The sequence below is a fragment of the Trachinotus anak genome, unplaced genomic scaffold (assembly GCF_046630095.1).
Source record: "Trachinotus anak isolate AG129_WGS33_773 ecotype Australia unplaced genomic scaffold, CSIRO_AGI_Tana_v1 ptg000001l, whole genome shotgun sequence".
Lineage (NCBI taxonomy): Eukaryota > Metazoa > Chordata > Actinopteri > Carangiformes > Carangidae > Trachinotus > Trachinotus anak.
The window spans coordinates 23,081,001-23,153,089 of NW_027273852.1; the positions used below are offsets into that span (position 1 = coordinate 23,081,001).

General features: G+C 43.1%; 2 protein-coding genes across 3 annotated transcripts; both read right to left on the reverse strand.

The window, feature by feature from the left end:
* Window positions 1-6,419: 6,419 nt before the first annotated feature.
* Window positions 6,420-31,598, reverse strand: efnb2a (ephrin-B2a). Of its 2 annotated transcripts, XM_071484538.1 has the most exons (6): window positions 31,463-31,598; window positions 30,731-31,338; window positions 19,633-19,916; window positions 10,903-10,995; window positions 9,963-10,061; window positions 6,420-8,382 (listed from the first exon to the last, which is right to left on the reverse strand). In XM_071484538.1, exons 2-6 carry the CDS (start codon window positions 30,841-30,843, stop codon window positions 7,976-7,978), a joined length of 996 nt encoding a protein of 331 aa, XP_071340639.1. In that variant the 5' UTR covers window positions 30,844-31,338; window positions 31,463-31,598; the 3' UTR covers window positions 6,420-7,975. The 2 variants fall into 2 exon arrangements, with proteins under 2 accessions (XP_071340639.1, XP_071340636.1); XM_071484535.1 differs by having other exon boundaries at window positions 30,731-31,577.
* Window positions 31,599-34,641: 3,043 nt separating this feature from the next.
* arglu1a (arginine and glutamate rich 1a) lies at window positions 34,642-43,103 on the reverse strand. The gene is made up of 4 exons (XM_071484548.1): window positions 42,553-43,103; window positions 40,131-40,356; window positions 36,993-37,076; window positions 34,642-36,194 (listed from the first exon to the last, which is right to left on the reverse strand). Exons 1-4 carry the CDS (start codon window positions 42,882-42,884, stop codon window positions 36,030-36,032), a joined length of 807 nt encoding a protein of 268 aa, XP_071340649.1. The 5' UTR covers window positions 42,885-43,103; the 3' UTR covers window positions 34,642-36,029.
* Window positions 43,104-72,089: the final 28,986 nt, after the last annotated feature.

Genomic DNA, 72,089 nt, shown 5'->3' on the forward strand with positions numbered 1-72,089 from the left:
TCGACATCTGTCAGCTAATTACCCATGCCATTTAAAGACAATTACATATGACATATCACTCACTATATTTATTTGAATAGAAAAATTCAGATGCAACTGACCCCCAACGCTGGAGACAGTTGCAACACGGATTAGAGACATTTGCAGTATTTTGAAAATACATTCAATTTCACGACTTAACTCCTTGTTTTTGTCTTAATAAGCATAGTATTGTGAAATTATACATCCTTTTATAATATTCTATTATTATTATTTATCTATAATATTTCATCAAAGAACAGTCACTGAGTTTTGTTATGAACATGGGCCTACCTTGAGTCAAAATAGGCATTATTTGTATTCTCTTATGCATTAAATGAGCAATAATTGTTGCATTTGTTGTGCTATGGGACAACATTACCTGCACAGATATAGATATACTGCAAATGACTTGTTGCAACCATCCCCACCCTATCAACCATGACAGAATATCACGTGCGACACACATTGACCTCGACACATGCTAACCATGTCACTAAGGAGTCAACAAAACAATGAGTCAAGTTTTTTCATTAGCTGCAGCATCAGATTTTGACTTTGTCTTCTGCCTTCCTGGTGGGGGAGGGTCCAACTAAGCATGTGCACTATGAGCGTCATCACTATAGCATGTTTCGGATTGGAGGGATAAGACTTGTTGTAACTATCCCCAGTCTCCCCAACTCAATACAAAAATTGAAGTGTTCAGATTATTCAAACAAGGCAGAGTACAGGGCAAAAGTTTGGACACACCTTCTCATTCAATGTGTTTGCTTTATTTTCATGACTATTTACATTGTAGATTCTCACTGAAGGCATCAAAACTATGAATGAACACATATGGAATTATGTACTTAACAAAGAAGTGTGAAATAACTGAAAACATGTCTTATATTCTAGTTTCTTCAAAGTAGCCACCCTTTTCTCTGATTACTGCTTTGCACACTCTTGATGAGCTTCAAGAGGTAGTCACCTGAAATGGTTTTCCAACAGTCTTGAGGGAGTTCCCAGAGATGCTTAGCACTTGTTGGCCCTTTTGCCTTCACTCTGCGGTCCAGCTCACCCCAAACCATCTCGATTGGGTTCAGGTCCGGTGACTGTGGAGGCCAGGTCATCTGGCGCAGCACTCCATCACTCTCCTTCTTGGTCAAATAGCCCTTACACAGCCTGGAGGTGTGTTTGGGGTCATTGTCCTGTTGAAAAATAAATGATGGTCCAACTAAACGCAAACTGGATGGGATGGCATGTTGCTGCAGGATGCTGTGGTAGCCATGCTGGTTCAGTATGCCTTCAATTTTGAATAAATCCCCAACAGTCTCACCAGCAAAGCACCCCCACACCATCACACCTCCTCCTCCATGCTTCACGGTGGGAACCAGGCATGTAGAATCCATCCGTTCACCTTTTCTGCATCGCACAAAGACACGGCGGTTGGAACCAAAGATCTCAAATTTGGACTCATCAGACCAAAGCACAGATTTCCACTGGTCTAATGTCCATTCCTTGTGTTTCTTGGCCCAAACAAATCTCTTTTGCTTGTTGCCTCTCCTTAGCAGTGGTTTCCTCGCAGCTATTTGACCATGAAGGCCTGATTCGCGCAGTCTCCTCTTAACAGTTGTTCTAGAGATGTGTCTGCTGCTAGAACTCTGTGTGGCATTCATCTGGTCTCTAATCTGAGCTGCTGTTAACTTGCAATTTCTGAGGCTGGTGACTCGGATGAACTTATCCTCAGCAGCAGAGGTGACTCTTGGTCTTCCTTTCCTGGGGCGGTCCTCACGTGAGCCAGTTTCGTTGTAGCGCTTGATGGTTTTTGCGACTGCACTTGAGAACACATTCAAAGTTTTCGCAATTTTCCAGACTGACTGACCTTCATTTCTTAAAGTAATGATGGCCACTTGTTTCTCTTTACTTAGCTCATTGGTTCTTGCCATAATATGAATTCTAACAGTTGTCCAATAGGGCTGTCGGCTGTGTATCAACCTGACTTCTGCACAACACAACTGATGGTCCCAACCCCATTAATAAGGCAAGAAATTCCACTAATTAACCCTGACAAGGCACACCTGTGAAGTGAAAACCATTTCAGGTGACTACCTCATGAAGCTCATTGAGAGAACACCAAGGGTTTGCAGCGCTATCAAAAAAGCAAAGGGTGGCTACTTTGAGGAATCTAAAATATAAGACCTGTTTAAGAGTTAAGAGTTATTTCACACTTTTTTGTTAAGTACATAATTCCATATGTGTTCATTCATAGTTTTGATGCCTTCAGTGAGAATCTACAATGTAAATAGTCATGAAAATAAAGAAAACGCATTGAATGAGAAGGTGTGTCATTTGGCTTTTACTGTATGTTGTGGAAGATTGTGAGCTTTAAAGGCATTTTTTTAACTTTAAACAGACCAGGTTGAGTACTTCCCCTGTTTCCAGTCTTGATGCTAATTACATTCATGGGCTCCTGGCTGTAGCTTCACATTTACTGTGCAGACATCAATCTTTGGATCTAAATCTCAAAAAGGGATAAAACTCAAAAATGTCAAACTATTATATTACGACCAAGGTCTGTTTGAAACAAGGCAGTTTGTATGATTTGCCCTCTGTCGTCAGAAAGGTTTGGAGGGAGATGGCTTCAGATACAGAGTTATATTGACGACTTTACACGGGTTCTACTCAGTTGTGTTGTGTGGGGTCGCACAATAGTGTTTCTACATTCTATCTATATCTATCCTTAGTATTGGTTTCTATATATTGGCATCTTGTAGCACAACATTCAATTAATTCAGACATAAAATCATTGAAATTACAGTGTTCCCATCTTGATCAACCAAAGCAGCCACATGAGCAGCTACCAGAAGAGTTGTGTGGCCACAACCAAAGAATACTTCAATTCACATTAAAAAAAAGAAACTAAAGTATTTTCTAGTCACAATATAAGAAAGTTCTTCTGACAGCTTGACACCTTCAACTTTGTTGCAAGGTTTTTGTCTCTAAATCAACCCTTTTCTAAAGCAAAAACAGACCCCAGTGAACTGGAGTTGATGCTAAAATAATGCCAAGAATCTGAGCACCCTAATCTAGATTTGGCTAAGATGTTTGGCGAGCTGGAGGCTTGGCTGTTACAGCTACAATCTTGCCTGTTGCAAGAAACCCCGGCCTGCACACTCTGGCTGAACATGGAGAGCTGTGGGGCCAGCTGATGGGCTATATGAGCTGATTTTGTGGCTGACTGACTTGTATTAGCCAGATACAGTGGAAGGGATGTCTGTCTGGCTTTGGCTCTGTCTTTGTCCTGGCTGTATTGTGGTGATTCACTAGCAGCTCGGCTGGTTATCCAGGCTGGTTGCCTGGATATATTGGCTGACAAAACAATAAGACTGACTCACCAGCTTAGCGACTGTTTGATACTATACTGGTTCTGTGTCAGAGAGCAAGCATCATCCCACTGATAGGAAACAAGACCCACCCTGGGCCACCCCACACACAGCACCCAGCCCAGGCCACCCTACACACACAGCACCCAGCCCGGGCCGCACCACACACAGCACCCAGCCCGGGCCACCCTACACACACACAGCACCCAGCCCGGGCCGCACCACACACAGCACCCAGCCCGGGCCGCCCCACACACAGAACCCAGCCCGGGCCACCCTACACACACACAGCACCCAGCCCGGGCCGCACCACACACAGCACCCAGCCCGGGCCGCCCCACACACAGAACCCAGCCCGGGCCACCCTACACACACACAGCACCCAGCCCGGGCCGCACCACACACAGCACCCAGCCCGGGCCGCCCCACACACAGCACCCAGCCCGGGCCACGCTTCACTGTGTCTTACATTCTCACTGTGTTGAAAGACGACATTAATCTCCTGTTATATTGTTGTACAATACATGGCCAGAATTATGTGGACACTACCATCCACTTCCTTTGGTTTGAGGCTGTCTGACTGTATTTGGGATCAACCCTCTTCTTTAATAATAAGAACCACTTTCAATTTACTCAGTCTGTGAAAACATAATGATGGGTTACCTTGGAGATGACATGCAAGACAGACCAGGAATGGACTAGAACCAGTAACAAAGTTCACAAAGCAGTATATGATGGATAGATAGATAGATAGATAGATAGATAGATAGATAGATAGATAGATAGATAGATAGATGAATGTAAGTGTAAATGATATCATGTTGTAGGTTGTAGTTTTTTGGGACCCTTCAGGTTTATACTGATCATATATCAGTGATCATATTCTGAGATGAATAACATCTAAGATAAGTGAACATAAACTCACTCAGGTTGTGTGAACCAATAAAACATAGACATGAAAGCAGAGCAAAAAGCAACACAGACAGACAGCACGTCCATAGGAAAAACATTTTATTGAAAAACATTTTCAGTTTGTAACAGACTGGTGGAATGTGTGTCATTTATCCTCACTTTGAACTTGTTTTAAATTTTGAAAGTTAAAACCTTTTTTCACAGCCTGGCCATCTCATACTGCAAGGAAGGGAAGAAGAGGGCAACAGCCACCCAGTAACCATGACATAACTAAAGAAAACCAGGTGTAGACAAACAAACAATGCAAATATAATACTGTGTTACTTACAAACTGGACTGAAATTAAATCATAAACAGAACAAAGAAGAAAAAAAAAGAAACTAATTCAATAAATATTTATGGTACACACTTATGGCACAAATATGCAGCAGTCGGTTTGGCAACTTTTCTCTCATTTTTTTTTAAAACCAAATTACCATGGAAACAGTGCAAAAGGGGAGGGAGTGGGGAGGACATGGGCTTTCCATTGCGCGCTAGCTAAAATACATAGCAAAAAATTCAAATTTTATACAAAACATCTTACTTTAAGAGTTTATAAAAAATGTTTTTTATTGGGTTGTGGTCAATATTTACATAAGCTATTTACCAAAAAAGTAGTATGCTCTGCTTTACTGAAGTGTATCCTGTTTTTTTTCTGGACTTTTTTTTCCCATTTACTTCCCTAAAAAGGTGAATAAGGCTATTGTAACAACCCAGGATCCATATACAATACAAACATTAATGTATTTACAGTTTCTTACCTACAGAAGTACGGTGCAAAATTACTGTCAAGTGACCAAGGGCTGACCATACGAGCAAGGCATTTACAGTAGCCTGAGGTGCTTCTCCTAGCCCATGTGCTAAGACTTTCATAACAGGTTGAACCAGTCCTGGTCACTGTTGGGAGAGTGTTAGTGGCTGCTAAGAAAAGGACGTCAGATTCAAAGAAACTAATAAGATTGTCATATTCTGCTGAAGACAGACAGCAACTAAACAGACATTTCTTTGTGTTGTATAAGTGTGTCTCATTTTACCTTTGCTTAAATACCTGTTCAGGTGTAACATACGTGTATATGATTTTTAATGGTTTCATTTTTCACAGTTTACCTTTGTACTACGGCACAGAGTTCAAACAGAAAAAGGTTCAAATAATACTACAAATAATGCAGGAAATAAAAACTAACAGCAGGCTTGTGTGAAGTACTTTGCTAGTTTTGTGTCATTTGTTTGTTGTTTCGTCTTTCAGTGGTTAAGAACACTTTCCATAGGTGTTTTTTTTTCTCATAATTGATTAAAAAAATAAATAAGAATTGCATATTTGCAGATTTTGTAGCCTCTTGGAGGCACAAACCTCAGATCATACAAGGCTTGGCTTTTGGTGAAATTTGATGTTCTTCATGAACACATGACGTTAATGATGACCTGATATATGCACGTGACCGGCCTCAGTCACAGTCATGATCCAAAGCCAAAGATATTAATGGATGTGAAATCACTGAAATATAGACTTACTCAACACGCACGCACACACACATATACATATGCAAAGAGAATATGAACGGTGGTGTATGAGGAGAATTGGGGGCACTGGTTGTTCATGGGAAATTTCCTTTGGGAGATGCTACACAGAGTGTGTGTGTGTGTGTGTGGGAGACACGGCGACTCTGCCCTTGTGTACACCAATGTGAGCTATTTTGGGTCAGATAACTCTACTCCCCTCGGGGGCCGGGACCCAGGCCGCCCTCCCCTGGTCCTCCTTCTCAGGACCAAGCCCTGTGTCTGTGGACGAGAGCTCATGAAGAATATGTTACTCAGTGGGTTGAGAGATATCAAATAATCAAAAACCTAGATTGCATAATGTGCACTTATACCATAATATATTAACATTACTTCTTCCTCTCCATGCCGCCTGACAACACCTGTGCTCTATGTGTCTATCATAAATAAATTCTGCTTTTTATTTTATTTTTTTTAATTATTTTTCATCTTTGCAATGTCCTTTTTTAAATGTACAACTACTTTGTAACAAAGAAAAAAAGAAGTAAATCAAAACCTCACAATATGGAAATGCTAATGGAGACTGAGAAACAGTGAAAATGTAAGTAGATGTCCCTGTGCTTTTTTTTTTTGTTTTTTTTTAAAGAGAATAGGAGAGCACCAGTCACACTGATTTTGGGCAGCCTTAATCATCAATGGACTCCTACATTACAGTACCTGGAGCTGTTTCAGCCAGCTGTGCTAACCTCAACTAGATCTTGGGCCTCTTCTTCATCTGATGCAAAATAATGGCAGTAAGGCGAATTGGATTTTTTTTTTTTATTGCCCCTAACACTTTCCTGTGTGAAAAGCTCAGGTTCCAGAGACGTTGAGGCAAGCTCTTGCTACTACATCTGACAGGATACAGCTGCTCTCCCATCTCCAGCTATAACTGTGTCTCTGTGGATCGCTGTGAGGAGTGGAGGCACCAAAAAGGGGTTAAAAGTGCTGCTCTATGTATATGAAAGCCCTCCACTCCTCCCAGGAGCCACCTGGACAGACGGTTTTGCGCCCTCTCAGGGGGTAGGGTGCAAAATTACAAAAATCTTCACTCCTTCTTTTCATGCTCTCATCACTGCTAGCCTCTGTTGGGCAACTTGTGTTTGAATGTCATGTATGACATGTCACTAAAGGAAAAGAAAACCACATATGAAAACCAGATATGACCAAAACAGGATAGGTAAGTGTTGACAGTACAAAACAAAAAAAGAATCTGTTTTTCTGTCCTTAAAACCTTCAAGTAACGTTACAAGTTTTCAGCAAAGCACAGCGTGTGATCTGCTGAAAACGGATCTGGGAATGAGGAGAAATGGTGCAATCCACACTTGAACCCAAAGCGTTCACATTGACTGGTGAGACAGTGTGTCTGCACATGTGGGTGAATGTGTGCATGTGTGATGGTGAGCATGTGGGTGGCAGGGTGAATGGGTGATCTCAGAGAGTCAGTTAGGAAAGTCCCAGAGAGGCCTGGTGTGAGAATCTCCTGGTAAATCCACAGAGTCTCTCTGGCTAGTAAGCATCCGCGGAGGGCGGCCATTTTTTGAGTTCATGGTTAGCCCGTTTGCTCCTTTACCTCTCCTCCTCATTCATTTTTGTCTCTTTCCCCTTCTTTTTCCAAGCAGTAGTCTCTCTTCAGGTGAGGTCAAAAAAATCCTTTTCCTCCTTTCATCCCAGGAAACCTTCACATCTTTACGTCCATTTGTCCTTCCAAAGAAAAAAAACATGCCGTGCATGTGTCGAAATTTCCACAATACTCAGTTCTCCCAAAACAGGTAGCGACACAGGGAAAGAAGAGATTATTCTCTCTATTTCCCAACACTCCCAGAGAGCAGCAGCAGTGACAGCAGCAGGCTTCTCTCCAGCCCTGCACTCAACCCATCCGTCGCCAGCTGTGACGAAGTAAGACGGCAACGTATCAGCACAACTTTGAGAAAGACAATAATGGTGACAAAACATCAGAGCAGAGGAGGAGGAGGAGTTGACAGAGAGAGAGAGAGAGAGAGAGAGAGAGAGAGAGAGAGAATGTTTGTTTGCGGGTGTGCCGGCGGTGCCAGCCAGAACCAAAAAGCTGCTCTGCCCGGGGACTGTTCCAGTTTGTCTCCACCTCAGACTTTGTAATAGATGTTGGCCGGGCTCTGAGGTGGCATCTCCTGAACTATGTAGACCGGGTGGCCATAATCGCCGCTGACCTTCTCGTAGTGCGGGCAGAAGACGCTATCAGCAGTCCTGAGCGGGATGATGATGTCGCTGGGCTCCGAGCCGTTATTGTTCCCGCCACCTCCGCTCCGTTTGGGTGTGGCCAGGGTGCTTAGAGACAGTGTGGCGGCGTGCTGTGGTGAGTGTTTGCGGTGCCGCCGTCGGTACTTGAGCAGCAGTAGGACCAGCATGATGATGATGATGATGAAAATAACGCTGCCTGAGGCGATGCCGACGAAGATGGCCACATCAGAGCCAATGATGCTGGAGGACTTGCCGCCGTTGTTGTTGTCGTTGCTTTCTCTCGGCGCTACATCTGGGAGACAGAGGGAAGCACACGTAAGTAAAATAATAAAACAGCAGGTTTATTTTTCATTTACAGGCAAAAGCTCAGAATGGACCAGTTCCTAACATCCGTCATGAACAGCCACATTCAGGCTACGTCCACACCTCAGTCTCAGTTTAAGAACCGCTCTCGTGCTGTTCATGGATCCAAAAACACTTTGGTTAAAGCTGAGTGTTGCCTTTCATAGAAAGAGAAGGAAATCAAAGCAGTGCTCCTTTCCTGCCTTCCCCTTCTTATTCTTCAGCATCTTTTCATCATGTCACAGTGAAGGTGTGGAGAACAGACTGAAGCCATTTGTATCAAGCACCCTTATTCAAATTCAGCTGGTTGAGACTGCAACCTTGAAACAAGGGCACAGAGTCTGATAGGACATAGAACAGCTCGAGAGATGCAGACAAATGGCACTTTGATAAAAATGCATTTTAAAAGACAAAAAAGTCACTTTGTTTTCTAAATAACAGCCCCATATGGACGGAACTGTGAAAGAAATATTTGATGTTATCATGAGACATCAATTATGAAGGCCAAGCTGTGTTCTGACTTCCAGCGATGGACACTCTGGGTCACATCCAACACTCCAGGGCGGTTGTTTTTCTGCCCTCCCCGGGATGAGAGCATGATGTCTGCTGCTCTTCTTCTGGGCCTAAAAGTGCTTCTGCTGTGGTACAGGGAGTGGACACAGGATGGCAGGAAGCCCGAAGCAAGGACCCTTCCATTGTTTTACAAGGGGATTATGCTACCTCAGACGCTCTGCCCATAGCCCCCGTGTGCCCCTGCCAGTGGCTGAGATGGATGGGACATAAAAAAGCATGAGGGAGGATGGGGGAAAAAGGAGAAAACAAAATGCTGATGTCTGCAAAAAAACAACAGTGCCAGTGTGATTTGAAGAGCAGGATGGCAGAGCTGCGTGCTTGATGTCAGATTTGGGAGTGAAAACACAAAGTGTCAGGCGAGGCCACACCCACAGTGAACCGGGACACAGGGGGACGGAGCACAGGACTGTTTATATAGGTCAGTTTGTTTTGTTCTCAGGCCCTTCCTGTTTCTTTTTTCTGAACACAGCTCATTGCGGAAATTGCCATTGCCTGATTTTCTTCTTGGGAGATTTTTAACTGCAACATAATTGCAGAGATAAGAGCGAGCTGCACGTAGCTGCATGTCTGTCTGTGTTGTGATCCGGCGAAGGAACAAGTATGTGTCTCAACTAAGATCAGGTCATTAAAAAGATTGCAGACAGTGATCAGATCATTTTCCTGAAAATGTCACTTAAGAGGTGGGTTCAGGCTGGAACGGGGCCAGCGTGGAGATACCTTATAAGTCCTTGAGAGGCCAGAGATCCTTATCGGTTTTATGGGCAACATTCAATTACAGGCTGATGAATCGCTGACCTTTCTTTCCTTCACTTTCACACACACCTCAGTGTCTCACACAACCACACACACACTCGCTCGACGCAGTCTGCTCTTAGCTAGCTGAGCAACTGCGCACCCACGTGGCAAATCTTTTTTCGATAAATCCTCCATTCAATTGCCACGGTGCGGTGATCTCACCTGATTTCTCCAGCACTTCATTTGGGTTGCCATCCGAGGGCTTGGGCGGGTAGGGCACTCTGGTGGGGTTGTCTTTGGGTGAAATAGGGTCAGAGGGATCTGAAAGAACGCAGGTAAGACACAAAGGAATTAATCAGTGTGTGTAGTTTGATGTTAAGAGATAGCTCAGGTCACTTAGGTGCTTATGTTTACCCTGGTTTTCATGTGTAGATTAACTGACAAGGTTTTGTCTCAGCAGCAAACCGACTGGGACATCAGCAGGAAAATAAACCAAAAATTGTTGTGGAATGAATCCACTTGTTTCTAAGCAGCTCTTAGCAACACTGGGACTGATATTTAGGCCCATTAATCAGCAGAGCCAGTTTCCATACCTGCTCTTTTACAGCAGCCCCCTCACCTGCAGCCACTCTTAGGAGCACTGAAGCTGATCTCAAGGGCCAAACCCAGGACATCACCAATCTGGGTGGCAACTCATTTATGAATAATTATTGTTATAATTAAGAATATAACAGTGTGATTGTGTGAGATACGTGTTGTGACAGTGTCCTCTTCAGAGACTTGAATGCCACTTAGGAACAGTGGGTTTGCAGATGTCACGTGTGGATCACGAGCATCATGTGTTTATGTGCATCTAAACAGCGTTCAGCAAATATTTCCAGTGTATGTGTGTGTGCAAACATTCACGGCTGTGTGTAAGTGTAGTGTGTGTGTGTGTATGTGTGTGTATGTTTCAGTGCGTGAGGCTTCCACTTGATTAAACCTGCTGCCCCCTCACAGCCCCAGGTGTCATGGAGACGATGGAGCCATGTTGCGCACAGTCTTATGACCTTATTAGGTTTTTTCAGAGTCTCACACAATTTTTGCACAATGTCTGAGCTGCAGTGTGGCTGTCTGCTCATGCAGGTGCTCACAACCGTGATTCAATAAAAACAATACTCACTTTGTCCCACTTTCATGATTATTTTCATGGACTTGGTTTTGCACACTCCCCCCTCCTGGTTGTCGATGCCCTCCATGGTGCCGTTAGAAGTAGCTACAGCAGAAAAGAGAAAGAGGAACAAGGTTAGGTTTAACTGTCACCAGCCCTTTATATACCTCACTGTTATGTATAAGGGGTACCAGCACAGAATGGGGGGGATTTAGTCATGATGGGACAGACGCCAATGCCTTTGTGTTACACGTCACACCTCTGATTCTGGAATGGCAGCATCTAAAAACACACGGAGGCGGGAAGATGCTGGCTTTGTTCGGTTCGGTGTAAACAAGCAAAGGCAGCATAATGAGGGGTCTGCTTAACTGCAATGTGGCGGGATCTCTGTTTAAAAGTCAGCATCTGCTACACAAAAGATGTGATGGAGAAATTGTGCTGCCACATATGCCTGAAGCCTATCTTGGAAAAAGAGCCAGTTCCCAAAGACAACAGAGGCACTGCAAGCCCTCCACTGAGGAAGGATATGACTCACACTCTTTAATAAATTCACAATTCACCCGTTCATCACATCAGTTGTTCCACTCCAGCAGAATATTTCACATCCCCACAGTCAATTAGCTTGAGTAATTGTGACTGTAATATCTCTAACTGTGCTGATGGGCCTCATGAAGGAGGCAGTTAAGGGGCAGAAGGAGAGGGGAGAGAGGGAGAGAGGGAGACAGCCATGGCTATGATGACAGTGGCCATCTTGGCAAGCTGCTAACTTTATTAAAGAACACACTTTTGGAATTTAAAAGCCCTGAAATCTTCAGATCTAAAAGCCAAACTTGCTGCTACAGAAGAAGAAGAGTGAAATCAGCTGACAACATGAAAAACAGGTAGGGATTTTTTATTTTTTTAATGGGCACTTTTCCAGGAGAGTCAGAGGAATTAAGGGAACAGAGATGATTAATACCTCAATAGCTCTTAGATGAAAAGAGCTTAATGGATCTAAAATGTTCAAACGCTGGAGAAAACTGACATGCACCACTACACACTGTGTGCAGGGGACAGGAGCAGATGTTGGGAGAGGAATCTGCTGGGGAGGTGCAGGACGTCCCACATGAGGAAGGAGGAAATAAATGGGATCTATAAGTATATGCTGTGCAGAGCTTTTCAAAATGGAAACTGCCCTTTTGATAAAATAAATCTTTATTTGTGTCAGACTTATACGGATGTGGCCCACACACACACACACACACACACACACACACACACACACACACACACACAAAGCAAGCTGCCCTGCTGAGGCTCCATCAGCTCAATGTTTTCAAGCCCATTAGCTGCTCCTCCGCCTCTGTGCTCGTCTGCTTTTATCTGCACTGCCTCTGGAGGCTGCTGGGCAGAACTGCAGCTAGCTCGGCTCATGAGTGGGACAGGGGGCAGGCAAGGAGGGATGGAGGGAGGGAAATGGGAGGAGGGGGGTAGTAGGGCTTGTGGTCTATCAGGTCGGTAACACAGAGGCTAACGAGCTGCCAGGGCTTAGCGGCTTGGCTTCCCGCCAGTGCACAGTGGCCCACATTCACTGTGACTGCTCCCACCACACCGACTCCCCTCCCCTCCCCTCTGCTTCCCCTTCAGCCTATCCTCCTCTCTCCCCTCTCTAGCACAACACCCCATCATCCCCACTTTCCTCCTCTCTAGTGTGGCCACAACTTTCCTCCCTGAGTCCCCTCACCCCTTAAAGCACCTGCCACCTGAGCATGTCCCCCCTCCCACTCCACCTGAAGCTTTTCCATCACCTGCAGTGGGACTGAAAGGCAGGCGCTTCACGAGATCCTGATTGACACAGCTTTGAAAAATGAAGTTGTGCGTGGTTGGCCACCCTTTCTCTCTCTCTCCCTCTCCTGCTCCCCACTATTACGTTCTTTTCTTTTTTTTCCTCTTCCTCCCTCTAAGCTACTAATCATTTTGATACGAATCCCCCTGCTTCAATAAGACAGTGATGGGAGTGGACACAAAGAGCATGTTAACAAGGACTTCCTGCCTCCCTCCCTCCTTCTCTCCCCCCCCCCCCCACCCCCCACCCCCCCCCCCCCCCCCCCCCCCCCCCACCCCCCACCCACCCTTCTCTTTCTCTAGCTGACCTATGGCTTCCCAGTGGGGACTGAAAAGCACATTACAGAAAAAGCTCCTTAAAGGCTTGTGCTCCTGTGCTTGTGTGTGTACGCAGATGTGCATGTGTTGATTTTCATAAACCTATTAGAGAAACACACATGAATTTTAAAATCCTGTGAGATGTTATTAACCATCTTAACACGTTGACTTTGCTGTGTGATCAGTACACTGATGGTGTGTTTGTGCGCTTGAATATATAGAGCTCAAACGCACTTGTGCTTGAGAGGTCAGAGTTCGTGAGGTGAGAAGGGCAGTGACCTTCCCTGAAGGTGTATTTGGGTCTCATGCAGTACACGTATTGCCTCCTCTTCTTGTCCTCTTTCCCTTTGTTCAATTAAACCATTTAACACATCCACACTGAATCCTGACTGAAGATTTAAAAAAAAAAAAACAAGCATTTTTATTGTGATGTCTCATAAAATCTTTTTCAAACCTGGCTCTAACATTTCCTTGACATTTGAAATAAATGAGGAAAAAACCCTCAATCTGGAGTCAGTTTAAATCTTTAAATTTTCCTTCCCCTTTAAATGCAGAGCAAAACACACGCTCTCTATGCCAAGGCTGCAGTCCAGGCAAGCCTGACTTGGATTTAAACAGAATTTGATTGTCAAATCTGCTAAGGCTGGTTGAATGACTTGGCCCTCCTTGGCCCAGCCAGACAAGGCCAGGCTGGACTGGCTGACAGACTAGCTGGCTAGAGTTGACCAGCTAATCCATAATGCGTGGGTGCGGGGGATGGGGGGGTAGAACTGCTTCATACAGGACCCTCACAAATGGACTCAGTCATCAACTACTGCTGGCTTTGCAGCACCCAGATAAGACAAGGAGGGGAGAGAGGGAGGAAGGAAAAGAATTCAGGATTAACCAGCTACTTCAGCTTGTGTGTGACCTCCTGCAAACACACACACCAAACAATGAGTGAGAAGGAGAAAAGCTACATCTGATCTCCACAACTCCATCTTTACTGTGAATTACAGTCTGCTTTCATATCACTCTCAAATTAGTGTTAACGATGGGGCTCACACACACACGTGTCTGAATACTTCTGTCACTGTGACATCTCAGTTTTTCCTTTTAAATAAATTTGCTAACTTTTCTAAAATTCTGTTTTCACTTTGTCATGATGGGATACTGAGTGTAGACTGACGAGGGGAAAGTTCATTGAAATGATTTTAGCATCAGACTACAACACAACAAACTGTGACAAAAGTGACACGCAGTCTCAAACGAACAGCAGAAATGTGTCAGATGAGTGCACAACGAGCATGCAGCACTCCAACCACAATCCCACCCCTGCCTTGTAAACACACCAAACACCTCACCCCTACCCCCACCCCTCCTAAACTCAATTTACCCTCCTTAACTTAATTTTCTCCTGTTTATCAAATCAAGAGGGTGGAAAATCAGCCAGTGTTTAAGGAGACAGTCAATTCTGAGCTGTAATCCAGATAAAGACTGAGCATTTAACTCTGCTTCCTCCTTCTCCTAATGTAACCAGCAAACAGAGAGACAAACCTGTAGTACTACAGATAGCTTTGCTCGCATTTAGAGCTAATTTTAAAGTAGCAGTGGCTAGTTTAGCTAACACAGCATTCAAAGAGTGGCAGCATTCTTCTCATTTTGGCTTGCAGCTGTTTAACTGTGAGCTAATGTAGTTTTATTTGACATGAAGTTGGACAATGTCTCTTTTTTATGACATTTCATCTTGAACATTTGACCACTGTGAAATTCTTTATATAACTCTGAACTATCTGCAGTCTTGTATGAAAAGCCCAGTAAAAGCCTGAACTGCACTTTGAAAGCTGCTTTGCTAACATTGCCAAATTCTGTGGGTATAATTAATACACAATGCACTGTTGAAAAATAATGTTGGGCGGTTCATAAATACTGGAGCAGAGCAGAGGCATGGCAACGGGACACTGAGGAGGCATCTCAGGCAGACAGATAGAAGGGGAGAGCATTAGCATTGCAGAGAGAGAATGATCAGATGGATAGAATGAGGATGTGTCCCAGAAAGACAGAAAGAGAAGAAGAGGAGAGACAAAGGCAGCTATCATCTACACTCTGAGGATAATTGCTGTGGATGACCATTATCACAGAGCTAGTGTTATGGACCAGTTAATGCCTGTGATAGGGGCCTTCACATACAGGGACACTGGTAGCCCTTAGAAACAGGCCGGGCCAAGCTGGGTCAGCCAAATACCAACGCTACCAATCACCACTGCAACATTTGAAATACATCACTATATTCATTATCATTATATCCACCAAAGTATAAGTTAAATGTTTAAGCCTCAGTTGTTACAACAATGAAAAATGGTTTAATTACCAATTTGGGTTTAAAGGTCCCATATTGTATAAAGTGAAATTTCCATTTAAATGTATTAATTTGTCTTTTCTGATCATAAAGCAGGTCTAGGTTCTATATTAATACTGTGAAAGTATCAAAGCCTCAGTCCACAGAGAAATGCACACAGCCTGTATTCAGAAACTGAGCCTTAAAACCAGCCGTCAGGACTTCTGGAACTTTGTGATGTCACAACAAAGCAGACAGCTCCCACCTGGACCCACCGTCCAATCCTGCAGGATTGGGTTTCTCTCCGTGTTTCCCTGAAATATTTTTACTGAATCAGAAAAGATCAGAGGAGAGACTCAGATCCTCTCTTCTGATTGGCTGACTGACCTGTTGTTACTAGAGCTCCAGAGAGAAGCCTGAGAGAGGAGATTTAAAAAAAATGGAGATTAACACTTCAAATGAAATACCAGAAATGTGTATAATAATGGACCTTTAAATATGAATTTTAGCTGTTTTTAGTTTTTCTCCCCACTCAGATATTATCCACAGAGACATGCTGCTGATGAATCCTGCTATGACATTTCATTCTATAACAATAACAATGCCATCACTGATATAATAATATGAGCCTGGCTATACTAGAGTAAATAAAGAACTGATCATTTCAATCAGACAATACCTAAAAGCACATTTTAAATTCATGTCAACGTTAATGAGAGAAATTTCGCCCTCTGAGCTCACACTAGATTCACAGAACAATCTGAGTAGCAGGGAGGAGACGGGGCTATTTTCTGTTGTGACTGAAAGAAAAGGTGATTAAAGTCCTGATTAAATTTTGCTGTGCATGTCTGCTCTGACTGTGAATTCAGCCTTGTCCTTCTTTTGCCCTCTTCAGCTCATCTCTCTCGTTCCCTTCTGCTTACTGTTCCCTCTCTCTTTAACTCTCTTTTGTTTTCCTTCTCTTTCTCCCTCCTTCCCCTCTCTCCCTCATTAGCTGTCTTTCATTTTTTTTGTCACTCTCCCTGCCCCTTTTCCCTCCTCATTCAACTCTCTCTCTTCACTCTCTGCTTTTCCCCAATCTCCCTCGACCTCCCTCTCTCCCTCTTTAGCTCATGTAATCATCTAGCTCGCTAGGTTCTCGACTGCAGGCCATGCTGCCACAAACAATCACATCAAACTCATCTGCTCTCAACTGGAGCAGCATTGTGCATGGCCACTATAAAAAGGCCCAGAGAAGCACACACACACACACACACACACGGGCCTGCACAAATATAAAAATGTGCATACATACGCGTGGTGACAGAAATCTGCACGATACAGCTATGCCTTCTATGCATGCCAGCAAAAACAGGAATAACATGGAAAGCTGTGCACACACACACACACACACACACACACACACACACACAGACATGCAAACATGCAAACATACAAGCAGGGCATATAATGCACTCTAGCACAGAATTAATTATTTCAGCTGCACAGGAAAAGGATCTGACCACCTGTCAGTCTTTGCTATTAGGTAGTATAGCCAATGCTGAGGCCTTTTGTCACAGTGTTTTTTGAGTTGTGGGGGTTAGCATCTAATCTAGGTCTAGCCCTGGTACAATACTCAACACAGGACAGCGCTAATCCAATTGGTTGAGTCTCAGATCCGTAGCACTGATGTGGTGGCCTTGGCAATTGTGAGAAGAAATGGAGGATTAAACGCTGGTTAATTAATTACATTTCCAGCACTGATTCCAAAAGGCTAATAAAATCCTCGCTGTGAACTTTCTGAGGTGGCGTCACACTCTGATGGATCTTGGACAACAGTGCTGGAAGGAAGGCACGGGTCAGACACACAGATAACAAGCTGGAGATGCTTTCATGTGGAGGTACACAGACCATCTATTAATACCCATACCTTATTCACCAAACACATACACACACACACACATGTGCACCCACAAGCAAAGATTCCCGCTGGATCACTCCAACACTGCACAGTAAAAACCACCATGAATCTGACTGTTCCTACACACACCTCTGTGCATTGCTTTCATTCTGTCTCTCTTTTTTCGGATGTTTATTTGTGCTTCTCTCCTGGTGTTTACTCATGCAACACTGGAGCTTCTCCAAGCAGCCAATTAAAAAAACACAAAAAGCAGCAGCACTAAGCACACATCATAGCAGTGGGCTGTTAAAGCTGCAGAGCTGAGGCCAGAGGTAGCCAAGAAGAAGCAATTAACAACAGAACATGACACACTCCAATGGAGAACACACTAGCACTTTGGGTAGCTGCAAAGGGAGGCAGTGTGACGGCAGCCGGGGGGTGGGGTGGGGGTTGGAGGATTGGGGCTATTGGTGGAGGGGAATTTGCAAAAACTGCAAAATTGGATTTTCCAAATCCTCTTTTTAAAGTTCTGAATTGAACTTTCCCACCACTCTTACTGTTCCAACTTGTTGACTCAGCAGGCTGATGGGGGGGGGGGGGGGGGGGGGGGGGGGGGTTCTGGCATGAGGTAGTGGGAAATTGAATATTTTGAATATTCCCACCTGCACAGACTGTGGTAGAGAGCCATATGTAGAAATCCATGGACAGATGAAGTGAGGAGGGCTGTCGCCTCTGTCATTGCGTGTGTGCACTGGTACAGAGTACCTCCTGAGAGATAATGTGCATGTGTGTGTATTGTCAGCATGTGTGCATGTTTGCACTCACATGTATGCATCTACCTGTCCGGAACATATGATCACCTGTATGTACCTGCAATGGTCTACACTGCATTTTCTCATCCACATTCCTCATTAACCTGAACTTAACCCCATTGTCCAGATTCTGCTCCCCCACGTGTGATCACATTCAGCTGCAGGAGTGCAGGCAGAACACCAGCATCAGCTCATCAATAATTAACACACACACAAACATCATCTAATGTTCTATTTTCCTTCTGTGGGCGTGTGTGTGGATGCTCATGTATGTGCGTGCTTGCACAGATGCACCTGTGCAACGAGTTGCAGTGTTGCCTGTATGATGCTATCAGGCATTTAACCTGTTTTATTTGCTCCATCTTATTTTTCAGAATAAATGTCTGACCTGCTAGACCTGTAACACAGCAAGAGATGCCCAACCATGCAAACATCCTGCGGCCGTGACGCATTTGTGACAGAGAAGCCACCTTTGCCTGTTTGGTTTGAAATCGACTTCAGCAGAACTGAATAAGTGTACTGTGACAGATATCTCTGTGGGACCTCTGAGTGCTGTGAAGGTCAGAAGAAAAATTCATAGGACTTGGCTACTTCTGGCAGTTTAAAGAGGGAGTGACAGTGCAGTATAATTAGTTGTTACCACGTGTGATTTGTAAAACATAACTTCTTCTACCACAATATACGGTTTAGAAAGGATAGAGTATTTTCTGCTCCTCTTTCCTCCTCTCTTCACTCTCATTTCTTCCCCTTCCTTTGACTCACTCAGAAATATGGCCTTCCCCTACTGTGACAGCTCACAGATGGCTGTGGCAGAGCCTCACAGATGGTCCTATCTGCGGCACAACCCCCACCAGTGCCACACAGATGGTTCAGTCCACCTCCAATGTTTCTAACCAGGGGGCCGTCGCTAAACCCAATCATAACTTCCTCCCAGGATGGCATTAGTACATCACAGGTAATCGGCAAAGACAAATGCCCACACCTGCACCATGGGACTGAACGGTGACTCGCCTCTAAGACAAAAGGATGGAGACTGAGGAAGAGCATGGTAAGGAGGTGTTTTGTGATCTGATAAGGATCTCTTGGAAAAATCATCCTTTGCGATTCTCTCAGTTTGCGATGATTAAAGAATTCTCAGATTTGTTTTTCACCTCAAATGCAGCTTTGTTTACTGGTGTTTATATCCTACACTTCCCACAGTATCCCTCACCAACCTTTAGAGAAGGGGTATGACACTGCATTCATCTGTTAAGTATATATGCACATGAAGAGAGCAATGGTGACTGCAAAGTATGAGCAGCTGAGTGCTAGTACAAAAGGAAAGTTTGAAAGTTTTGAAAGAAAAAACCAACAAACTAATGTTTGAATTAAACTCCAGGGTAGCTGTATGGGAGCATGTCGGCATGACACTGCACCAGCTGTGTCCGGCCAGTTAGAAGAACACACAACAACACAAGTAACTCTTAAATTCAAGCTATGTTATAAACACCTGGTTCTTCAACCTCGCTGAACTGTTAAAGACTGTTTTACCCCTTAAATTATGCAAGGCCTAATTTATTATCCCTTCAGGGATGGAGTGAACAGGTACTTACAGATGATGTAGTAGTCCTTCCCCCTGAAGAACTCCAGGCCCCATAGGTTGGGGCTGAACTCCTGAAACTTGAGGGTGAACTTGACGTCCTGGTCAGGCTTAACACAGTTGAGGAGTGGTGTGTCGGCCTTGGTGATGGTGCAGCTCTCCAGCTGCTCCCTGGGCACCATGTACACCTTGTAATACTCCACTCCATCACCCATCCCACCATCCACGCGGGGGCACACAATGTCCAACTTATCCCCGATTTGGGGGTACAACACCACACCTTGGCCTGGCACGAATCTGTAAGGAGAAGCAAGGAGGAACAGGAGAGAGGGAAGGATGTTAGTTAGCTGCAGAATATCGGATGATAACTCATTCATTGTGTGTTTGTGGGTTGGAGTGTTTGCTACTGAGCCTCAATATATCTCGCAAAAAGTCAGACGTCGGACGTGATGTGTGTGTGTGTACGTGTGTGGTGCAGAATAACCCCCACTATCCGAAGATGAAATCACAGAGCTTTCTTCATCGCTGTGGCAGCGATGGAACCAGCGAATATTTCACTGGATAAATGAACAGAGGTGGTGCACCGGATGCCAGAGAAATGGCAGAACAGTGTTAGCATACGAAACAGAAAATTAACAATCAATAAACGCCCAGATTGGTTATTTCACAGCAACAGGAACAGCGGCAGAGACACCATACACACACAGCCAGAGAGCCTGCAGGGCTTTGTCTGGGAGAATAGTTGAATTTCCCTAAATTCTTCCCAAAAGTAAAATAATGTTGCCATTTAGTCTCCAAGTGCTGAGAGCCCCTGCAGCATTCCTGTGATTGCACACGCTCTCACACACACACTCACAGTTGGAGCTGGAGGTGAAACCTTGTATTTAGCTGCTAAATGAATTTGCCCCACTCTTGAATGCAATTTGAAATGTTCACCGCAGACACTGAGGAGGCTTTAAATGGCACATTGTGAAAACTGACATGAGCAAAGAGAAAGGAATGCACTGCAAATATAGACCAATGAAAATGATGCAAATATCACATAAGATTTACATTTAGCCTGTTAGTCGTACACACTTGGGATACTGTGTGTGTCTGGTGTGTGTGGATGGGCCAGGGAGGGTGATGGACCAGAGAAGGAGTGTTCAGCCATGTGAACCGGAGCTCAAACAATAAGATGATTCGTCAATTAATGGATTGATGGAAAATAAATCTGCAAGCACAAATGCTGAACATTACAGTCACATTGGACTTTTCTCCACTGTGACATTTCACAAACTAAACTAATTAGCAGGTTTCAGGTAAACACTCAGAGAAACCAGATCCTGCAAGGTTGGATGGTGGGTCCAGGTGGGCGGGCTTGGGGCATGGCTGAGGACGGTGACTGCTTTGTTGTGACATCACAAATTTACAGCTCATTTTAAGGCTCAGTTTCTGAATACTGAATACTGAATTTAGTGAAATGTGCATTTCTCTGTGGACTGAGGCTTTGATACTTTCACAGTATTAATATAGAACCTAGACCTGCTTTATAATCACAAAAACATGGAAATTTCACTTTATACAATAAAACCTTTAAAAACTTTTATCTGTCAAATTGTTGCAGGTTATCAGCTAATTTATGTAAAATGTCAGAAAATAATGAAAAGAATCTTAGAAGCTTAACTGAGTGAATGGTGAACATTTGACTGATCATTTTGTCTGACAAACAGTTCAAACCCAAAGATATTTCATTTACAATTACATACGTGAGATATATAAATGAAAAGCATAAATTTCATTTGACAAGCTGAAACCAACATATGTCAACATGTTGCTTGATTCATGACTGACTTGATTAATACATGAGTCGCCTTTCAGCACTACTTTTTTGTTCTGTTATTTTCTCCTCGTTTTATGGCTTTCCCTCTTGGAGTATAAACTCTAAATACAAAAGTCTTCAAGTATGGGCAGGCTGAGCATCAAATGAACTTTGACCTTTTTTCCTGGAAGCACAGGAGAACTTAAGAGACATTCATTTGCAAAGCAATGAGACAGAAAACACCACAGTGGTCTGCTCTCTCGGCAAGGACTGAATCTCAGCATCAGGCTTTTGTTTTTGGTATTTTTTCTTTTTTCTTTTGACTACAAACGGAACCACTGCAGGGTGGCAGGGGAGTGTCCACACAGGAGACCACATCGACACAGCTGATCCATAATTAACAGACATCGCTTCTTTTTTTCTATACATCTGTAACATACCCTCTTTGTCTTTCAAACACACAGATGCAGACACATACATTATTCCTCCACCCTTCCCCAACAGCACAAATCATCATCTTTGCTATAGGCATGAGAACATGCACAAGTGACGTGTACACACACACAGACACAAACACATGCAGATACAAAGCACGTAACTAGGCCGAGCAAATATTTTTCCTGCCCCTTAGGGACACACTCAACGGTGGTACAGTGTGTCCAGTGACGGACATGGAGAGAGAGAGAGAGCGAGTAAAGGTATGTATGTCTATGCATTATAGCACAATCTGGAATCATCTTATGTGTGTGTGTGTGTGTGTGTGTGTGTGTGTGTGTGTGTGTGTGTGTGTGTGTGTGTGTGTGTGTGTGCGCATGCATCTGGAGGAGGAAGGGATGGGGTGGGCAGGGGGGCGGGGGGGTTACAGCACCGGAGCAGAGAGAGAGAGAGAGAGACAGAGAGGAAAGGTCCTTACAAAAGCCTCGGGGGCTTCACTTCTACACAAACACTGAGGAGCAGTGTGTATGCATTAGCCTTGTGTGTATGTGAGTGTGGCTGGAAGCACTCGTTCATGTGTGTATACACAGAGGTGAAAGCATGTATTTATTCATGTGCTTATTTTAAATGTCTGTGTACACGTGTGTGCGATTTATTGTGCATCTGTGTCTGTGTGTGTGGCCAGTACTGATCTAGAAGTGCCTCATTACTCTGCTTCCACGCTGACAACACAAAGAGGTGAACAGCAGATCCCTGTCCTGCAGCTCTGGGTCCTTATCGCCATATTTCATGATCACAGACATAGGCTACATCCTCTCATAGCTTATAGCTCATATATGTTATAGCTTATATGAGCTTATATGTTATACACATAGGAAAATTTGTATATGTTCATTAATTAAAATATCTATGATGATTTTTTATCTCCTATAACATGTAACCACATATGTTAACAATATTCACTATATATACTATATATACAAGTATATATACAGGTTTATAAAAACAACATATAAAAATTCTGTATGCTTATCTTTTTCTCATTCGTTTTAAACATGTCTATCTTCCCATTCTGGGAAAGTGGTCTTAGACTTCTGGACCCTACTGTATATGATATCAACATATACAGTATGTATATTGACACACATACTGAAAGGCTTTGGGGTGGATATATATTTACATAACACATGTCTACATACAAAAATATTTATAGTTTGGACTATACACGTATGTCAATATGTGAAATAATAGGTTTCATATTTAATTTTTACATATGTTTTTGTTTTATGTGCACATATATTTCATACTGAAAAGTCAATATATAAATTGAAGTATGGGATAAATGTATGAATTTGGGGTTTCAGGGGCAGTTATGAGCCACCTATGTTATAATTCCTGAATAAACTGCTGTACAGAAAGAGCTGGTTTTGGCATGAAACTGCCTAAAACCACCAGTTGTTGTCATTTCATTTCTGTTCATGTACAGGTTCAGTAAATTATTTACAAAGTGTAAATGAAACTGCTTTAGACGTGTAGGTGTTTGTCACTGGACGGAGCTCAGCCTGCTGCCACCTCTGCTGCCTGTCTAAGGTAATGTGAGCTCCTCCAGCTGCAGATTGAACCTACAGATTAATGTCAGTGATCTCATCTCACCCTCCGAGAGGAAGCATATACCACGGTTACACAGCTACAGTCAGCTTTAGGTAGATTTAGTGGTGAGGAATAAATGTGGCCAGTGTGAGGCCCTCACAGAGGCAGAGGCCCCACACCTACTGTAGATACACATCCATGGTGAACAGAAGAACAACTCCTCTTCTAATGACAAACTTACCTTTCAGTCAGTACTATCAGCCAGACCATCACATCTGCTCTGCTAGCATGAATGCTACCTCTACAAGAAGTTGACGACTAGCAAGAGAGCAAATATGATTAAACCAACACAAAGCTAATGCACAGGGACAGCTGTGTCCCACACACACACCCACACACACACACACACACACACACACATACACTGCAGGTGCTCTCCGTGTGTTCCTCCTGACAGAGTTTAAGGTGCAGTATCATATGGACTGAATCCTGTTCTGACAACAGTGAGACCTGCCTTCACCAGGACTAACACACACCATCCTCTGTACAGACTCTTGTATTTTACACAGCTGATTTACAGCAAAGTGCTGTATGATGAAAGCATTCAATAAAAAATTGAATGAAATTGTATGAATGTGGGTTTAAAGATAAGCTGCCAAGAGGCTGATTAAGGGCAAATATGAACGGTTCTGAATCGTTTGCAGAGAAAACCAAGGAAGGAGTGAGAGAAAAACGGCAAGGAGGGACAGAAGTGATGAATACAGAGACATGTTGAGTCGGACACACTTTCATTTGTTCTGCACCTCCCTCCTGCACCGTCTCCTTCCCCTGCCTATGTTTTGCAATGGGTAAATGTGTGTGTCAGATACCAGACACCTGGCTCAATGGCAGCCATTAGAACAAAACACCAAGTGCACAAGGTCACACGGAGGCTGAGGAGCCTGACGGGAGGATGGAAGGGGCAGGAAACAAATAAAAGTTTGCTCTGCCAACTCATGATTGTAAATGCATCTGACTCCCACCCACAGGCCCCTCACCTCAGTTCAAGGCAAAGTTGGCCCTTGACCCTTCCTGTTTCCAGCCCTCCTCCTCCTCCTCCTCCTCAACTCTTCCTCAACATGCATTGTGTACTACACTTTAAAATAATCAATGGCAAAGTAAAACTATTGAAACCTGCGTCACTACTTTCAGAGCAGTCTGTCCAACCGTGCACGTGCACAAACCAGAGACCAACCAGCGATGCAATCACACCAGCCACACACACATGCGCGTGCACACACACACAATCGGATACAGTGTAACAATGTAAAGAGTATTATGATGTGTAGATTAGATGAAACAAAGAATCTCCAGCTGATTCCTGCTGGTGTGAAAATGTGATAATATTCAATTGACTGAAAAGTAAAACTTCACATCAGTTGTTATTGAACAGAGGTGAAGATTAATTCATTAGTTGATTCAGTACATTTTAATAATTAATAATAATTAATAAATCATATGTTAAGTCATTTATCAAATAAAAATAAATACAATAACAAATGTGTTGTTTTTAGTCATTAAAATGTGGATTTGCTGCTTTTCTGTGTTTTATATTGGTGTAAACCAAATGTCTGTGAGCAAGACAACTGGAATCAGCTTTTTAAGCTGTATGGACGTTTGATGGGTATTTTTTTTATTATTTTATTTTATAGACTAAACTACTAAACAAAGACAAAAACAAAAATAACATAAAAGTCATTCTCCAGTTTTCTGTCACGTCATGCACCATTTGTTCTTCCCCATGAGGGCAACACTTGTGTAAGAGCGTAACCCTGCAGAATTTATCATCACAGCAGGTGAGAGAGAAAGAAGGAAAGGAAAGAAAGACAACAGAGACACATACATTCGTGCTGCTCTTCTTCCTGTTCTGATCACAGTTTGTCCCTCTGTCCTCCTCCTCTTCCTCCTCCTTTTACAAACACTCACCGCCAACTGTCCTGACGCTGCTGTCAGCTCTGTCGGCCCGCCTCATTTCTCTCATCTCCAACCACACCACCGGGCCATTTGGTGGGAAGGTGAGAACAGCCACAGCTGCCTAAACTCTCTCCTTATGATCTAAACGTTTCTGTCAGAGCTACAGAATTTTTTTTTTTTTAATCGTTTTTTTCTAATGATACGGCAAAATCAGACAGTTGTAATGTCCTACCAACACGAGGCTCTCAGCTTTTCTTGGACAGGATTTCAAGCAACGACTTCTGTTTGTGGTTGCACTGAAGTGGATGTTTAATGGTGTTGCACTGAGGTGGAGGACACAAACCCCACAACAAACAGCGACGCTGTTTTGTTAGTTAATGATCTTTTTTTGTGGAATACAGAGCTGTTTGCTTTGGGTTGAGGGTTGTTGAGATGTTAGAACCAAGTAGCAGTGAAATGAATGCAGTGTTGCTCCCACATATGTCACTGCTGACGCAGGCACACAGGTGGACGACACTCACTGGGGGTCCTGGAGATCCCAGAGTCAGTTGCCAGACCACATCTGTTTTTCTCGCTGACCTCCTAACCACCACTCTTCACCTTTAGAGTTGGTGTCTTTTTGCCTTTTTTACATTATTGGGGTGTATGTGTCTGTGTGTGTGTGTGTGTGTGTGTGTGTGGAGGGGTTGGGGGGAGAAAGGAAATGTTTGGGGCAAACACAGCAAAGTAAAAAAAGGAGGAGGAAGAGGAAAGGAGGAGGAGGACTGTAGACCCACTTCCTGGGGTTATAACCACTGCATCTGTCACCAGTAAGAAAAAAAAATGCAAAATAAAGTTAAGATACTTTTTCCCTCCCTGCCCTTTCTTTCTCTCTCTCTCTCCCTGCTGTCACTGCAGGAGGTTCCTCTGCCTCTTCTCTCTGTCAGACTTTCTGTTTAAACCTTTTAAACCATTCTCTCCCTGTGGCCCTGAATTTATGAGAAAACAGAGTGAAGTGAGGGGAGGGTGAATATTTACTGCAGATCAAGAGCAACTGTTTGACTCTGAATCCCAGCTGCAATGCAAGGATTCATTATAGCGGCGGACAAAAAAAGGCCAAACTGGGGCATGGTAAGGGTTAATCCTGCCCCACAATTCTTTGCAGCACCCCGGCTTTCGCCCTCTGTCGGCTGAGGGGACAGAGGTCTTTAGGCTGACTGTCCCCCTCTCCCCCCTTTGTCCTCTCCCTGGTTCTGTCTGTGCTCCGTGCCTTTGGCCCTACCTTTCATCCTGTAATCCAGGCCTATGGGATCTGAGCAGGCCTAGACATAATTATCCTCCTCGCCCTAAGGGGCCCCGATGCTTTCTTCTCTCTCCCTCTGTTTCATTTCTCTTGCTTTATTCCTATTCTTTCATTCCCTGTTCTTTTATTACACTATTTTAATCATAAACTTTTCTCTTGGCAGTAATCAGGAAAGAGCCGCATCAACCTCTACAACCGCAGCAGTGTGAACTCTCTGTCGAACACGACGGCAGGATTCCATCGTCTCACCCTCCATTTTTCCCTTAGCCTTGTTGCCGGTCGATGCAGCTTAATTAAAGCAACTGATCTCTCTCTCTCTGAGCTCAGAGAAAGAACTGAAGAAAAGAAAAAGATGAAATTCGAAGCACTGTGGGGATTTTTGGAAGGAGGGATAGTCGGAGGAAGAGGGAGGGCATCGTTACAACACACGGCCTCATCAGTCATTCATGATGGACCTGCCTCTCTATGCCCACCCACCCCCTCTCTCCCACTTCCTCCTTCTCTCTAACCGCCCCCCCCCCCCTTACATTCACAAAAGTACCCACAGAGGTGCCCCCGTCACTGCCCGGTCACAAAGGGCCTTTGGGCTTCTATGTAATCTCTTAATGAACTGCAGTGGAGGAGCGGGAGCCCTCCTTTTACATAAACCATGTAAAGCAGGCCTCTCTTTTGTTTCTCCCTCCCAACTACAAAATGGATTACCACAAGAAGGAGGTGTGTGTGTGTGCGCGTGTGTGTGTGTGTGTGTGTGTGTGTGTGTGTGTGTTGGGGAGATTGGGGTGAGGGGGAGGTGGTGCTGGGGGTCACTCTTTTTTTTTTTCCTCAGGAGTTTCATGTGTAAGGGTCATAAACTAGTAAAGCACAAGCAATAATGATATTTAATTGACATGGCCACAGGCCCTGTGGGGAGGGGGGGCTGTTTTTTGTAATAGATGCACACACACTTCATGAACACACACTCGCACAGGGTGAGACAGAGAGAGAGCGCCTAGCTATTTCTTTATCCTCTCCCCCAGCCCGCGCACACAAAGGCATTAGACTGGCCCCGAGCCTTCGCATTTCTAACATTCATCCTTCCTTGAATACTCAAAGAGGACGACTAACACAAAGTAAAGGAGCGGTGCGGAGGCAGGAGCAACTGGGTCTTTCGAGCATATTGCTGACCTGCTGAATAAATATTCACACTTTGAGGTTCTGCGTTAGCGAGGAGGAATAAACTGCTACACAGGCCTGAGGACCTTCATCAAGCTGTGAAAAGGGGGAGGATAAAAGTTTGGGTGTCATTTATTCAGCTGACACTCACAATAAAGTTATTTATCAGACAAACACTGAGTGTGAAAAATGGGAAGTTTGAAAATTCTACTAATTTGTCCCCTCTCCACCATCAGCCTCTCCTCTGTGGTAAATGAGTAATGACGGAAATCGATAAAAAAAGAGAAAGATTTCAGCTTCATGTGAAGTATGTTTGGTCTGCTGGAAAGAGACAGGGAGCTTTATGAACTTACTGTTCTCCTTCTGCTCCTAAAACAAACTGGACTCACAAAAGGACATTGACTCAAAAAGACAGAGGTGTCTGAGCACACAATGATATCACTCCCTGAACTCCTCACCCAGACACAACGCAAAGAATGCACACATGCACAGCTAACCCTGCAGAAGGCCTGCTGCATTTGTGGCAGCCTGAAGCTTAGACCTGCTCCCAGGTTGGACACACTTTGCTTTTTTTTTTTTTTTTTTTAAATGACAGACTCATTTGCAGAGTGACTGCATCTCCAAAATGGAGAGGGTTTCTTGCTCTGGCTCTCTGAGAGAGTTGGACTATTTTAAAAGCACAAAATGACTTGATGGCTGATCCCTGTATAGATTATAGAAGAGTCTCCATACACAGCAGGATAAAACACATGCATTCTTTGCAGTTTATTTGTGATGTGATCTGCCACTTTGCTTTGCCTTTACACTTCAGTCTCTCTGCGTGTCACACTCCAGCAAACGTCTCCAGCTCAAACCCTTGTTTTTGTCCCATACTCTCCACTCAGGTTAAATGGTCATCAAATAGCGCAGTCTGCACTACACGACTCAGAGCTGTTTGAGATGAAATAAATATGAACCTCTCTCCTCTATCTCAAAATGAGGTGAAAAGTAGATTGTAATTTGGTTCGTCGTTAAGTGCACAGCCAGGACGTGGACGCGCCTACACACAGAAGGCCGTAGAAGTCAAGGGAACCGGAGCTGAGTCCTGCAGACGCCGCGGCAGATCTGTCTGAGACACGCAGGACGCAGACAAAGCGCCACAGGTTTCTGTTCATTTTCAGCAGCCACGCAACACAGACGCCCGTTCGACCATCATAACGTCTCTGTTGTCCAGACGCCACTGAGGAAGAAACAGGGGACAGAGAGGGAGAGAGGCTTTCTGGCTGTACCAGAGCCAAAAGCTGAATTATTGAATGACTTGGAGTTTGGCCGTGACGAAACGGCCACAAAGAGGGGCGCCCCCCGCCGGGCTTCAACCGGGGGTGTAGAGGAGGAGAGGGACACCTTTTTTTTATTTGAAGAATAGAGTTTAACCGCCTTTTCTTGGCCTGTGGGGATGTGAGGCGATCGGAGGGTCCACATTAGCCTATCTCAGCTCGGTGGACGTGATAGAGGAGCAGGGCAGGATGGGAGAGCACAGGTATACAAGGCCTGTGTCTGTTCGCAGCCCACAGGAGGTCACAGCTAATGCATTAATGAAACACATACACAGCACTGTCCAGGACATCCTGAAATCCCACATTCAAATGCGCCCAGCTCCGCTGTTGTGACGCGTTACATTCATGCGCCTGACAGCAGCAAGACGCGGTTGGAAATGGTTGGAGGGCAGCGGGTGGAGGCGCACGGCGGTCATATGAAACTTTTCATCTCACTAACTATTTTCCATCATAATTAGCTCGAATAATAATAATAATTCCCTGAATGATTTGTATAATTCTATCAGCACAGAATGCTGGGTACAGCCGAGGCCCGGTGAAGCGTCCCGCCAGCTCCAGGAAGCCTCCGCCTCGTCATGTTAAAGCACAACTAGGATTAATTTCCCAGCTATTTCTCTCATTTCTATAATCTTCATTATGAGGGATAAAATAAGATCCAAAATGTGACCCTGAACAAACACAGCAGACAGGCCTGCTAATGAGCTCAGCACAGCTTCAAAATACCTGCTTCGTCAAATGTATGTGGACACGTTACAAACACGAACTATAATACACCGAGCCGAAGTTATTATTTACCGAGGAAGCGAAGCGTAAAATTACCTTCAAAATTTAATTTTACCCCCCCTCCGCCAGCCACATATTCCTCCGACTGAACAGAAATACGCCAATAAACAACAAATAATTGATGAATCCCACAAAGTGCTGAGCTGCCTCCTCTGAGGCGGGTTCGTGTGCCGCTGAGTGCCATCAGAATGCGCGGCCGAGCGGCCCGTCGCTGTCCACTGCGCGTAAATATTCCGCCGCGACTACAGGACACAAACAGCCGATTTATCTGTTGACGCAGGAGGCGAGTGGTTTATCTTATCTTAGCAGGTGAGTTGGATGAGTGTGATGGCTTGTACGTTTTATGCGTATTTAGATTGTGTGGTCAAACCTGATACTTCTCAGAAATAAAAAACCTAAACTCAGTTCAAAACGTGTCAGAGCGGGCGGGGATTGATTTGGGATTTTACGACTCATTAAGGTTAGCTGGGGAAGTCGGCAAACAAGATGAGCAAACAATATGCGTTTCTGTCCAGACGCGGTTCCAACAGATCGCCGCTGTGCATTGTGGAAAGAGACTGTGACCGCGACAGGGGAAAATAAATTAAAATAAACTCCGATACTCTGAGAGCTTTGTTCTACTCGGTGTGTTCTCAGCTACCTTATGTTAATTCTTGTTATTTTACGCACGCAAGCACACGGCAGCGAACAACAAACATTAAATTGCCTGGTTTTTCAGCGGAGTCTGGTATGAACTAGTCGACACACGGCGAACGGCAGCACGGGAGCTGGTGATCAGCGCGAATTGTGTTCCACTTACTTGGTATTTGTTGTGTTCCAGTAGATGGACTCCAGGATGAGCGCCCGGCACAAGTCCACTTTGAAGGCAATAAACAAAACTCCAAAATAATATCTCCACATCGAATCCCCCATGGTTAACCCTGCGTGCTTCCGGGCGGTGCACAATCCGTCTCAAAAGAACCAAATCTATATGTCAAAAAAAAAAAAAAAAAAAAAATCAGACGACAAGCGCACCACAAAGGGCTGGCCGCGGCGATTTCTTCACTTTATATCCCGAGCCAGTGGGGAAGCGCACGGACCACAAACCCCGGTCAGAGCATCTCCAGAAGAGAGACCTGCTCCAAAAACCAAAAGCGCACGGCAGCAGTTCGCAGAAGCAGACAGTGCGTTAATATTCTCCTGTGTTCACAGCGCCGACTTCAACCCGCTGTAATACATCCCTCAGAGAGCTGTGGACCGGGCGGCAGAAGGAAATCAATACAAATATAAATCCCCCTGCGTTTAAGTCCAGCAGTGCACGCCAAAATCCAGAGCAGCAGCGGCAGCAGCAGAGAAAAGGACAGTGATGGCTGGTGGAATGGTGAGATATTCCCCTCTCAGTTGGTGCTGGTGGTGGTGAGCAACAAACTGTGGATGACAGCGCCGAAAAATGAGAAAGGCTAAAACAATGAGGTCGGATGGTCAAAATTAAGAAAATGAGCAAATATGAGAATGGAAGAAATCAAAGGAGCGGGAATGAAAATTCTCATACTAGAGGCCCGGGAACAAGTGCTGCGGCTGAATTCTGCGGATCCGTCCCAGACGCCCGCAGACACGCGTAGAGATGAAGCCTCAGCGACGCTCCGAAACCTGGATGGAAAGTAACTGCAAGGGACCGCTACTGTGAATATTTGGTGGAGTTGGTTATATCCAGGCCCCGCCCCTCGCCGCAGCTGATTGGTCCCTCGGCGGGAAAGTCAATAGGAGCTGTGCTGTCAGTCAAAGAGGGCAACTGGTTCAGTACGGTGACTAGCGGTGAGCAAAACAAGAAGAAATTACAGCCGAATTCTGTTCATCGGCAGGTGGAATAATTCAACTCTAACCTGAATAAATGTCATTTCTGTCAAAACACGATTTAAGTAAAGTGTCATAGGCTACATGATATCGTGCACTACTATAATTAGGAATAGGCTACAATAATTAAAAAATATATATAATAAAGGCGAATGACAGTTAACAATAGCCAGATGTGTACCGGTGCTAACACCTCAGCAGCTTCACTGAACTATCTTCATGTACCTGTATTTATACTTTATGAAAAACATCATAACTCTCAGACAACAAAACGCGGGTTCTCGTCTGTGTGGATGGGCCCATAATGAAAACATAAGGCTCACACACAAGCCGGTGCAGAGCCGCTGTGCTGCATGTGTCTCTGCTGAGGGCTACAGAGCAGTTCAAGTTTTTTCGAAAGGCAAGAGCGCCCACTAGCGGAAAACCCGCGGCAGAGACGGCTGTGGACAATCAGACACATTACAAATATGTTCAGTTTTACATCTAAATGAAACTTAAACATCACAAAATAAAGTGTATTCATTAATAACAAATAGAATATATCATTATCATTATCTTATTCAAGATAATGATATATTTATTTTTTCCGATGCAGAGACAGTTTTAAAGATGTTTTCCCATGTTCTTTAAACTTGTAGTAGTTGTGAAAGGTTTTGCATTTTTATTTTTACCTGGATTTTTTACAACATTGACTTTAAATATTATTATTGGCATTACTTGGCTCTGTATTGATGTATAATGGCTCTGAAGTGATTATTCTAGCTCAGGCCTACAGTAAAGTTCCTTCAGGGCCTAATTGGAATGACACACATTCACACTTCCTACAAACACTGAATTTTTAGTCAGTGGCCTCTAATTTGACGAGCGCACACACACACACACTCACCTCTGTCAGTTGTAGATTACAGCTCTCCCATTGTGTGAAGTTTTGGCACTTTTTAACGACTTAATTCGATCAGGGCGTTTTGAAGGCAGCCGCTGCGGCTTGTGACTGTTTGCTTAGCCAATAATCAGGCTGGTGCAACACCGGGGAGATAAGTGAGAAGTCCGGGCCCACCTTTCTCCTCTGCGGCCCTGGAATAAACACGGAGAGGGGCGCAGGCTTTCACCGCAGACTCGATGTTTATTGCAGCTGCGCGTACATTAGATTAATTTAATTCAAACCCGGGTTAAAGGAAAGGCCAGTGACAGGCTATTAGTTTAACACGACTGGCATGTGCGGCTCTGACTTTCACCAAATATTTATTAGGTTAATATTTCACCTTCTTTACTGGCTGCGGACCAGCGGGACATCTCTGAATGATTTCTACAGAGACTTGAATAAACTGTATGGAATAAGTTTTTAGAGAGATTTGAACGACAGGATAGTTTAAATTGACTTTTAGTGTTCTCCACACCTATATATATATATATATATATATATATATATATATATATATATATATATATATATATATATATATATATATATATATATATATATATATATATACATACACACACACACACACACACACACACACACTTTAAAATATTCCTAAAACATGTTTGTTCTTGTAGTCTCATTTAAAGTCTCTCTGTCATACATTTAACTGTCTGAACTATAAATTGTGTAGCTCAGTCCCTATAGCCTGTTTTAATTCCATGTGAAGTTGAACAGTTTTGTTGTGGCCTTAAATTATTTTTAGTGAAAACTGTGGATGACAGCGAAGCAGCAGCTCAGGTTTCTTTATTTTTAAATCTCTTCCTTCCTGCCTCCGAGAGGCTGAAACAACCCGTCAGACAGGCAACAACTGCTGAGGCGCACACACACACACACACCTACCTGCCACTCTCTGAGCGTCACACTCACAAACAGGACTGAATTTCGGTAACTGTATTAACAAATCACAATATTATCAATTATTTTACTGTAGCAGCTCAAAAATAGTTGACTATTTTTCATTCTAGATCTTTTTTATTTATTTTTGGCTTTAATTCCCAACTATCAAAGTTTTAGGCCGTTTGTCTTTGAAACCGGTTTGTCGGAGAAAAATGTTTTCACAGGCCTCTGTATTTTTAAACACTAAAATCTCTCTTTTCATTTACACGACTGGACTGAGCTCAGCTGTCCACAGGGCTGGCAGCGGAGGGACAGACAGAGGACAGACAGAGCACAGGCCGCGGTGCAGCTCTGTTTATCCAGCAGCGCCCCGGAGCTCTGCGGGGCTTCCGGCGTCTCTTCACCCGGTCTCATTGACAGCGCGGCGGGGTGACGGTTATTCAAAACTTCACATGCGGGTCATGAAGGTCGACACTGGAGTGGTATTTGCTGAGAGAAAATGAGTGTGATGTGAGATGAAGAAGTCATCACATTCACTTCTTCAGCTGGTGCTCTTTCACAGTCAGCGGGCTCATGAGTCTCGGGTTCTTGTCCTTTATATCCAAGTGTTTGCGGGTGGGTCTGCCGACTGAACCCGTGAATTTTGCCGAACAGTTGACTTCCGACCCACGAACAGGAGGACGAGGCCGTGTTTCAACAACCCACGGCGGGTTTTAAATGATTTCAGTCATTGTCACATCAGGCCCCCCACGCTGGAAACAACCCAGCGGCGGAGCAAGTCTCCAGCTGGAGCTGCCGCTGACCGGCGGTCTTCCCTAACCCGTCCCTGATGTAGGCTCCGGCACGTCTACGGGTCTAGTGGGTGTTAGTGCGCACTGAGCACTGCTTCTTTACAATGACCTCAACAGTGAACACCAACAGAACGATTTGGTGAACCGGGTTCAGGTGGGTATACTCAACACTTCCTTTAACTTTCAGTCAGTGATTTTAGTGAAACCCTCAGTGAATAACTGTCACCAGTGAATGAACAACACACACACACACACAGAGCAGCGTAGGCATTCAATGAATTTACTCAACTGTTCAGTCCCTTGACAATTGGGGGAAAATTGCATGACAAATTCAAAATCCCACAACATAACAAAATGTCATTATACCCACCTGAGGTCAGCCTCAGTCACAATCACACACACTTGCACACTTGCTCATTCACTCGCTCACACACTCACACACACTAACCTCTAACCTGATCTTACCTGAACTTGTCCATCCAATACGAATCAAGACTTACCAAGTGAGGCTCATTGCCAAGTTAATTAACTACAACAAAATTAAGGGACAGAACATCAAGTATGTGGTTGGGAGTTTTTCGTGCAGTTCACCGTTTCCAAAAGAGTCTGATAAAACAAAGGTCAAATATTTACCATGACTGTAATCTTTTGCTTTGTAATTGTGGATCAATTTCAGAACACAATCTTAACTTGGGGAGCAGGGGGAGTGGGAGTCAGCACATCACAGCAAGGCTAATAACATTACATCATACAGGAAATGTCCTCTCTCCTCCATTACCTACAGGCCCCCTTATCGTAGACAAGACATGTATCCTGTTGAAGGTTTGTGGTTCAGTCATGGGCAGCTTGGGAGTCGAGAAAATTCACTTGCACTGTAGCAACTTTAAATCTAACAAAAGCTTTGTGTTTCCTCTCTGGACAACAAGCTGCTATGTCATTAAAAAAAATAATATACATGGCAGACAGATGAGGCAGAAAGAAAAGGTGAACTGAATATATGGGCACAGGAAGTAAGGTGGAAGACAAACCTTTCAGCTGGATGGGAAGTTCACTGTGCTTTTAAAGGCTGTGCTGTGATTTGTTACCACTGCGTCAGCCACTTTAAGAATCTTATTAGGAAAAAAAACAGGAAAACCACATGCCAACTCCCAGGCTGCACATGCGCTTTTACAGTAAGCTGAACTAGACAAACTAGACAATACTCTTCTATATCAGGGACTGGCGTTCTATTGTAGTTTGCTGGCTGCAGACATTAAGAAGAGCACAGGTGTACAGTTGTTTGCCGTTACACCCGAGTTAAGACTTACAGGGCAAGGGACATGTTATAGCGTTCTACATGAAAAGTTCAAGTTCCCTAAAAATGAAAATAAAACTGAAAAAAAGCAAACAAGTCATCTGTGCGGTTGGGGTCAGAAGGATGGAGGGAGCAGTCAGGTCCTTTGAGGGCGAAGAGCTGCCTCCTCTTTAAGGCCAGAGAGGGACAAGGGCCTTCACGAGGACAAGCAAGTTTGGTTCGCACCCCTTTCCTCAGCCTTCCTTCGACACTTCCAAAACGAAGCGAGTGTTCCACAGAGGAGGAACAGGGGTCGGATGATAAGGAGGGAGAGCTGGATGAAGGCAGGGCATGACATGTGGACGAAGGGGGAGCAGGGTCATTCAGTAGCCTTGAGGGAGAAGGAGAGCTTGGGCCTGGACTTGCCCTTGCCGAGGATTATTTTCTGCTCCTCCTTCTGCTGCTTCTGACGGTCCTGCTCCAGCTTCATGCGTTCCTCGTGAATCTTTCTCTGCTCCTCCACAATTCGCAACTGCTCTTCAGCCTGTCAGGAAACAGGAAAGGCAAACACGCAGCATAAACAATAAGGGCAGACAATGACAGAAAACAGTGTCCTTCAAACCAAGAGCCCACAGAGTGCCAGTTTTCTTTACCTCCCCTGAAGATCCAGCTTTATTTTTATGTGTGGCTATGTATTACAGCCTCTGCGTGTCTACATCAAATCTGAATGAAAAACTGCTTTGCAGACTTTAGCTTATATAGATACACTAGACTGTTAACCATGGCTGATAACCATCAATTCAGAGCCACTCAATAGAAGTGGTTCTTTTCCAAAGAACTATAGTTTTTAAGTCATGTTGTAGTCTGGTGAGAGCCAACGACAGTTTTGTATTTACACACACACACACACACCTGAAATTAACATAATGTGCGGTGAGTATTCTTACTGCACTTAATTTACATTTGGCAAGCCATGAGTGATATTATATATAACTGGATGTGATCAAGACAATAAATTTTATAAAAGAAATGTTGTATGTGCAGTACAAGTCAAAAGTTTGGACACACTTCACCATTTAGGAAAGTAAATATGATACAAAAATTAAAAGTAAATTAAGAAAGAGAAGGACCCTATTGTTGTCTTACAATGTATAAAGCTAACAGAGTTTCAGGGTTTTTGACACTGAAGTATTGTGCTAAAACAGGATGAATAGTGCTACTCATCTGGACTGTGATGAAGGCAGCATGCAAAAACAATTACACTGAATCTGACAGGAATGGGAGAAACATGCAAACAGAGGCAAGAAAGCAGCAGCTCTGCTGTTCACAGAGCAGGGCGTACCAGCTTGGCCTGAGCCTCGGCGATCTTGCGGTTATTCTCCTCCAGGATTTTTTCCAGCTCCTCCCGCTTAGATTTTTCTTCCTCCTAAACGGGTGACACAGTGCCATGTTAGCGCGCGGAGAGGCTACAGCCACAAAACACTTCATGTACATACGTACACACTCACCAGCACACGTGCGTGCACCCAAACACACGTACAAACACACACGCACGCACAGGCACGCGCGCGCACACACACACACACACACACACACACACACACACACACACACACACACACACACACACAGAGAGAAAACTAACTCATCACGCCACAGAGAACTTTGTTTAGCCTCTCGCACATGACCACACTGTGGCATTCTTTGCGGGCTGACTTGTTTTAAAAATACATAGTGGAGGCAAAAAGCATAAAGAAACTGTGGGTGAAAAATGGACCCGCTATATTTTCCCCTACCTCTACTGCTGTTAATACCCTCCTGGAAAAATTAAAAGCTAAGCCACACCTAGGGCACTCGCTGCATTACTGTGAAAGACATTAAAATTTACACAAGAATTCAAAAAGGGGGGAAACCCACTCATCACACTCATAAACAGAAGACAGATATAAACTGACAGACAATACAATCTAGAAGAAAATACAGTTGCTGTTTTTAACATCATTATAAGCATGAAAAAAGGATACAAATAAAGGAGGGAATAGTTTTGGCTCACCAATGCACGTATACCTACGCATTTTCCTTGCCTGTGTACCTACACAACTGGTGAAACCATTCGGCATTTAACGGTTGAATATTTACTGTCTCGTCCGGACTGTGTGGCCCCTGCAGAGACAGAGAAGCGCTCCTGGGGTGGGAGGGAGGGTAAGTAGGTATGGGGGATTCTGCCATACCGCACCCGCGGTATTCCTCTTTATTACTCTGATCTCTGTACTGCTTAGCCTGTGCCTGCAGCTCTTTTTTATTTTCCTTTTCTTTACAGTGGTTCAGCCCCCACTGAGACGATGGCAGAGTGAAGGAGAGGACAGTACAAAGTGGTGTCTGTGTGTGTTCGAAGAGGACCGGACCACGGTACACTTACAGTACAGGACACAAGTCACAGGTGAGCTGAAAGGCTGCAGGCCAGCTCAGGTCAAGTGCTAGTTAGGAAGGTGGTGAGTTGTGTTTCCAAAATAAAAACAACACAAATGTATTTACAAATAACAATAACAAACTTAGCAGCAGCCCTACAGGAGAAGCAAGTCATGAGTAAAAACACAGTACATTAGTTTTTCTAGGGAGAAAAGTCTCTTTATCTGAATAAAATAATGAAAATTAGAAAGAATATATATTAACAGATAAAGGTTAGACCACAGATTCTTAATGTAAAACAGGAGACAGGAAATGTAGTGGTCTGTCATTATGTATCCCAGAGCAGATGGCATATAACAGAGGATTCTCAAAATAAATTGCTAAAGAGAAAGTAAGGGAGTGGCAAAGAAAAGCTGTACAGGGGAAACTGTCTGTGAATTCAACAAATGTGATTAACATTTCTACACAGAAACTTTGACTTCAATGTGTTGGTAAGAGACACAGGAAATTCCCACTCATTTTTCAAAAACTCCCATTAGAATAAATTTTACATTCTTGGCATCTTGTTGACCGTTAACCGACTAAATGCTTAAAGGCTGACCTTGACCTTTTGGTTGTAGAACGGCCTCGCTAAAGCTACTGGCTGCATCGCTAAACAGTGTCTAGAATTGAGATTGGGAGATTTACAAAGAGCAATGTGGTAGCAAAAGAGGCAAAGGCAGGAGAGGGGGGACTGAATAAGTCCAAGTAGGTAAAGATGGTGCGCTCAGACTACATTTCTCACCTTATTAGTACCAAGCCACTGGCTGCTCCCTGTGCAAGTCAGGGTCACTAGGCTTTAGCTGTCCCTCTCATCTATGATACATTATTACTGTTGTGAAAACAAATAGTTTTCTTAATGATGCCTGGTGAGGTGAGGCATAGGGTCTGTCAGACAATTGTCCACTGTTATTGTCCAAAAAGGGGGAAAAAAAGAAAAGCAATGGGGCTTTTATTAACTTCAAGGAATCCTGGGACGATTCCTTTGACAGCTGTATAATACAGGCCGGTAAAGGATCAGCCTTCTTACTAGAACTTAGGCTGACTTACTTTATACATAAAAACCTGACTCTGTTAAAATAAAAAAATAAAAAGATCTAAGCTAGTTGTCAATTTATAGGAATTCAGGAAATATTTCAAAATGGCCAGTGATGGACAGGGACAGTGATTGTAAAATGCAAGTGTCATTTCTAAAAAAGAAAGCTCTTATTTACAGACATCAATAGAGAAAAAAAAGTGATGAAAAAGAAGAAAAGTCAGTCCATATTTGTAACCCTGCCATGGCAAATTCTCACCAGCACATTAGGAAATCCCCTAAAAATGAACGGTGGCCATATTCACATACCTGCTTGAAGTATAAAGCAAGGCCCCTTCTGTTAAAAACGAAAAGTCTCGTACTTTTATCATCTCGGTTAAAACCTTGAAGTGGCTGCAATAAAGCTGAGTATAAATATACTATGGAAACACCAATTGAGGAGTAGATGCTACTGTGTGAACACATTTTGTAGTTGTGTAATTTTGAATATTTTTCAGTTTTGCAGCAAGTAACAAGTGTTCCTACAAAGTTTGTAAGAAATTACCGTGTACGTAGTAACACACACGCATGTGCACTGGTACTTCATGCTACATTACACTGACGAGAACATACATTTTTACAGCTACAACTTAGTAGATAAACACAACTACAGGCAGTACTTAACAGTCAAGAGATTCTTAAACTAACATGGTACCACTTGCTCAATATATTACATTTAGTATGTTGTGTGTGGATGAATTATTGGTAATACTTTTTTTTTAAACTTCCAGGCTCTGCATCTACCATCCCTGCAGTGAAACTTGTACCATGGCTGGGTTACATTCAATTAAGTAAACAGGGGGGTGGGGGGTCCCTCCACCTCCACCAACCATGCATGTCCTGTAGATAGGTACCAGTCAGAGCAGGTGACTGGGGGGAGATGGGGACAGGGAGGTAAGGGAGTGCAGGGGTTAGGGGGGGAAGGGAGGGGCTGCGTTCCAAACGACCGAGCGTTACCTCTCTGGCCTTCTGCGCTGCCAGCTCAGCCTGCCGCTGCCTCTCTAGCTCCTCTAGAAGCTGTCGCTCCATGATGCGCTTCGCTTCCTCAACACGCCGCAGCACCTCCCTCTCGATCTCATCCTTCCTCTTCTCTAGCTCCTCCTCAACCCGCTTGGCCACCAGCTCCTCCACTCGCCGCGCCGTCTCCTCCTCGATTAACTTCTCCTCAATCTCCTGCTGACGGCTGGAGCACAGAGCACAAGAAAAACACAAAATATTATTCATCAAGCTCACCTAACTGGTGTTCACTGTAAAATTATCTGCATGAAGATGAGCTCTGTCCAGCATGTTTTGAGTATATAGTGTGTTCACCCTGGAAAACTCTGTATGCAGACTAAATGTGTTTGATTTTTGATTGTATTGTTAATGTACACTGTTGTCTCCCAATGTAATGCAGCTAACATACGGTTAACATTAAAATAACTTGTCAATGGTCACAAGCTCCAGGTACTAAAAAGAGTAAGTACTCAATCTCAAGAAAAGTTCGGGTTACATCTCAACTGGAAAAAACACTATATGTGTACATGCTTTATACTTTTAGTATAAAGCCATTTTGCCAGCAGATCAATAACCGATGTTGAAAGGGGAAATGTGGGAGAAGAAGATGCAGCCTCAGTAAACTTGTTACATGAAGAGCTGCAGCAGACAGGGACAGATTGGGCAAAGCTTTTACCTCCATATTGATCATGTAATTCAGGGCTGAGGTATGTAAAATATATGTGCATAAATCCAAGGTTGGCTGCTTACAGCACGCAAGTATTCCAAACATGAGGAAATTTGACTTCCTGTGCCAGTCTACAACCCATGTGTGAGTGAATGAACCTGTCCAGCTCAGCTGCAGACTCAAAGGTGAATGCAGATGGAGGTCGCCTGTCATCCTGTTTACCTATTGAAAATGCTTTAAAATGTTCTTTGTTTCCTTTAAACTGTACTATGAACAGGAAGCTACAGAGAGTTGGACGGTGTGTTCTCAAATCACCTCTGACAACTTTAAACATACAGTCTACATTCCCTGGGTTTGATTTCATCCTGTCAGCCAATGGGAAACCAGAAACTATACCTAACCGTGAACCATACCTAACTGGTTCTTGATATTCAGATTTCTGTGCCTGTTTAAGTGGCCCTGTGGCTATTACACAGAAAAAAAAACAAACAAAAGGGCCACTCAGGAGGCCAGGTGTGGGGACAGTGGCTCAGGTCTCAGGTGTCTGTGTGCCTCTGGCTACCCACACACACATACACAATGGCATTTTTCCTTTCCAACAATAAAAGGGCAGTGGTCATTATGTGTGGCAACTACTTAAGTGGTTTAAGATGCAGACTGGTGACAGTGACTGTTTTATCAGCACCTCCTGGTAACCATATCATTTACATACATGTAATCATGTATGTTTGTATCACAGTTTCAGGCCAAGTTTCACAATTGTCAGCCATATTACTTATATTTTTTCTTTTGCTCCAAGTAAGACTGCTTACAACTATTACACCAACGGTGACTTTGTTATGTGATCTAATCAAACAAAACACAATAGAAGTTAAATTTCTGGTATAAATTGTTTTCTGAGACTGTAAAAACAAAACTTTAGTATAGTTGCTGAATTAATTAATTAATTATTAAATTATCAAACCTGTGAATTATTTTCTGACCACTGAACCATTGTTTGACTGACAATGAAATCAAGACCACATTAACATGAAAACATTAGGGGGAAAAGAATCATGGAATCAGCTCCAATTGATGATTACTTTGTTGTTTTTGGCTGGACTGGCAATGGGCCCACACTACATTTACATATGTGAGTGAGTGAGACCATTGGTCTGCCGGCCGAGTGCTGCAAATTATTCGTAATAATATGTACAATTGGTCAAACATTATCTTAGTGCAATCCCTCATTTTGATCCGCTCTTGTTTGCCCTGGATTCACTGCTGCATTATGCATTATTACTAAATCAATACCAGTTATAACGTCTTCAAATTAAAAGCCCTCTAGCATTTCCGTTGACAGAAAACTATGAATGTCTTATTTCCAGTTGCTGGCGTTTGTGATGTTTTGACTGTGGCTTTCCTAATTGCCAATTAATAAAACTAAAACATGAGGTACTATTGAACTGAAGAGGTGAGTTGCCCCCTGTGGCAAACAGTCGGTTCTAACAGGAATAACACCCCTCCCTGTGCAGTGAGGGCCCTGTAGAGCCTAGCTGACGTTAGCATGCCTTGGTGGCTAGCTTGTTAACATTAGCTTGCTAACGCAAAGAGCTAATGTAATCTATACAACTGAATACCACCAGTGTAGCATTTAGCTTAGCTCATACTGCCGTTGAATGCGGGTAATGTTATGTAACGTTTCATGCACTGAGTGTGTAGTTAAAATTTCCTCACATCTTCCTTTGTCTTTCCATTTCTGCCTTTCTCTCCTCCTCCTCCTTCCTCTGCTTCTCGTCCAGAGCATTTCGCTTGCTTAGTGTCCTGCCGAAGATGTCGATGCGCTCCGGCGGCGAAGCTGCTCTTTCTCTGCGGGACGAAGTTGTGGTGGACCTAGAACGGGAACGAGACTCTCTGCGCCGGTTCCTCTTCGATTCTCGCGACTTGGACCGTTTCTTGGACCTCTCCCTGTCTCTGGATCGCGACCGAGACCGGCTCCGTTTCTTGCTGTGCTTACTGCTTTTGGAGTGTTTGGACCGAGAAGAGCTGCGGCTCCGAGAGCGGCCCATGTTGACCACCTCCACTAGTCGAGCGCAAACACCAAGCTGCAGTGTCTTATGGCTGCAATGTGAACAATATCTAGAATTCCGTTCCCCCAACTCCTCTTTAAACTTGTTATTTATAATAATTGACAAAGTGGAAATGTTTTAGCGGCTCTATTTTGGAGAAATAATCATTCGAAAGTGGTAACTGTTTTACCCTAATAACTTGCTATAAAGAAAGATGGCGGTTTGTCGAGTTTGTAGTTTCCCAGCAAGCACCGCGGCTTTCGGTATTTTCCGGCAGTCTTCGGATACAGTCCCCAAACCTACTGTTACTTTCTCAAGGTAAACGGTTTTGGGAAATATTGGATGATATGTGTCTGTTCTACCAGGACTTGCAGCAAACCGTCATGAAATGTTGGTATTTAAGGGTGACTTGAAAAACTGGCTTTTGAAACAGCGCATGTGGTATGTCTAATAGTTTTACTGCTGCCTCCTGTTCATAATTTGACCTACTGCAAGCATTTGTTTTGTCCTAAATCACAAATTTACCCGGGAGGACTTTCTCTTCTTTTCATACAGATTGTCGGCTAGTTAGTACAGCCAAGGTCAGGATACGCTTCATTTTAGCTGTACAGAATATATTTCAATCCTACTGAGCCAGATAGGAGTCGTGAAGGATAAAATACTTATTAATAACACATTTATTCTCTCAAATTAATAAAGTGTGCATACAAATTGCAAATGTATGCTTTTGAAATACAAACTAACAATGTTTTCTTACACAAATTAACATAAGTAAACAATAATTGACATTGTATCACATCATCATGTCAAATATAACACACACCCAAAGTCTTAGCAGCAGACCAGCAGCTGTGTTTTGGAATGAGATGAATGAATGAATTCATTTCTTTGTGTTAAAATTATAGGTTGTCACAACATTGCATACTGTATGTCCCTCTAACACTAACATACACTTTTCCAAAATGCCAGAGATGCTACATCATGCTTGGATTTAATGCAGTTTATTTTGGGTTTTGGACAGAAACACAAGGATATCATTTAGATCCAGCCATTTTAGTAACAGATAATGTTAGTTTATTTCATTAGGGAAGTGTATTTTCCCCTCACACACCTGTTATGCTGTGTAAAAATGTCCTATTTTCTCTCATCTTAAATTTCAAATCCATAAATTTAAATACATTTTAAACAGGTCACTGGCGCAAAATCTGTCATGAATTGTTCACATTAAACTGTTTGAAATCATGGTGATAAAATGACAAAACATTAAACAAATAGAGCTTCTCAGGGCAATGTGGCTTTCCATGCAACCATCTAAAGCCATGTGATGTTTCCTGTACTGGTGAGACAATGATGTGTGAATGCATGTGTTGCTCTGCTGCCTCCTTTGGGCCTGGTTACACAGCCTGTTTGAATGTTGCGCCTTTATTACACCTCAGTGTTCTGTATAAACAGTACAAACACAGAATGGGATTGGGGGGGTCATTGTTGCTCCGCCTTTTATGCTGGTAGTTGTAGTAGTCACACAGCCGAATCCACGTCTGTGTAAAAGGGAGAGTCGGCATGGCAGGACAGACACACCGCACGTCAGGCCTCTGATTCCAGAACACAGGCATCTTACCTAAAATCACACACTGGGTTTGGGTTATATGCACGAGTTGTTTGGTTCTGTGTAGGGGTTTTCCTAATGGCGGGATCTCTGTTTAAAAGAGGCCTTTAAATGGCAAGCAGAGCAGAACTTCACACTGATTTCAATTTTTGTCCCTTCTTGACCTGTGTCCATTTTTAAATATTGTTTTCATGCACTATCAGGGGCTAAAATGATGCTTTTATCTTTGCTTGTAAATGTAGTGACAGGAGCATCAGATAAACCAACCAGAAGATAGAACAAGGGAAGAGAAAAACACAACATTACAATGACACAGTCCTGCACAAAAACATTTCCATCCTACTCTGGCAAAATGAGGCCATTGTGAGAATTCTCCCCAGAGTGCTGTGCTCAAAATAAACTGGCATTACTTTATTTAAAAACACGTAACTCAAAAGCCTAGTGATTCAACATTAAAAAGGTCACACCACTGAAGCTAAAAATGAAAGTGCTCCAACTTCAGAATTTTTTTTTGTCATTTAGTTTTTTATCACCTGCAGCTTACATCATCTCTGAGTCTAATTTTAGAAGAAAGACATAATTTGTTCACATGGAGACGTGTTGTGTGCAGCTCCAATTGTAGATCAGGAATACTTTTAGTTGCTTTGAACTGATAATGGTTGTCAGATGAGTGACTCTCATTCCCACACAGAGGAAAAGGGCTTTTGTGTCGAGTAACTGCAAATTCATCTGTGAGCCTGTATTGTCAGATTGAGTGTAAGCACCAACACATAAATATAAATCTCAGAATTAAAGCGGAAAGAGAAATTATGTGATTTTATTGCCAGACACTGAAGGAAGGTCTTGGTTCATCTATCCAGGAACAGCTTCCCCCTGTCTGCCCTCCCTCTGCTATTACTCTGCTCAAAGCCAAATAATTGATTTTCTGTAACTTGTGGTTGGCTTTTATTTTAATGATCCACAAATTCTGTTACAGCAGACGAGAGGAATTGGCATTAAAGAGCCAGAGATGTCTTGTTTTTCGCTTGTGTAACAGGAAGAGAGAAGAGCTTAAAGCCCCTTTTGATGAATAATAGAAAATGTTTCATGGAGGTGAAGAGAGTTCCAGTGCAGCTCTGGTGGGAAAAAATAAGCCAAACTGGAAAAGCAGCGGATGCATAACTGAAAGAATTTGCAGAGCTTGTTTGCTTTGCTCCTGGCTGGTTTTAGGGTGAATGTCAGAAAAGAGGCAAAAACATGAGCGAGGAAGATGGGGCTGTTAGAGAGGGATTCAAAGGTTTCGTATTTCTCTAATCTGTATTTGAAAGGATGACATGCAAAGATAATCTGAGGAGAAACAATCTGGATATGTCACGAATAATCACATTTCAGTCAGGGCTTGAAGGTGCATGTGTCACTGGAGCATTACCTAGTTCTTTGGAGACATTTTAGCCAAGATGATGATGATTTGGTCACTGATGGATGTTAATAACTGTCAATTAAGCTGTTAATTTGATGTGAAACTCTGGGTTACTTGATAAAATACCTCTAAGATGACAAGTCAAAAACATGCCTAGAAGAGAGAAGAGAAGAGAGGCTCAGAGCCTTGCCTCTGATTGGCTGACAGTTATCTGAGTGATTGAATAAAAATATAGCTGGTCACTGGTCAAAAAAGGCTGCTAACATCTAAGAACATCTAATTTGTACATATTTGTTAAAATTTTCTTATAATTTAAAACTTTACATTTAATCAATTTGATAAATTTGATTATATTTAGAGCTCAGATTTACCCAAACTACACTGCTAAAAAGTCCATCCCTTTCAAAACTGGCTCTCTTCTTCTAGGTCCTTTGACCCTGCCCCTGTGGTGACTCGTCAGGCGAAAAACACTTCACACAGGATCTCTTTTAAAAAGCCCCGCTACATTGTCACATTGTGATGTGGCCCAGGGGTTCTGCCATAAAGATCCAACCCCCCACCCAATGAGAGCAGTTCTTTCATGGGAGAGGTGAGGCGGAGATGTAGACAAAGGGGGACGATGGTGGAGGTAGAGATTTCAGGAGAGTGGAGAGATTAAGGATGTGTAGGAGAGGAGGGGAGGAGGTAGTTTAGGAGCTCAGTTGAGCACACAACTTGACCAAAAAGTCTTTTGTTTTTTTGGGGGGGAAATTTCGTTCAGGATATTTCCATATTGCCACAATCAGAAAGGAAGTTATGACCACATCACATCATCCTCTCCAAAATGCTCACAAGCTGTCTTTAAAAAGCCACAGTATGTGTGTGTGTTTGTGTGTTTGTGTGTGTGTGTGTGTGTGTGTGTGTGTGTGTGTGTGTGTGTGTCATAGACTGTATATAAAAATGGACATAGGCTCCGAGTCTGAAAAGTGAAGCCAATGCAGAAGTGCCTTGAAGTGTGATACCACCAACAACCGCAGGGGTTTGGCCCCAAAAAACTCCCATTTAAAAAACATCAACTTCTCTAATGAATATAAGTCAATAAATTTTTTCAACAACTCATTGAGGTGCCATTGGCTAAATTCATTCCTCCTGGTCAGTGTTCTGGTGGTCCATCTGAAAAAGTTTCTCTAATTAATTAGGTATCAGGCCTTAAAGATTGGTGATTTTGGGAGGCGTGACTTTTTGATTGACATCCCTGGTGTGGAGTGATTGACAAGCTAACAAAGACTGGGGGGTCAGCAGAGACTAGGGGGTCAGCGGAAAGTCAGTCACCGGAGGAGAACATGTATGCACCTCGTTTTGACTCAGTTGTGTTAAATTACAGTTATTTTCGAATTATTTTTAGGTGAAGGAGGAACTTTATACTGACAGTTTTGCTGTTAGTTATTTAGTGATAATTGGTTTTCAGTTCACAGTAATTACAGCTTGTTCCTCAGAACTAACAGAGTGGAGGGATCCTGACATTCGCTAATTTAATCTTTATTTTCTGAATGTCCTACAGTTTTATTGTGTGTGATGCTCCCTTAACATTACTGCCTTCTTTTCCTACGTCTTTTAACCGGAGAACAGGAGACAGTTAACATCACAGTTAATATCAGCATGAATTACATGAATCACAGATGCACTTTGCTAACCAAGCTAGCTAGCTAATAACTTGTTAGCTATACTAACTGTACCTGGTCCCATGGGGCTGGTAACCTGAGTGAACCACAGACTGTGAGGCTGTAAACCTGGTAAAACTATGCATTTAATTAACTTTAAGTCGATGACGCTTGTTTTCTGTTTCTGACACATGTGACCCAGTTTAAGAGGACTGTGTTAGTGTCCTGCATCCAGGTATCTTAAATGTGATTAAAACAGTAATATTATTGAGTAGCTCTGAATACCCACTGTGTCTGTGAAGTCGTACAAGTGAAGAAAAGTTCTATGTAAAGTCTCTGTATCAATATGATGTTGTATATGATGCTGACTGGGTAGGAATAACGTGACGGAAACTTTTCTGTAGTCACTTATCTGAATGTGTGAGAGCAACATTTGATGAAATCATCAGTCACCTTCATGATGTGATCATGATGTTATTTTACCAACATCAACAGTTTCATTACAGCTGGCAAAATCTGGCAGTCATTATGATTCCAATGCTCCTGTATAATGTGAATGAATAATTTTGTAGTTTATCATTTCTGTCTGTTCTCAAATAATAAAATAATAATAAATTATGAGGATATTGTCATGGTGAGTGGGCATCAAACTAAAAACACTTTGCAACATGCTCAACCAACCTTTGTGTGTTTTTCAGGTGAGGTGTCACACCTGTTCTCTGATCATCACACCTGTGTATGGAATGATGCATTTGATCCCATTCATCTGGTTGTGGAGAAAGGAGACTGCATGGACATCCTCTCAAATTGTGTTGTGATGGTGATGCCACAAAACCACCTCTAGCTCAGCTTCCTCTGATGACAGACCAGCTGTTTAGAAGTTTGTGTATTGTTTTCTGTCTTCAGTTTTCTTGCTTTTGACTTCATTTCTGTTGTTGTTGATAGACAGATTTTTAAAAACAGATTTTTTTATTAAACTATGACTAAGTGATGGATCAACTCCAGCACAGTCATCACCTCCACAGGTGAAAGTATTTATCAGCTTAACATGAAAACAGTTCAGGAGGAGACAGCTGGAACTGGCCAACCAATTCACCCAGGAGCAAAACAAGACTAATACTAGATGGATACTGTTGTTAGACTTGTGTATTAGCCTTAACAAACTCTATTGAAGATTTGACAGAGTTCGAAGCAGTTCTCTGTCATGTACTTTAGTTTTATACATAGTTCAGTTATTGTCATTTAAAAGCGTTAAATAAATAAACCTGCTGCGATTTATTTGTACTGAGCATGTTTTACAAATTTACCATCTGCCTCACAGGACACTTTGAACTAGTGTTTTCAATATTAGTAAAACTGATAAGTACCTGAGACAGAGGGAAACCACAGACTCTGATATCTATCACTAGGTCCTTAATTGTCGGTGTTGTAGGACAGTAACATTTAAACATTTGTTATTTATATTGTTGATTAAAGCTAACATAGAAATAGTCTTGTAATTACAAATTATGGAAAAACTTCCAACAGTGTGTTCTTGTTAGATTACAATACTGTGGATGTTGGTTTTGATAAAACTCATATCAGATATGTTCCATAAAAACCATACACAAACTTGGTATGGGTTTCATTAATAATTTTATTTCATGTTAAAAACGGTTTAAGAACAATTAATGACACTGGAAGAATGTACAAAAGAATGTCATAAATGGACAAATCAAATGTTCACAATTGACAATCAACTGTAACAAACTAAAAACAAAATACAGGTGTGGATCAAGGTAAAGGTGAACTCCACTATCACAAGACAAGTTTGTATGATAAAAAGAGGTAACTGAATCTCCAGTGTAACATATTTTAGTAATAAATTACAGTACAAATTGTTGTGGTTTTGAGTTATGTTTTGGTTGTTGTATTTTTTGTTCTCTGTCCGTTCCCCCTCCCTTTTCTGTTTTCCCCTGCAGAGCTTGTGTGTTGCAGGGGCGTGGTGCAGCACTGGCAGCCTGACCCACCTGCAGCCCATCACTCATTAAGCCAGTTTAAAACCCCCGGTTCATCACTCACTCAGTGCCAGATTATTCCATGCTCTCTCCCTGCATGCTGTTCCCCGGCTACCCAGTCTACAGGTTCTCCGTCGCTCCGTGTCTCTGCCATTCTCCTGCCAGCCAGCCTCCTGCTTCCTTTGCCTGCTTGTTGGACTGTTTTTGGCTAGTATTATTAAAGAAGTCTTCAGTTCCCACTCTCTTGTCTCTGTGCGTCTCTGCTCCGGGGTCCTAACCTTATAGGGAACCTAACACAAATGTCAGACATGAGAAACAACAATATAAAGATAATACTTCATACAGTAGTTTTTATGAGTAAAGTCAAAAGTTGCCTTTACAATTAAAGTGAGCACAGAGCTCATTGACTGGATTGCTGACTGTCAATAGGTAATGGAGGTAAGTCGCAAAAAGTCCAGGAGTCTGATCATCATCAGTCTTCGTGTGTGACACAGTTTACATGAAGCAGACTCACAGTCTGAAGGAGAAGCTGCTCTGAAGTCTGTTCATGATCTGCAGAACCAAAACACACAATGTTAGCTCTTGTTTTACAGTTTAACATTAGCTTACACATGTTAGCTTACACAGTAACTTAAGCTACATTACAAGTTTCTCCTCATATACATGACATTTGCCAGCTGTAGACATGTATGTAGCTTCAAAAATTACTTTAACAGTTAGCTTTAAAGTTTACCTTGAGTTAAAGAAGCTAACTGTGTTAGCAGCGCCTTCACATGGCGCCTTCACACCATTCTGCTTGGGAATCTGAACTGATGATCCAAACTTCCATGTACAGAACATTGAAACATGACATAATGTTACTAGTTACTTGGTGATTGGTTTTGTCAAGCACCTCTTGGTTACTGTGCAGGAAAGACCTTCTCATGAGCTCCAATGAGAAACAGTCAAATTTTTAAAGCAACACCCTGTCAACCACCACTGAACGACTGACCAGATGTCCATGGTATGAATGACCATTACACAAGAACCGACCCTCATGATAACACACTCAATTCAAAACCGCTAACCCTTAAAAGAGCTCCCCATTCACTACAACCTCCATATGCCTGATGTCTCCCTCCTGACGGGTTGCTTGTGTCAGGGCTGATGAAGTTTTTGGGTCCACCTTGCGTGTGACAGCCATGTCCCCTTCCTCTTTAGCGATGTAATTAAGTGTTAGAGGAGCTTCAGAGATGACCTCTGTGACAGAAGACTCTGTGGGAACTTGGCTGTCACCACCATTTATATGTGACAAGCGGTGGTCAGTGTTGAAGATCATCTTTCTTGAGGGAGACCTAGAGGAGGACGGGGGGATTCTGACAGGCCAAACAGAAAGGTCAAGGGTCAGGTTTGAAGTACTGGTTGGCAGGTAAGCTGATCTGGTTTAGCTCTGGTCTCTATCTTCCTCTGAGACAACAGGCGGCTTCTCTTCTTGTCTCGGTGAAGCACCCTGGAGGTCCCTTACTTCTCTGCCATTCAGAGCTAAAACGAGCAGAGGTTTGGTATCTGAGCAATTATCAGCTGAAATTAAAAACTGTGAGTGACTGCACAAGGATACGCCCATGTGTGCTCAACTGAAAAGACGTATGAAAGAGTGAAGGATTGACAGGAGCGTGAGCTGCACTGTGTGCTGGAGCACCATGTTCACTGTGGAGGCTGCAGTTTCACATCAAAACATGGGGAAATAAAGAATTTGACTTAAAAGACTCTCTGGCCCTCCTGAGTGTGTCTTGGTGCGTCCTTTGGTCTGAGGAGAATGAGATTTACTCCTGCAACACTTTCGTCTCCCTCTTCTCTTTCTTCTTGCACAGGCTTTTCTCCCACTGCGTGCACACAGAAAGCCTGGCAGCATGTTTGTGTGCGTGTGAGTGAGTGTGTGAGATTCACAGCATGGGAAAAAGAGCACTCCTGAGAAACTACAAACAGGATGAGAGACACATCCATCACCAGCCTCAGCCTACCACCAAATACACACAGTTCACAATTCCCTCTCCTTGCTTTGCTGCTGGTCCCCGCTGTAACAATGGGTGTTTCCTGAACACTGGGGTCACAGTGTGTGAAAGCTCAAGAACCGGAGAATAGGAAGGAGCCAGGGTCTTAGTCAACACTCAGCCATCACCCAAAAGACTTTTCTTCAGAAGCCCGCACAACAAGAGAAGTGCTGTCATACTCATACACTGTTTCCTCACTCAACACTCATCATTTTAGTATTACGTAAAGGGAAGGTGCAGCTCACTGCTCTGGAATACAGCATGACTCAGTTTAATCAACACAGTAGATTCACGGGGTGGAACAGCTTCACCTCTCAGATATGGACTTTCTGGCTGCTGTTCAGGAGTCACTTCATTCTGACTGGCATCAGCAGTAGATTCACTCTCAGGTTAGAGGAGGGATAATCATTCATACTAAGATGAAAGCAGAAAAATACTGAAGGCTTCAGACTCAGTCTATTAGTTTGACATCTTTAGAGCAACAACAAGCCGACCAGAGTGAACAAGGTATTGTGCTGCTCAGGCTTTGTCAGGTCTGTGCCTCTCTTTGTCAAGCTAGCTCTCATTTACATCAGCTTTAAGTCAAAGGAAGCTGCTCTGTCATTCTCACAGAGCACTGATGGCTCTGACGGTTAGCGTGAGTAGATGAGTTCAGTCTTTAAGACATGAATCAGTATTCAATTCAATTCAATTCAATTCAATTCAATTCAATTCAATTCAATTTTATTTGTATAGCGCCAAATCATAATATACATTATCTCAAGGCACTTTACAGGGTAAGGTCAAGACCTTACTTTGTTACAGAGAAAAACCCAACAGTTCCCACAAAGAGCAAGCGCTTGGCGACAGGGGGGAGGAAAAACTCCCTTTTAACAGGAAGAAACCTCCAACAGAACCGGGCTTAGGGTGGGCGGCCGTCTGCCTCGACCGGTTGGGTTTAGGAGATAAAAAGAGGGGGTGGGGGAAGGAGAGAGGAGAGAAGAGAGAGAGAGAGAGAGAGAGACCAGGAACAGCTGTGTAGGTAATGGTGTTATCAATAATAATGACAGGTAACAGTGGTTAATAGTAATGATGAGTAGTGGTGGATCTGGATCCTGCTGCTCCAGAGGCAGAGAGACCTGCAGAATGAGGACAGAGAGAGGGAGAGAGAGGAGAAGCACAAACTACGGGAGAGAAAAAAAATACAAAGTTAATGGCATGAAGTCATCGAGAGAGAGAGAGAGAGAGAGACAGAAATAGAGAGAGAGCGCCCAGTGAATCATGGGAATCCCCCAGCAGTCTAGCTCTATAGCAGCATAACTAAGGGATGGGTCAGGACATACCCGAGCCAGCCCTAACTATAAGCTTTACTAAACAAGACAGTTTTAAGCCTGATCTTAAAGGTAGAGAGGGTGTCTGCCTCCCGAACCCACACTGGGAGCTGGTTCCACAGGAGAGGAGCCTGATAGCTGAAGGCTCTGCCCCCCATTCTACTCTTACAGACTCTGGGAACCACAAGTTGACCTGCATTTAAAGAGCGAAGTGTCCTATTGGGAAAATAGGGAACTATAAGCTCTCCAAGGTACGATGGTGGCTGACCATTAATGGCTTTGTAGGTGAGGAGGACGAATTTAAATTCTATCCTGGAGTTTACAGGGAGCCAATGCAGAGAAGCTAACACAGGAAAGATGTGATCTGGTTTACTAGTTCCTGTCAGTACTCGTGCTACCACATTCTGGATCAATTGGAGGCTTTTTACTGAATTTTTGGGACATCCTGACAATAAAGAGTTACAGTAGTCCAGTCTTGAGGTAACAAATGCATTTAGACACAGAATGGGTCTGATTTTTGCAGAGGCTTCATGAGTTCAGATGTGTTTGTGCATCACCTCTGCGAGATACGTTAGAGAATCTATTTATGCAATCTGTGGTCGAGTACGAACAGACACCAAAATCCCAGCCCCCACATGCATTCAATTAAGCCTAGACAGGGGCCTAATTTCCACTGGGGAACAGGACATATGTCCCCCTCGCGTTTCAAAAGCCTGTTTTTATCCCCTCGTTTGTCCTCTAGATTCAGGCTGATTCCTCATTAAGCCTGTCTAAAGTTCTCTTACTGACGAGCCATGAGCTCCCAGCAACACGCGCAACAAGCAGCAGTGAATGGTGCAGCAAGTTATTTGTCAACTATTCCTGACCTGAGTTTTTCCTCTCAGGCTATATGCAGTCTCCCCCTGTGGCGGTTGTGTGCTAAGGCAAAGTGCTTTGGCAAAACAATGCAGAGTTGTGGTTAGTCCAGGTTGTATCTCATGCATTAACATATGTCCAGGTCACAAATAAAGCCATAGGGTTCCGTAAAATGTAATTAGAACTACTGCCTATGGCTGTTTCCTCTGCCGGCCACTGATTTACAGCATTGAATAATATCCAGAAGTGTTTTTGCAGGACATTATGATGTCACAGTGAAGTTGACCTTTGACCTTTTGGATATAAAAGGTCATCACTTTATTTTAGACATTTCAGTTACTTTGTATAATATTATCACGGCCAAAAAATTATTTATTCAGAAAAGTTTTTCTGTGAATTTTATTTTTTCTCATGGAGATCCAAATACAATTTTTAAGTCCTCCTCACTTTGCCAGTGATACAAGTCTTTTGGGAAAATACAGAATCCTTTATATAAAAGTAGCCTCATTTAAATATATGAGCTCTGAAAGTAGTAGAATCATCATTATAAAATACACACCATGTTTATTCATTTAGTTTCAGGAAAGTACAGTCAGTCCCCTTACGTTGTAATACTGTAACTCTGCCCAGTTCCCACGGTAATGACTGTGGACATGCCCTCTGTATTTACACCACTAACAGTCTCCCAGTCTCACAATGTAGACAAGGAAATCAGAGCTCCTGGAAAAGCTTTGTGATACTGATTTTTGAATGTCAATACAGGTGATCATAAAGTAAGTGTGTGTGTGTGTGTGTGTGTGCTGTTTGGCTGATTGTGTTAGCTTTCATGTCATCCTCTTGGAGGGCATGGGCAACAGGATTAGATTCATTTGTGTGTTTATCTTGGTTGTTGAAGAGGATGCTGGGATGGTGATCAGTGACTCAAACCCCTTTTAAACAGATACTCCTAAGTTGCCATGAAGAAGATTTAACTGTGTGTGATATTAGACAACCTGCTGGCGTTCTGGGATCAGAGGTGTGACATATGGACTGTTGTGATGAGTGACACAGCAACGTCAGTGTGTGTCCCACCAGGTTGGCACAGACATAGATTCAGCACTGCCTCTGTCTTCTACTGACTGCTGAATAATTCAAGAAATATTCTGTGTTTTATACAAAACAGCGAGGCAGAATAAAAGTGTCGCCTAGCAACCTTGACAACATGTAACTTTTTTTTACAAAAACGTTATGTTTTAGGGCCGTTGGTCTTAACAGTTGTACTGGCAGCTGTTGAACTGAGCTGAAACCCAATGCTTACATTTAAAAGTGTGATCCTCAGGCTCTTTGTTGGTGTTGTTTGCTTTCATTATGTGTGCACAATAAATCTGGGGATAGGTTGGGTCATGAAGGATCCACCCACTAGAGCCTTCGCTGCTCAGGATAAGAATGCTGCATTTGTTGCTGCATTTGAAGGAGTCTCTGAAATGGGACAGCCTAGTCGCACCGCTGTTACACAATCAGCCTTCAAATGCAGCCTCTGAAGGATGCAGCCCCCTGGACTGAGACACAGCTATTGAGAGCATATTAGCCCAGAGCACAACACTACTAGTATGGCTTCAAACTCTTTTTCTTATCTTCCAGGTTGACTGCGCAAATAGCTTGACTAAATTATCTCATGTCAAGCCTCAGTTGAATTACTATTGACCAAACCACAGGTTCACTGAATTATTAAATCTGTGTAGTCACTGATAAACACTGAGGGGTTCAAACTACAGTTAGCCACCAGCTGTTGTAAATGTTCGACAGCATATCCCACGATGTGAAGCCCTTCTTTTGGATAAAAGCGTCTGCTAAATGACTAAATGAATGAATGAATGAATGAAATGACACAAAACATCAGCTGTTATATTTTCCATATTTGACGCCTACCAGTTAACCTTCTTTGTGACCCCTGAGAAATTATTCTCTCACCTCCTCCTGTGTTAACTGAAATCACCCTGAAGGACCAGTATGTGCTTGTTACCAGTTTTAATATGCAGCATCCTCATTCCATCAGCCCATAAAGATTCATATCAGGGGTTAATTGTGGTTATAAAGAACCTCTAGCTTTCCCCCGCCCTCTCTATTCACACTCACCCCCGTCCCACCTTACCCATCACCCCATCCCATCCATGCAGTGATTGATGTCCTGATTAAAAGAGAAGGTTGATTGATCCATCATATCCATCATGCTGCTTGTCTGGGGCACAGTATGGTGTCACCCCTTTACTCCTTTGTGCAGAAATCCAACCTTTGTTTGGCACGTGTGTGTGTGTGTATGTATGTGTGTGTGTGTGTGTGTGTGTGTGTGTGCATACATGTTTGTCCCCCACCTCATATGTGCAAAGCACTCTCTATTCCTGTGAGAGTGTGACAAATCTAATTTGGGCTTCATCATCAGTGGTGATCTAATTTCTTTTGCATATGTGTTTAAGTGCTCGGGGACACCATATGCTCATTGTGCAAAAAGTAAGTAAAGTTGGGGGGGATGTGAGATTTTGTGTTCGCCTATCAAACACAGTCTAAGATGTCACCAGGCCTAAATAGACTCTCTCTTTCTGTGCTTCCGACCTCATCCATCTCACTGACAGTGGCAGAAACAGTAGCCTCCGCCAGTGCTCCTGCAGGGCCCTCAGCTGACAGGAGGCCCCGCTTGCGATGTATGGAAGCCTTGTCCGCTGGAGAAAGCCCGTTCACAGTTAGGTAATCTGAGGGACACCCCACTGTCATTTGACCTGTATACGGACCTGAAGATATTTAACACCTATCTGTGACATGTCACCTTTTTGCACAGCTGTAAATGAATGATCTGACAGATTCATCGTGTTCGTCGTTAAAGTCAGCATGAAATATGAAATGAAGTCACTCTGTGGTCATTTTTACTCTGTATCACAATATACATTAGGTAAAATTAATAGTTTTGAGTAAAAGTTTTTCAAATTAAACTTGCTTTTTGTTTCTATTGCTCAATAAAAATGGCACATGTGGGGGTGTGGGGAGGAGAGGAGGGGAGAAGAGAGAAAAAGAGACCAAGAACAGCTGTATATACTTTTGTAACAGTGAAAATTATAATAATACCCATATAATAATATTCAAAGGTAGCGGTTTTATCATATGTACTGTTAATTGTAAATTTTTATAGTCAAAATAATAACACTAATACCTATAGGTAATGGTGTTATCAATAATAATAATGATAATATTAATAATGAGTGTTGTAGTGGCAGATCAGGATCCTACTGCTCGAGAGAGAGAGAGAGAGAGAGAGAGAGAGAGAGAGAGAGAGAGAGAGAGAGAGAGAGAGAGAGAGAGAGAGAGAGAGAGAGAGAGAGAGAGAGAGAGAGAGAGAGAGAGAGAGAGAGAGAGAGAGAGAGAGAGAGAGAGAGAGAGAGAGAGAGAGACTCTGTGAGGCTATGATCCCAGGCACAGAGATGCAGTGAGCTAAAGGCTGATGTCAGCATGCTAATGTACACATAACATTTATGCTAACATGCAGATGTGTGGCAGGTGATGCTCATCTTGTTTAGCCTGTTAGCATGGTAGCATTTGGTAATTAGCACTAAGCTAAGTTCAGCTGAGGCTGATATTAGTTAGATATTGGGTCAAAAATTGGGTAATAATCAAAGTTTTGGACAAAGTGAGAGTTTGGACTGCTCACACTGTAAGTGAACAGTCAGTACTACGGTTGGGGGACGTGCTGAACATGATGGATCTACAGTATGGCTGTTCCACCTCGTAACTGCTGCTGTGTTGGTGCCAGGTGCCACAGGAGCCTTCAGAGGTCTTGTGGAGTCCTTGCCACAGCAGGTTGGAGCTGTTTTGGCAGCACATGAACAACCAGCAGCATATTATGCAGGGGTCGTCATCATGTTTTGACTCATCAGAAGAACTCGGTGTCAAATTTGTTATTTTTTCTTCACAGCTTCCTTTACATCGAAAATCTGCAGGCAAAGTAAGATTTGTCAGTGATTTAGTGGAGAACATAAAATAAGGGAGGAAAGAACAGAGACCGGGGAGAAAACTCCAGTCGAGTTAGTGTTTGTTTTGACCTGTCTGCTGTGCCAGAGGGGTGGGGTTTCTGAAAAAAGAAGACAATGCAAGTGCCAAGGATTAAGACAATCACAGGAAATCAATTGAAAAGCCTTTTAGGCAGTTTTGCAGTGACCACCCACAAATTATCCTTATACAGTTTTCCTCAATTATCTGGCACTCCCAGCAAGTTCAAAAAGTGTGAAGAATAATTTTACAAAAGGTAAGGGACTGCTTTAAAAGATCTCAGTTTGATCTTAAATATCATATCAGTAACATGCAGATAATGCATTTTCATTTTGAAGTTCCTACCTGTAGCAGGAGACAGATCAGCAGGGTTGATACCAGGAGACCCAGAGGGCTTTTAACTTCAGGACATGAAAGGCAACCTATTCTTTTATCCAGACAGCTGAGGTGGATGGGCCCCTGCCCTAAGTCACATTCAATATGGAGCTAGCTGCTCCTGCAAGAGGGGGCTTCTTTTGTCAAAGTCTGGTGAAACACTCAATCCCTCTCTAGGGCTCAACTAAATTTAGCTGACACTTGACTCAGAATATAAATCCCTAGTGATATATGTGGACCATCCCAGTCTTCATTAATTGGAGGAGGAAAGGAAAAGTGAAGATCTGTTACAAAAAAAAATACTCTGAAGAGCTGTTAGGCAGAGATGCTGCTGTTGGATAGAGTAAATTAATTCTTGTCTTTGCAGAACTCCATGTTGTCCATGTACACTATGTAAAAGTCTTGAGGGACAGAAGCACCAGAAAAGTTCTGAGGAAAAATTGAACCAGAACATTTTATTTGCTTTTTTTGATCCAACAGGGACCCACACTTTTCTGTTATGTCAGACCATTTAGGAGATGGTGTCTGAAAAGCAAAGAAAAAACAAAAAAAAAATCAATTGCCCCTCATAATGGCAACTATAACCCCTCTTAAACCTAAGTGTGGCCTGTGATGATGTGTGCTGAAGCTGGTCTACTGATTGCCTGCATTTGAGGTGTTTAGGGAACAATGTAAACTGTAGCGTCTGCCTATAGTCTGCATGTGGGGTGGGGGGGGGGATTCTACGATGGGCTTTGATGGGCTTCTTTGCCTGAAGCCCTCCAGAGTCTAGGGCCACCACTGACTGTTTGTTGTCGAGGCTGGTGAAAGTCAGTAAAAACTGAGTATTGGTGATTAAATGGCTGCTGTTGGGTCTTCAGCCCTCTCTGTAATGACGCCTGACGCCTGTCTGTGGAACGGAGAGACTGACTATCACACATACTTTTCTCACACACTCCCACGTTCACTCATTATACCTTTTCCTTGAGTGTTCAGAGGTTCCCTGCCTCCCCTGACATGTTAGGACTTAATATAAATAGGTTTCATGCCCTTCATCAAAATACACATATGGCTACTTCTCTTTGTATAGTCTTTGCAAACACAAAAGACACAAAAGAGTTATTTATTTAGCGAGCCAAGTCTCTTGAATACCAGGTAGTGGTACTGTAAATACATTCTCACCAGCTGGAGTGTGACTGTGTGTGTCTCTGCTTTCTCTGTGACCTCAGGTAGCCTCTCGCTAGGTGGTAACAGCATGCCAGGCGCTGGACAGCTGTGTCTGTCGCTCATGTCAGCACGCGGCCCTGTAACCAGCAACCTACAACTGATCAGTGGAGAAAACTACATTTCTGCCATCTTTGCTGTTCACCTCTCATTGGCTCAGTCCTTGCAGATGATTCCTGCTCTTTCTCCTTTTTCCTCCTTCAACTGTTTTGCTCATTACCCCACCACCCACCCCCCAAAAAGTCACAGCCTTCCTGCTGTAAGATGAACTGTGTGTCTTCATGTTGCACACGTTAGTGTGTGACCTTGTGCTGACCCTTTAGCACTTTCATGTCCTAAGTTAACAGCTCAGCCTCTGGGTAATGTCCAGCACCCAGCACTCCCAGAGCCTCAAGCTATCTGCCCCAGCCAGCACGTTCCCCACGTGTTGAATTAGGAGCTAACAGGAACTCTTTCATTTGCACTCTGGCAGGGTTGTCTGATAATAATGGCTGTTATAAACCCAGCTGGCTTCATCTCCTGCCTTGAGTGTATCAGATGAGATGAGTCAATACCTAAATAGACACTCAGCCCCGCAAAGGAAAAGGGCAATAACTTCAACTTGGAGTGGAAAATAAGATTTTTGATAATGTGGTCAGCATGAGGTCACCATCAATCTGGAAACACCTCCTCTGTCAATGTATTATCTGGGAAAAAAATGCCTCAGTGCCATATATTTTCACAGCTCACAGCAGTTTCCTTTGTCAGGTTACACTGTGGGATGTCTAAAGAGATCCAACAGGCTGCCCTTCATGACCACTGTCTGCTGGTTCCACAGCTTCTGTTTTTTTTTTTTTTTTTAGTTATTCAAAAAGGTCTAGTGTTGTGCTCACTGACAGCTGTGCCAACTGAGCAAAACAGAGCTTTGCAGCAGGACTAAGGATGGAGATGCTGCTTCCTCTGCCACAGTTAGAAAATGGCAACACGCCTGGAGGAGATGGACACAACTGTACAAGTTGTTGTAAGTTGACTTGTAGAAATACCAACTCTCAAATCTGTTACCGCTGCTGCAGCTGGTGTGTCACCTGAAAACAGCTGATTGGTGAAGGTAGAATAACAACCTCCCCTCCCAAATACAAAATGGCTGACGTATACACAATGTTAGACTGAATAAGAAAGTCAAAAGAAAATGGCAGTTCAGTATCATTATTAGCTACGTTACTTGTGTTACATTGTCAACTAATTAAAGGTCCCATATTGCACACTTTTCCTGTGTCTCCCCTTTCCAAATGAGTTCACACAATGCATATTAAACCTGTTAGTGCTGGGAATATTCCTCTGTGTTTGGAAGTATACCAGAATTTTAAAGGTCCCACATCTTCACCTTACCTCTGTTGAAGTGTTGATGTCCATAAGAAGATATAGTTTAACATCTGCTCTCTCAGGTTTCTCTATGGAGCTCTCGTGACAACAGGTCAGTGAGCCAATCAGAAGAGAGGCTCTGAGCCTTCTCTGTGGACTCAGTGTTTTGATGCTTTCACAGTATTAATGTAGAACCCAGACCTGCTTTATAATCAGAAACATGGACATCTCACTTTATACAATATAAGATCTTTAAGATGAACTGCGTTCTTGACATCATGGCACATTTAGGTCATGTAAGCAGAGTAAGAACTGGAAAATGTCCTTCTTGTTATGACTGACTCGCCAACTGGGACACATAGATGTCATAATTTTAACTGGCTACCAACAGACTGATATAAAAGAGTTTACTGCTGCCCATATCTGTGGTCTACATGATATGAAGGAGGCTATCATATATGATATAGAGCTACCTCCATAAACTCATGAATAACCAATAAAGCTAGCTAACTTACAGCTCAGACTAGTTGTTGGGCTTTTCATGAATGGTCACAGTTGGGAGTGGAAGCTCAATATTTGATTTAATTATGATTCAACTCAAAGTGCTGAAAGAGCAGAGAAAAACTTCACTCTAAAAATCATGACTCACACTCAGGCTCTCACCTGCTGCCCTGCTCACACACTCCAGTATTGGAAATGCTATGATGTGGTAAGTCCTAATTAGTGATGCAGTGGAGATGTCACACAGTTTCAGCGTCACATTATTAGCATTATCTTTCATTAGAAACATGCATGGTTGTCACACCCTGCACCACTGAATCCCATACATGTGGGTCACACCATCTGGCCATGGGATCATGCATATTCAGAGAGGAACAGAACCTGACAAACCTCCCCACAGCCTGATTCACAGTCACCTCTTACCCAACCAGAACCGTTCGCTTGATATATTTCGATGGCCTCTTACTAATGGAGCTGGAGGATGAGGTGGCTCCAGGCAGTGTGTACGTAGGTTTGTATTGTGTTTGTGTGTATTTACTGGTGTGAGTTTTCTGTTTGTTTGAACTGTTTCAAGTAACTAATTGTGTCCTGTGGTGATTGGTGACCATCGGGGGGGTCACTAGAGACCCCAGACTCATCACTGTAGGGGATCAACCTGGTCAGACTACCATCTGCTGCTGTCAATCACACACACATTTGCAGAGAATGAACGTTTCAGCTGTATCTCATCTGACTTTCATGCCTCCCCACCTCTACTCCAAGTCAACTGAGAAAGTAGAAATCTAAATATACCAGTTGACAAGTTCTGCTACAACAGGAGGTGACTGTGATTTAAGCTGTGAGGTGTTATGGCAGATCCAGCACTACTGTGAAAACACTTAATCCCTCAACCAGCTGGCACTGCCCTCTTGACATGTTAGTTTTATACCTTAGCATCCGGAGAGTGACGGTAACATTTGACAGCAGCACTGCCAGTTGAACCATTTCCAGGCATAATACTATGTGTTTGTGTGAATGGAAACGGAGGGGCATCACACGCAAACTTCTGTCATCCAGCGCAAATAAACTCTGTGAACTCTCAACTGTACAGGAAGTGCTCTACTAATCTCACTCAGCTCCTGTCTTTAAATTAAATGGTTAAAATGTTTAAAAGCTTTTAAAGTAGTAATGGTATTCAAAACAAGAACTTTGATGTTTTCAAATTTCCCCCTTGGTTCGTTAAATGTGTGTGTTTTAAACATGACACATGTCCCATAAGAATCAGATTTCATCACAAAGATCTGATCACTGATCCTGAACATGGTAAAGAACAGAGGGAACAGGCTGATCCAGCTGTCTGTCCTTTACTGAGCTGAGGCGCAGTCTGTGATACTGTTGAGGTCTTTTTCCACAGACCTGATCCAAGTCCACTTTAGCTGGGTCATGGTATTTTTCCCCACATTCTTCTACATACTTTTCTGTAACAGGTATCATCCTCACTGTTTCCTTGTCCCTGTTCTACAGCCATATCAGAGCTGTCTGTGCTCTGTTGTTACTAATGCAAACTAACATTTCCTGCTGCCGCCTCTTCAGATTAAAAGCTTTCAACCTGGAAATGCAGGAAATACACTGTCACTTCTGTCACATGCTGTCACTACGATTAGCTCTCAGTGAAGTTAACAATATTTTCTTGAAGGTAATACCCATTTTCAATGAAAATTAGCACATACAAGCAGGCTTTTTTAACTGTGGGTAAACCAGCTAACATAGGCAATAGACTTCTTTTCCACTGCCGGACAAGTTTGCCTCTCTGTTCAGAGATGATACACACACCTTCCGGGTGCAATGTAATCTCATGCAGTTGTAGAGCACACACACAGACGCAGGGGAGAAAAAGGGAGCTGGTGGACTCTCATCCCTGGGTTGGTGCTTTGTTAGGTTGCTTAAACTGCACCATGTCTCTGGGTGGGAAAGACACTGCTTCTACTGTGCTGTCCTGTGGCAAACCAGCTACACCGTCTGTGTAGGACAAGGTGTAATCAGGGTTGCTGGCAATTTTTGCTCATGCCACCGTTATTGTTTATTTTTTTAAGTTCATGAAATAACTTATTTTACCTCAATAATCAACAATATATGTCATTTGCATGTATTTAGTGTCATAAACTATCCATGTGTTTTAAACCCAGAATTAAATTTTTACGCAGTAAAATGATTCAACTGGGCAAGAAAAATATCTATTGCTCTTTATTATTTGTCACTGAATGATGACTCTGCATTTCCTTGCAGCTGATTGATCATGTTGGGATGTTTTGATGTTCTGGGCTTGTATTCAAAAAACATTTTAAGGCTAAAAGTAGCTCCTAACTTGCCGATTAAGGAGAAAATGCCTAAAAATAATGGGCGTGTCAGTCTCTAGGAGTCCTCGTTTTTTTGACTAAGACTAATTCACAAAGCTATTTAGCGCTAAATGTAGCACCTAGGACTGGGAGGAGTTCCCAGCTCACTAAGACCAAATCACAAAGAATCCTAAACAGGCTGCAGCACTGCTTGGCAACATGGAAAATGCAACTTTGCAATGCTGACAACTTGGAGATCCCCCTGCTGTCTGTGAGCCGATCAATTCACAAAAACAATAAATGTGCCGCCGACCCCACATCACAGGGCCATTCATACTATTCCCTTTAGATGTTCACCAACAACAGAGAAATAAAGCAGCTAGATGCCAACTGCCAGTCTGCCTGGTGTGATCGGTAAAAATTGTTGTACCATCGCAAGACAAGGATATATCTGTAAATATAATCACATCATCAACACACAGATTTTATTGGATGCTACAATTCTAGACATTGTTGCAAAGTAGCAAAGATCTACGCACGATTTGTGGATCTTAATGGAGAGAGGCCTGAGGCAGCTGTTTGAGAGGATCGTCTTCATCATGTATGTCATGTCATCAGGTGAGAGACAGTGGATATCACACCTACCTCAACCCACAGCTGGAACCACAGCTGCATTACAACAGGTACAACAGGTGGATTATAGGCTCTCACTAAGATATGAGTTTTTGGGGGGGGTTTTTCCCATTTAGTGAATTGAATGTAAGTTTTTATTGTAAGATTAAATTCTCCCAGGTCAACACAAACCTTATGCGGATGCATTTTGGAGAATCCACTACTTTTGTTAACAAAAGTTGGTCTCAGCAGCTTTGTGAAGAGGATGTAATAGAAAACTTTGTTAGAAACGTTTAGTGCGACTTAGTAGAACTCTTAGTACAAGTGATCTGACTTCATGATACTAGAAAACCTGAGTCCAGCAAAAAAATAGTTTAACCCGCTGGTATTGCCTCATGGTACATGCCCCTGGAAAGTTACTGGCAAGAGACTGTGGAAAGAGCCAAACTCTCAAATGCAGATAAATGTGGAACAAACAAAGGAACATTTAAAGCAGTTCCTTGCTCCTTTAGTGAAATGGATTATATTGCTTTGCTCTCAGTATAGACTTCCACACAGCTGATGATCATTCACTTCTCACAGCGTCACTGATGGATTGTGAACTTTGAGAAAAGACAGATTAAGGCCCTGATCGGACAGGATGCGCTTTTTGCAGTGAGAAGCATCTTTCTCCAGTTGCTTTTTGCACGTGCGCTCTGAACAGGTCAGGTAGAGAAAGGGTCAAATCAGAGCAGGTCAGCATCATTCGCAGTTTTTCCCATTATCTAAATCCAATGAATTGAGCAACAACAGTCAGAGAGGAGAAGTTACTGGATACCTGCAGCTGTATGAAAACAGCAGGTCTGGGGGCAGATTAGTGCAGTACTTGGAGATTCACAAGCTGTTTATATTATCTGGTCCCCATTTCCAGCGACTGATTTGGGAACGGCCTCTCACCCCTAATCAGAGCCAGAGCCAGAGCCAGTGCACCACCCACCCACCCCCCGTTCTCAAGCTTGAAGCAGTGTTGCACACACAGCTGCTTTTACCCACATTAAGCGGCATTAAGTCACACTATTGATTTCCTCAGTGTTGGCGATGGAGGTCTTCCTGCTGGATCATCAACTCTCTGACTCTCTGAAAACTAGGGTAAAGATAGAGAGAAAGTGAAAAGGGAGATGAAAGAAAAAGAGAAAAGACAGATTTATGAGAGAATGAAGAGGAAGGAGGGATAGAGGGGGAAAAGCAACCAAAGCACAAAAGCAGAAACAGAAGTAAAGGACAGAAGGTGAAAGATTAGGAGATAAAGAGGAAACTGTGAGAGAGACTGAAAGAGTGGGAAAGTGAAGAGTGGCGACGGATGATGCAAGGAGGAGGGATTTGTGGGTAAAGAAGACGAGAGCAGAGGAAGGTAGCTGCAATCGATAGAGAGGAGGATCAATCTGCTTCCAGAGAGGAAGACTGATCAGGAGAGAGGGAGCATTCATCATGATACAGTCCTGACACACACACACACACACACTTCAGTCTAGATGAAAACCACCAGTTTAACATGTAGCCAGCAAAGGTGTGCACGTGTGTCTCTCAAAGGAAAAGACCTACCACCACCCTCATGACCCATCCAGTACGCCTCAGTTCTCCTGAAGCTCTTGCTTCATCAGCAGTTGTAGTTTCCATCAACAAACTCTTGTTTTCCTGACCTCACATCGACCTCGCAAACAATTAACCAGCCAACTTTACTAGATAAACATGGGTGATCACAACCCTGCTCTGACCCCTGTGTGAGCACAGGAGAAGACACACACTGCCCACTCACACAGCACGGGGGGCACAGAGGGTCCTGAGGGGTGTCCAGGTGGATGGCAATGTTTTCTACCAGCCACCAAGACGGGTGGGCATGTGCACATTTACATTTTAGGCATTACGTTTATGTTTGTATCCAAAGGGTCATGTTCATGAAACCAGTTTGAGATGACTTTAGCTTTGTGACATGGAGCATTATCGTGCAGGAGGGGGCCATTAGAAGATGATGAACTGTGGCCATGAAGGATGAACATGGTCACAGACAAGATAGACCACCAGCCTGGACATGTTGTTGTACTGTAGATTTGATTTCAAATGGATAGAATTCATCGACATTGAGTAATCCACAATGGCAAGTGAAAATCATTTACAACAGTCTTCAGTCTTTCTGCTTATCCTTGAGATTAAATCCAAACTGTGAAACACAAGGAGCTCACAATAAAACTGACCAGGCAGACACCAGTATCAAACCATTTCTGGGCTTTAAGTTTTCCCAGCAGCACAATGGCCTCAATAACTGTGAAACCAGAACAAACGTTGGAACCACGAGGACTCTTTGTAGACCTGGAGCTAGGGTCAAATGGAGTCACCAAGAATGAAGGCTTGGTTGGGGAGGTGCTTCCCATCCAATCTGATGGAGCTTCAGAGGATCTACAAGGAAGAATGTTAAACTGCCCAGATCCAGGTGTGCAGCTTGTAGAGACTTACTCTCAGAGTTCTACAGAGTACTGAATTAAGGCTCTGAAGACTTTTGTAAATGTGCTAAATTTCTGAAAATCAAAAATGTAAATGTGTTTGATTTTTAATAAATACAACAAACATTTCTAAAACTATGTTTTCACTTTGTCCTTATGGATCATTTCAACAGGTGACAAAAAAAGGAGAACCTGTAATAAATGAGTGGAGAGTGGCTTCCACACAGGTGCACTGCGTAGTACAGCTAACATCTGTTCATCCTCTGTGGCCGGGATGAAAATGCTGAGCAGGCCCAGCTGAGTCTGAAGAGGAGGAGATGTAAGTCCTTTTGAAAGAGGTCGATCGTTGGAGCTCAGATGACGGGAGCTTCATTCACAGAGATGCTCAGCTGGTTGGCGCTTCAATAGGAGCAGTGACAAAAGTGACCTCTGCATTTACTGTAGATCGAGATGAGTCATCGTTCACCGTAGTCACAGAGTGGGAGCTCGACCCCCACAGTGAGTGATCCAATGGCTCTTTTCTGCTGTGAGAGGCATTTCTCTGGCTTGGTTCGGGTCCAGGCCTTTGGGCAACCCTCAGCAGGGTCACTGCAAATCACTACAAAGACCAGTGTTCATCCCTCCAGTAGAGACTTGTAGGATCAATGCCAAGGCTCATTGAAGCTGTTCTGGATGCTCATGGTGGCCCAACACTTAAGAGCACACTTTATGTTTATGGTTTTTCCTTTGATTTGTCACCAGTCTGTATCTATATCAATCAAGTCACAATGAATTGCTTCTCCAACAGTAACCAGGCTGCCTCGCACACATACAGAGGATCCAAAAAAAAAACTGACGCTCTTGGCTGTAATTCCTGAGGATGAAGCCTTTGGCCTTGTTTGGCCAGTTCCCAGTGTGTTCATTGTCATCTGACAGCATTTCCTCCATGTCAGCTGCCACAGTCTCAGCTGATGGCTAATTATAGCAGTTAGTGTGGAGCCTTGTTTTCTGGTAACCTCCTTTTACTCTTGTTATCTCATGTTTGATCGTCACAACTCTACAACCTCTCCACTTCTTTTACTTCAAATTATTGAGTGATGTTCAGTTCCACTCCTGCTGAAAATGGATAGTAATCATGCAAATTCTGCCACATTGTTATAGAGGTTATTGAGTAACTTAAATTCCTCCTTAATAAGTGACTGACTCTAGTTTTAAGTTGGAAGTTAAAACTTTCCCTAAATTTCGTCATTCAGTTTCTCCACAATCTCCACCACAACTTAGCAGTATTAAGTATATATGGCAAGTTTTCCCAAAACAGCAGCACAGTAACTTTGAAAAACCTCATGAAAATATCCACAAACCTGAGTTAAACCGTTATTTTTCATTCTGCTGATTCTTTGAGGTTGATGCAAGTGGTTTTCTGTTTTTCACTTTGTTTTTTTAAGCTTGGACGTAGAAAGAAATTCAGCACTCATAAAATGTTTTTCCCACCACTGATACTATTTAGAGATACTGCTTGATTTTTTTGGCAAACTGCCTGATGTGTGTAATTGCAATAGGTTATGCAAGGGAGACTTTTTTTTTCTGAGGAGACATCTGATTTTCAAACTGCTGCGACAGCAACGCAGTGAAGAAGGTGAAAGTTTCACATGGAGACTTCATATATTGATGCTTCCCATTATGTTACATTGTAGAGCTTAAATATTGGACAATGGCAAATGTTTTTGAAATAACTTGAGTAACAGAGGGTGATTGTAGAATTAGTAAACGAACTAAAGTGCATTGTAGCATCAGAGATGGTGTACAACTTAAAATAGACATGATTTTCTTCTATTTAAAAAGTGAGACACACTTCCTGTTTGCAATGTGTTAACAATGTGGATGCCAACTTTTTAGTGTGGAGAAGTGCAGTCTGAGTCAGAGGTGATGTGGTTTTACCATAAAGAAAAAAACGAGGGATTGTGAAAGTGGATATTTTCTCAGCAGGCAGACACAGGAGGACGTAGTTATAAACTGCAACATCGTCTCAAACTAGAGACAATCAGTGTGTCCCAACTCAGGGGCCACATTCTCTGGAGGAGGCAGTATATGAAGGCGGGGCCACTAAAGACCACACTGACTGTGAAGGCTGAGCCAAAATGAGACGGCCTGGTCAATAAATGATTTCCTATTTATCCTCGGCTACCTTTTTTATTTGCGGAGTCCTCCTTATTCACTTTTTGGCAAGTGATTCCTCACTAGTGCAGAAGGAATCTTGGGATAGCAGCCTTGTCACGCCACCGCGGGTGCAGCCTGAAGGGTGCAGCCCCTGAACTGAGACACAGCTAATCTTGCAATGGGCTCACACCAGCCGACCCATGAGTATTCAGTAGTCAGGGTTGGGCCACTCCGTCTTCAGTCTGATCTCCTGTAAAGTTTGGTGACTGTGGTTTGGTTGTGACAAAATCTGTCCACAGGCAGACAGACATATAAACTCCTGCCACAGTGAAACCACTCCTGCTACAACTGATGTCTCCAGGACCACATTTTGCCATGATGATAGACACGCACACTGTCGCACACACACACACACACACTCTACCAAAGTGAAAACAATACCAGCAGCACTGTCGCAGCTGGTTAATAAAGCTGCATTATTACAGATCATGTGCAGTGAACATGACGTATGCAAATATTTCTGCAAAAATAATTTGTCATATCGAACGAGGATCATGTAGCTGTAGCTGTTTACTATGAATAATAACAAACACAATGTGCACACAAACATTAAAATAAATGTGTTATATGTACATATGCATGAATACAAAACATTCAAATCTAAAATATAACAGAATGAATGTGTAAACTTTTGCAATATATATTGTATATCACAATTGTAATAGAAGTGTATTAATTATTGTATATTATATACCATGAACCATGAGCCATGAATGTCTCTTTATCTGACTCCAGGTCAGTGTTGACATGTTACGATATAACATTACACTGTTGAATAGGTAGAGGTTGTTGCTCTGTTGATTCAGTTTGAGCCGTTCTGCCAGATCCTGATATCATGCAGCAGTTTTTACATGATACATTACATCCTCACATCAGTCTCATACTTCGTAAAATCCTCCTCTTTCTTCTTCATTATTTGTCCCACACACCAGCCTTGTCCCTCTTACATTATGTCATTGTGGCAGGTCAAAGGTCAGGCTCTTCTTCTCCTTCTCTTCCTCTCATCATTCTCTCCATTCCCACTGTATCCACCCTTCTTTGCTTATTAATGTAACTCCTCCATTCTTTTTCAATTCCTCCTTCCTCACCTACCCCACTTCTCTTCCTGTCCTCATCCCTTCTTCTCTCTGTCCCTCCTCACAGTGCATGTTGCTGGGTTTGGTACCTCTTTCTTGCTAACACTCAACTGAGAAACCAGCTTTCATCACAGCACCGGTTGACCTCAGGCTGCAGTGACTGTCCTGGCTGCTGGCTCATATTTGCATAGCATTTAAAAAAACACATGAGCAGGACAGATGAGGGTGAACTTGAAGCCTGCTGCATTTATTTGGCACTGAGACTGGCCCAGGGTTTAACATGTGTTCAGATGGATTCCTAACAAATCAACACATTCACAGGGACTGTCCTCCTGAAAAAAACACAAGCAAATGACCAAAATGAAAAATTATGAAACAGAGTTAGGTTTTGTTGCTAGGCGACAGCTAGTGGTCGTAGTAGTAATGACAGGAGCAAAAGGAAAAGTGCGGTAACGTAGTTTATAGAGCGACAAAGTTCACATCAGGAGGAGGTTGGGGTGGATGGATGAATATGACACAGAAGAGCGGTGTTCGACTCCCATGTGACAGTGGCAGTTTATGTTGTTTCTATTATCCATGACCGTTTGTTGTTATTCTTGTAACCATGACAACAAAGATCGTCTAATGTTGAGGAAGTAATTATTTTAACCCAAATCACCATTTGTTCCAAAACCTAACCAAGTAGTTTTAGTGCCTAACCCTGACCTAGTAACCATGGCGATGAAGGTAGGTACGCCGTTCTCAGTATAGTCCATGTGTTTATTATTGTAACCATGACAACCAAGGTCCTATGGTTTGTATCAGATGATTGAAAAAAAAACTACCTGTATGGTTGTTCAGGTTGGAGGACTTGGCAAAGCAATACATGCAGAACACATTACACACAAACACACATGCACACACACACACACACACACCTAAACTTCTGCATGCATCTTTCCAGCCATTGTTATGTTGCTCGTGGATGTTTTGTTTATGACTCTGAGCTACGGTGGGAATCTCACTCTCAAGAAAACAAAAGACAAAGAAAGAAAGTCGCCGTTGTCTTCTCTGTCCTCTGCGGTCATCCTTTGGTCATGTTATTTTCATTACTGGACTTCAGCCAGCTGGCCAGCCAGAAACAGTAATGCACACAGACAGTGGACACACACAAACACTGGACACATGCACAGAAACAAGAGGGAGCTCCCTGTTCAAAACAATGGACATAAATATAGCAGCCTCTGGGAAAAAGAATACAAATGCGGCGTCCATCCCTGCACTGAGGAGCAACGCCCAGTCCAGTGTTTCCTGTTCCCTGAACCTCATGCAGAGAAGTGCACACTGTTCCTCTCCGCAAAAATACAAGTCACCTGTGTGGTGTTTAGAGTTGATGTTAATTATTTGATTTTTATTAATGACTTCCTGAGAAAACAATGACTTCATACCATGAATTTAATTTTATTTCAATGCAGTGAGTAGTGATGTTTTTGATTCCATACACATTAGCCCTAACTCACATCCTTCACATTATATGGTTACATTTTTAAAGAGCAGCAACTGCTCCTGACAGTTTACTGTCTCTGAGGTAGAAAAAACACACAACTCTAAGCAACAAAATATCATTTGTTATTAAATGTGTGTTAAGTTAAAAAGTTGATGCATTTAGAATTCTGTATTTAACTGTAGCAGTTGCATGGTCATGTTTATGAGGATTTGACTGTGCATCTTAGATTCAATACACACAACAGTGGTCAGTATGTAACCACACAGTCACACAAGCAAAGACAGGTTCCTAAATACCTGCAAAGTTCCTGCAGGTATTTACGTGGAGGTCTCAGGCGTCCATATTCAACCTCACTGCTGTTGTCTTCCCTTTTGTTACAGCTGTTTGCTTGATCAGCAAACATCAAACAGTTTTCACTCCCATGGTTAAACTGGATAACAGGTCCTCAGATCACAGCTCTAACTGCATTTACCCCCCCTCACCAAGAAACAGATGCACAGTGTTCACACACCCAGAGGCCCGCATGCTGTGTGTGCATGTTGTGCTCTCTGTCATTGCTTGTGATGTGTGTGAGGAAATACAAAAGTTACACACACAGACACACACACACAGATACACACACACGCACACACACACAGACTGCCTCTTCTACACAGTGTGACAACTGACTTGGGAAATCAGAGGAATAAGAAGAAGTCTGTCTCCCTGATGAGAAGCTATGGTCTTTTGTTCTTTAAAGAGGGAGCAGGGATGCAGCAGGAAGCAAGGTGGG

What these genes read in the sequence shown, in the direction of transcription:
- efnb2a (XM_071484538.1), bottom strand. Translation starts at nt 30,843, where the DNA reads ATGGGGGATTCGATGTGGAGATATTATTTTGGAGTTTTGTTTATTGCC. An exon ending in GAAGGACTACTACATCATCT is followed by an intron (nt 10,996 to 19,632) that starts GTAAGTACCTGT and finishes TTTCTGCTGTAG; the next exon opens with CTACTTCTAACGGCACCATG. An exon ending in AATCATGAAAGTGGGACAAA is followed by an intron (nt 10,062 to 10,902) that starts GTGAGTATTGTT and finishes GCGTTCTTTCAG; the next exon opens with ATCCCTCTGACCCTATTTCA.
- arglu1a (XM_071484548.1), bottom strand. Translation starts at nt 42,884, where the DNA reads ATGGGCCGCTCTCGGAGCCGCAGCTCTTCTCGGTCCAAACACTCCAAA. An exon ending in CAGCGCAGAAGGCCAGAGAG is followed by an intron (nt 37,077 to 40,130) that starts GTAACGCTCGGT and finishes TCACCCGTTTAG; the next exon opens with GAGGAAGAAAAATCTAAGCG. An exon ending in CCGAGGCTCAGGCCAAGCTG is followed by an intron (nt 36,195 to 36,992) that starts GTACGCCCTGCT and finishes GTTTCCTGACAG; the next exon opens with GCTGAAGAGCAGTTGCGAAT.